Here is a 72089-nt window from a genome sequence, read left to right as displayed (position 1 = left end):
GGATCATTGTCATGCTGAAAGACCCAGCCACGTTTCATCTTCAATGCCCTTGCTGATGGAAGGAGGTTTTCACTCAAAATCTCACGATACATGGCCCCATTCATTCTTTCCTTTACACGGATCAGTCGTCCTGGTCCCTTTGCAGAAAAACAGCCCCAAAGCATGATGTTTCCACCCCCATGCTTCACAGTAGGTATGGTGTTCTTTGGATGCAACTCAGCATTCTTTGTCCTCCAAACACGACGAGTTGAGTTTTTACCAAAAAGTTCTATTTTGGTTTCATCTGACCAAATGACATTCTCCCAATCCTCTTCTGGATCATCCAAATGCACTCTAGCAAACTTCAGATGGGCCTGGACAAGCAGGGGGACACGTCTGGCAGTGCAGGATTTGAGTCCCTGGCGGCGTAGTGTGTTACTGATGGTAGGCTTTGTTACTTTGGTCCCAGCTCTCTGCAGGTCATTCACTAGGTCCCCCCGTGTGGTTCTGGGATTTTTGCTCACCGTTCTTGTGATCATTTTGACCCCACGGGGTGAGATCTTGCGTGGAGCCCCAGATCGAGGGAGATTATCAGTGGTCTTGTATGTCTTCCATTTCCTAATAATTGCTCCCACAGTTGATTTCTTCAAACCAAGCTGCTTACCTATTGCAGATTCAGTCTTCCCAGCCTGGTGCAGGTCTACAATTTTGTTTATGGTGTCCTTTGACAGCTCTTTGGTCTTGGCCATAGTGGAGTTTGGAGTGTGACTGTTTGAGGTTGTGGACAGGTGTCTTTTATACTGATAACAAGTTCAAACAGGTGCCATTAATACAGGTAACAAGTGGAGGACAGAGGAGCCTCTTAAAGAAGAAGTTACAGGTCTGTGAGAGCCAGAAATCTTGCTTGTTTGTAGGTGACCAAATACTTATTTTCCACCGTAATTTGCAAATAAATTCATAAAAAATCCTACAATGTGATTTTCTGGATTTTCTTTTCTGAATTTGTCTGTCATAGTTGACGTGTACCTATGATGAAAATTACAGGCCTCTCTCATCTTTTTAAGTGGGAGAACTTGCACAATTGTTGGCTGACTAAATACTTTTTTTCCCCACTGTATATACCCACCTAGTCAACTAGTCCTCCGGTCATAAGAAACTACAACATGGTGTCAGAAGATGGTCCAGTTTCATCACTTTGTCAAGCACAAGCAACAGAGCTAGCATGAAAACGGCGCCAAACCGAAGATGAGAGTGAGCTAGCTTATTGAATTCTCCTCAGAGCTAGCAGCAAGTGTGACAGTGCAAAGATACCGATGACAACCAGTGAGTTTTAAACAGTCAGTAAAAGTGATCATAATTACCTTGGCTAAATACTGAAGATGGACTTCAAGTTACCACTAGGGCTGTTACAGGTGACCATATTACCACCACACCGGTGGTCACGAGTCTTGATGGCATTAGTCACGGTAATTAGGCTTCTCCAAGCTCTAATGCTACTGATGGTCATTAGTAGCCTACCAAACTTGCTAACTGCCTGGTACTCAGCACTATATTGTCCCTCTAATCACTCTGACATCAATGCAAATGTAATCGAAAATCTAATCAAACACTTAATGAGAGCCCATGAGCTCATGTTGCGCAACATTTCTATATGCTATGCAATTGCGTGAGAAAACAGAGTGATGGCCTCTATTAAAAAGAGGAGGATCCCATCAGCTTTCTATAGGCTTACTATATTTATTTATCAACTTTCCTAATATTAAGCACATTTCTTATCTTTACAACAGGAGTATAGTCTACCTGGCTAGCATTAAAATGAACCAGGGGAAAAGCGTCCTCCATTCGCTATTGAAGTGCATAGATAACATGTATTTTTTCCACCTGCCCCTGTTTCGAGACAGGTGCATGATAATGGTCCATTGTAAATCAAAACAAATTTCACAAATATATTATTTAGTATATGTAAAGACAAGATTAAATCAAGAATAGTCTGATGGGTGACAATATTAGCCTATCACTTATTAATGATATACACTGCTCAAAAAAATAAAGGGAACACTTAAACAACACAATGTAACTCCAAGTCAATCACACTTCTGTGAAATCAAACTGTCCACTTAGGAAGCAACATTGATTGACAATAAATGTCACATGCTGTTGTGCAAATGGAATAGACAACAGGTGGAAATTATAGGCAATTAGCAAGACACCCCCAATAAAGAAGTGGTTCTGCAGGTGGTGACCACAGACCACTTCTCAGTTCCTATGCTTCCTGGCTGATGTTTTGGTCACTTTTGAATGCTGGCGGTGCTTTCACTCTAGTGGTAGCATGAGACGGAGTCTACAACCCACACAAGTGGCTCAGGTAGTGCAGCTCGTCCAGGATGGCACATCAATGAGAGCTGTGGCAAAAAGGTTTGCTGTGTCTGTCAGCGTAGTGTCCAGAGCATGGAGGCGCTACCAGGAGACAGGCCAGTACATCAGGAGACGTGGAGGAGGCCGTAGGAGGGCAACAACCCAGCAGCAGGACCGCTACCTCCGCCTTTGTGCAAGGAGGAGCAGGAGGAGAACTGCCAGAGCCCTGCAAAATGACCTCCAGCAGGCCACAAATGTGCATGTGTCTGCTCAAACGGGCAGAAACACTCCATGAGGGTGGTATGAGGGCCCGACGTCCACAGGTGGGGGTTGTGCTTACAGCCCAACACCATGCAGGACGTTTGGCATTTGCCAGAGAACACCAAGATTGGCAAATTCACCACTGGCGCCCTGTGCTCTTCACAGATGAAAGCAGGTTCACACTGAGCACGTGACAGACGTGATAGAGTCTGGAGACGCCATGGAGAACGTTCTGCTGCCTGCAACATCCTCCAGCATGACCGGTTTGGCGGTGGGTCAGTCATGGTGTGGGGTGGCATTTCTTTGGGGGGCCGCACAGCCCTCCATGTGCTCGCCAGAGGTAGCCTGACTGCCATTAGGTACCGAGATGAGATCCTCAGACCCCTTGTGAGACCATATGCTGGTGCGGTTGGCCCTGGGTTCCTCCTAATGCAAGACAATGCTAGACCTCATGTGGCTGGAGTGTGTCAGCAGTTCCTGCAAGAGGAAGGCATTGATGCTATGGACTGGCCTGCCCGTTCCCCAGACCTGAATCCAATTGAGCACATCTGGGACATAATGTCTCGCTCCATCCACCAACGCCACGTTGCACCACAGACTGTGCAGGAGTTGGCAGATGCTTTAGTCCAGGTCTGGGAGGAGATCCCTCAGGAGACCATCCGCCACCTCATCAGGAGCATGCCCAAGCGTTGTAGGGAGGTCATACAGGCACGTGGAGGCCACACACACTACTGAGCCTCATTTTGACTTGTTTTAAGGACATTACATCAAAGTTGGATCAGCCTGTAGTGTGGTTTTCCACTTTAATTTTGAGGGTGACTCCAAATCCAGACCTCCATGGGTTGATACATTTGATTTCCATTGATAATTTTTGTGTGATTTTATTGTCAGCACATTCAACTATGTAAAGAAAAAAATATTTAAAAATATTATTTCATTCATTCAGATCTAGGATGTGTTGTTTAAGTGTTTTTTGCGACTTTTTCTAATCATAGTCGCACAGTAGCCTAGCCCATAGGCCTATATGTTTTGATAAGGTTTGTATCAAAACACTAAAGTGGTCAAATAACTTCTTAAAATTAAGCACATGAATTCGCTATACAACGGGTGTAGAGCCTAACTGGCATATGTATGCAATGGGTGAGTTTCAAGTTTGGGGAAGATAATTTTCACCATAAAAATGCGCCTTTATAATAAAAGCATCACATACATAATCGCATATGCGGTCACTTTTGAGAATGGTGTTTTCCTGCTAATGGAATATTCATGATTATAGCCTACTGCCCTGTGGGCATTGCTGCACTTATAATGTGAAGAAATAGCCTAATAGTTTATCACATTTTAATCTAAACGTTCTGATCTGTTGCATCAGGTTCATTGCTTAAAACAGGTTTTTTGATGATAGTGGTTGTATTAATTTGTGATCTATCGCATCCCACAACTGTCTCAGACTATGTTTGGAATATATATTTATCGAACAGAATAGGTAAACATTTGTACAATGGGGGATATTAGATTGACATAGGCTAGTGCTTTTAATGTTCGTTAGGCTTAATCATCTTGTTGGCTGACGAAAACTAAATGTGGACAGTTCTTCCAATACCTCGGAATTGCGCATGCAGCAGGGAGAAGGGAATTATAATTATTATATTCAGCCGAAGGGCACAACGGCCACTGGCCGCAAAAGTAGCATGGATTTTTTAGGGGGCATTATGGCCACACAAAGGGGATGCACCCGGGAAATTCGAGGCAATATCAAGTGCTTGTCAAATTGTGAATGAGAAGACTGATGAAGTGTGTACAGCCTGCGCAAAAAAAAAAGCAGAGCTCATGCCTTTCATGCAACTTTTTTCAAATCATCATTAGAGTCGCATCATGCAGACTTAGTATGTATTAAAAATCAAAACATATAGCCCAACATTTGTATCACAACTAAAGTTACATAAATAACTCTAAATTAAGCAAATAGGAGAACCTGTTTCTTTGTTAACCGCTCAACACAGAATAGCCGCATGTACGCACTCCCTCAAATCATTTGGAGAAAATATCCTTTCTATTTTATTAATCTATGTTCAACTGTATTCTTCATACTATAAAATAGTATAAAATAATGCCACGGAATTCTAAGCTAATCTTGTCTGCTAAATGAACTAGTGTAGCCCACAGCCATAAGGCATAGCCAGATCAGGGCCTAACACAAGGACATCACAGAGTATGCTATTCTGTTCTTCTGAAATAGACTACATTTTCTTCATATCATGTTTCTTTAGACCTGTCTAAAATAAATAATGGATTTATTGTGATGGTGTAGGCTATATTACATGGATTTATTATACTTTTTTAAATGTAGATGTTCCAAAGGTCTGCATCAGTGGCTTTTAGGCCATGCGTGGAAGCCAGGAGAAGCTAAATGTGTTTATGTTAATTAACAGTCAATTACTGTGAGAGGGGCAGTTATTTGCTTGACAATCACCTGTGGACAAAATTCAATGATCGCCACAGCCCTAGTTACCACCACCGTTAGTGCTATCAGGCAATTTGGGAGAAAACTGGAGAAGATGGGAACAACGCTTCCAGATCTACATGATGGCTAGTGGGACAGATAGCAAGGATGGGAAAGTTAAAGTGGCCATACGGCTTCACACGCTAGGAGAGGATGCACTAGAAGTGTACAACACACTGTATATTGACTTTGTTGGTGAAGATATAACAGTGGACAAGATTTTGGATGCTTTTAAACAGTATTGTTTACCAAAGAGGAACATTGTGTTTGAAAGGCACCAGTTCTGGGCTCATGCAATGGCTGAATCAGTTAGCATAGAAAAGTATGTGACCGAGCTAAAGCAAAAGAGCAAAGACAGTGACTTTGGCAGATCAGAGAATGACATGATCAAAGGCAAGATTGTGTTTAGCATTAATGATCAGCCCCTAAAAGAGAGACTGTTAAGAGAATCAGACCTCACACTTGAGAAAGCCATGGGCATTTGTAGAGCAGCAGAGACAGCCAGAACACAGATTCAGGCTATGGGTGCAGCTGACCAGGACAGAACAGTGCATGCAGTGCATAGGAAAATGTATGACATGAAGCATGACTCACAGCGCTGGCAGCAAGGACCAAAAACAGACTGGTCAACTAAGAGTGAGTACTTCACTTGGGAACACATGAAACAAATGTGGGACATCTCATCAGCTCTGTCAATGTCCTGTATGATACTGTGAACCATCAGATCCTCCTCTCCACCCTCTCCGAGTTGGGCATCTCCAGCGCTGCTCACTCTTTGATTGCGTCCTACCTGACAGGTTGCTCCTACCAGGTGGCGTGGCGAGAATCTGTCTCCGCACCACGTGCTCTCACCACTGGTGTCCCCCAGGGCTCAGTTCTAGGCCCTCTCCTATTCTCTCTATACACCAAGTCACTTGGCTCTGTCATATCCTCACATGGTCTCTCCTATCATTGCTACGCAGACAACACACAATTAATTTTCTCCTTTCCCCCTTCTGATAACCAGGTGGCGAATCGCATCTCTGCATGTCTGGCAGACATATCAGTGTGGATGTCGGATCACCACCTCAAGCTGAACCTCGGCAAGACGGAGCTGCTCTTCCTCCCGAGGAAGGACTGCCCGCTCCATGATCTCGCCATCACATTTGACAACTCCATTGTGTCCTCCTCCCAGAGTGCAAAGAACCTTGGCGTGACCCTGGACAACACCCTGTCGTTCTCCGCTAACATCAAAGCGGTGACCCGATCCTGCAGGTTCATGCTCTACAACATTCGCAGAGTACGACCCTACCTTACACAGAAAGCGGCACAGGTCCTAATCCAGGCACTTGTCATCTCCCGTCTGGATTACTGCAACTCGCTGTTGGCTGGGCTCCCTGCCTGTGCCATTAAACCCCTACAACATATCCAGAACGCTGCAGCCCGTTTGGTGTTTGACCTTCCCAAGTTCTCTCATGTCATCCCGCTCCTCCGCACACTCCACTGGCTTCCAGTTGAGGCTTGCATCTACTACAAGACCATGGTGCTTGCCTACGGAGCTGTGAGGGGAACGGCACCTCCTTACATTCAGGCTCTGATCAGACCCTACACCCAAACGAGGGCACTACGTTCATCCACCTCTGGCCTGCTAGCTCCCCTAACTCTACGGAAGCACAGTTCCCGCTCAGCCCAGTCAAAGCTATTTGCTGCTCTGGCACCCCAATGGTGGAACAAGCTCCCCCACGACGCCAGGACAGCGGAGTCACCTGACCACCTTCCGGAGACACTTGAAACCCTACCTCTTTAAGGAATACCTGGAATAGTATAAAGTAATCCTTCTACTCCCCCATCCCCCCATAAAAAAAAGGTGGTTGTCCCACTGGCTATCATAAGTTGAATGCACCAATTTGTAAGTCGCTCTGGATAAGAGCATCTGCTAAATGATGTAAATGTAATACATGTGGGAGGCACAACCACTATGGTAAAATGTGCAGAGCTGCAAAAAAACTGGAAGATCAGTGCATGAGATACAGCCAGATGTGAATGTTGATCAGTTAGTCACCAGTAGATACACTTCATGGTACTAAGACATTAGTATTGAAAATGTGTCTGAAGTTCAAGTTGGACACAGGTGCTGAGGCCAACGTCCTACCACTGTCCACATACAGAACACTACAAGGTCAAGAGTAGGTGACACCTACAAAGACAATGCCAGTAGCATATGAAGGGATGAGACTGAAGCCAGAGGGTTATCGCCACACTGCAGTGCATCATGCCTAAAGCTAAGGTCAGTCTACCATTCTACATCACCAAGCACTCATCTACACCGATCCTAGGGAGAGAAGCATGTGAGAAAATGCAGCTAGTGAAAAGGGTTGAGTCACTGAGCGTGACGCTCCCAGCCACAAAGGAGGAACTAGTAGCTCAACACCCATCTCTGTTTGAAGGGCAGTTTCCTGGAGAACATCACATCCATGTGAACCCAGACATCCCACCTATCATACATGGCTGCAGAAAGATTCCATTGGCAGTAATGGACAGACTGAATAACTCACTGAATCAGCTACTGGACATGCTGAGTAAGCTGGCTGGAAATATATTCACCATCTTGGATGATACTGGCTACTGGCAAGTAAAGTTAGACAATGAGTCATCACGGTTGTGTACATTAAACACTCCATGGGGAAGATACAGGTTCAAACGCCTACCCTTCAGGATCAAATCAGCGAAGTGTTCCAGCAACTCAACTGTGACACATTCAGAGACATCAAAGGTGTTCACATCATCATGACTGTAAGTCGCTTTGGATAAAAGCGTCTGCTAAATGGCATATTATTATTATTATTATTATCGCAGATGGCATTATCATCGCTGCCGCCACAGAGCAGGAACACAACGAGATACTACAAAAGGTGATGGAAAGAGCTGAGCAGGTCAACATGAAGTTTAACATGGAGAAGATACAGTACAAGGTGAGCACTGTCAAGTTCATGGGCCACGTAATCACACCAGACAGAATAACTGAAATGCCGCCACATGCTGACAAAGCAGCACTACAACGACTGCTGGGCATGACAAAGTATCTCACACAGTACATCCCTGGTGAAGCATCACTCACAGCACCACTACGACAGCTGCTACACAAAGACATGGCCTGGAAATGGCAGCAAGAGCATGAGGCTGCTTTGAAGAATCTCAAAACCGCTCTGCTCCATGCTCCAACACTCAAGTTATTCGATCCACAGAAACAACTCATCATACAGGCCGACGCTGTCTAAAGACAGACTAGGGGGACGATCGATTGCCTATGTGTCAAGAGCACTGACAGACACAGTACAGACAATACAACTATGCCGAAATAGAGAAGAAGCTGTTAGCCATTGTGTTCTCTGCCAAAAGGTTCCACCGGTATGTGTACGGGGTGAATGTGAACTTCCAGTCTGACCACAAGCCGCTAGAGTCCATTCTCAAGACTCCACTGGGTAAAGCACCATCCAGACTCCAGAGGATGCTCCTACAGCTGCAGAGGTATGACCTGAACGTATCCTACACACCTGGGAAAGACATGCTGATCGCCGCCACACTGTCATGAGCGGTCGTGGAGAGTCAACACACAGAGACTGATGAACTCACAGGTGAGAAAATCATCTACACTCTGAGTGAAGACATGCTGAAACAGCTCAATGAGGCAACACAGAAAGACAACACCCTACAACTGCTACAAGAGGTCCACAGTGAAGGTTGGCCACAACAGCTTGGCCCAAGCAGTGGTGGAAAAAGTACCCAATTGTCATAATTAAGGAAGGAAACCTTAAAAGAAAATGACTCAAGTAAAAGTGAAAGTCACCCAGTAAAATACTACTTTAGTCTAAAATATTTGGTTTTAAATATACTTAAGTATCTATAGAAATAATTTCAAATGACTTATTAAGCAAACCAGACAGCACAGTTTTCTTGTTTTTTATTTATTTACAGCCAGGGGCACACTCCCAACACTCAGACATCATTTACAGTGGGGGAAAAAAGTATTTAGTCAGCCACCAATTGTGCAAGTTTTCCCACTTAAAAAGATGAGAGAGGCCTGTAATTTTCATCATAGGTACACGTCAACTATGACAGACAAGTTGAGGAAAAAAAATCCAGAAAATCACATTGTAGGATGTTTAATGAATATATTTGCAAATTATGGTGAAAAATAAGTATTTGGTCACCTACAAACAAGCAAGATTTCTGGCTCTCACAGACCTGTAACTTCTTCTTTAAGAGGCTCCTCTGTCCTCCACTCGTTACCTGTATTAATGGCACCTGTTTGAACTTGTTATCAGTATAAAAGACACCTGTCCACAACCTCAAACAGTCACACTCCAAACTCCACTATGGCCAAGACCAAAGAGCTGTCAAAGGACACCAGAAACAATATTGTAGACCTGCACCAGGCTGGGAAGACTGAATATGTAATAGGTAAGCAGCTTGGTTTGAAGAAATCAACTGTGGGAGCAATTATTAGGATATGGAAGACATACAAGACCACTGATAATCTCCCTCGACGCAAGATCTCACCCCGTGGGGTCAAAATTATCACAAGAACGGTGAGCAAAAATCCCAGAACCACACGGGGGGACCTAGTGAATGACCTACAGAGAGCTGGGACCAAAGTAACAAAGCCTACCATCAGTAACACACTACGCCGCCAGGGACTCAAATCCTGCAGTGCCAGACGTGTCCTCCTGCTTAAGCCAGTACATGTCCAGGCCCGTCTGAAGTTTGCTAGAGTGCATTTGGATGATCCAGAAGAGGATTGGGAGAATGTCATATGGTCAGATGAAACCAAAATATAACTTTTTGGTAAAAACTCAACTCATCGTGTTTGGAGGACTAAGAATGCTGAGTTGCATCCAAAGAACACCATACCTACTGTGAAGCATGGCGGTGGAAACATCATGCTTTGGGGATGTTTTTCTGCAAAGGGACCAGGACGACTGATCCGTGTAAAGGAAAGAATGAATGGGACCATGTATCGTGAGATTTTGAGTGAAAACCTCCTTCCATCAGCAAGGGCATTGAAGATGAAACGTGGCTGGGTCTTTCAGCATGACAATGATCCCAAACACACCGCCCGGGCAACGAAGGAGTGGCTTCGTAAGAAGCATTTCAAGGTCCTGGAGTGGCCTAGCCAGTCTCCAGATCTCAACCCCATAGAAAATCTTTGGAGGGAGTTGAAAGTCCGTGTTGCCCAGCGACAGCCCCAAAACATCACTGCTATAGAGGAGATCTGCATGGAGGAATGGGCCAAAATACTAGCAACAGTGTGTGAAAACCTTGTGAAGACTTACAGAAAATGTTTGACCTGTGTCATTGCCAACAAAGGGTATATAACAAAGTATTGAGAAACTTTTGTTGTTGACCAAATACTTATTTTCCACCATAATTTGCAAATAAATTCATTAAAAATCCTACAATGTGATTTTCCTGATTTTCTTTTCTCATTTTGTCTGTCATAGTTGACGTGTACCTATGATGAAAATTACAGGCCTCTCTCATCTTTTTAAGTGGGAGAACTTGCACAATTGCTGGCTGACTAAATACTTTTTTTCCCCACTGTACAAATGAAGTATTTGTGTTTAGTGAGTCCGCCAGATCAGAGGCAGTAGAGATGACCAGGGATGTTCTCTTGATAAGTGTGTGAATTGGACCATTTTCCTGTCATGCTAAGCATTCAAAACGTAACGAGTACTTTTGGGTGTCAGGGAACATGTATGGAGTAAAAAGTACATTATTTACATCTTAGTCATTTAGCAGACGCTCTTATCCAGAGCGACTTACAGTTAGTGAATACATTTTTAGTATTTTTTTTATACTGGCCCCCCGTGGGAATCAAACCCACAACCCTGGCGTTGCAAACGCCATGCTCTATCAACTGAGCTACATCCCTGCCGGCCATTCCCTCCCCTACCCTGGACAACGCTGGGCCAATTGTGCACCGCCCATGAGTCTCCCGGTCGCGGCCGGCTGCGACAGAGCCTGGATTCGAACCAGGATCTCTAGTGGCACAGTTAGCACTGCGATGCAGTGCCTTAGACCACTGCGATGCAGTGCCTTAGACCACTGCGCCACTCAGATATTTTAAAGTACTACTTAAGTAGTTTTCTATAGGAAGTAAAAGTTGACCAAATATATATAGTAAAGTACAGATACCCCTAAAAACTACTTAAGTAGTACTTTAAAATATTTTTACTGAAGCACTTTACACCACTGGTCCCAAGACTGCAACAATACTGGTCAATCAGATACAGTGGCCGTGCAAAATAAAGTTATGCTTGCAGGAGACAATCATCATTCCAAAAACAATGAGAACAGTCATGCTACAGAAGCTACACATCACTCATCAAGGAATGCAGCGCACAAAAGCTCATGCCAGGAAACACCTGTATTCGCCTGGGATGACAAGAGACATTGAACAAATGGTTGAAACGTGTGCCACATGCTAACATTATCAGCCCAGGAATCAGAAAGAGCCCCTACTCTCACATGTCATTCCAGAGCTCCTTTGGCTGATAGTGGCTGCAGACATCTTCAAGATCAGAGGTCAGTCTTACCTGTTGATTGTTGATTAACTGTCCAAGTATCCTGAAGTGATGAACATCAAAGACAAAACAGCACACACAGTCATTCTAGCAGAATGAAAGCAGTGTTCGCTAGAAATGGCATACCAAAAGAACTTGTGTGCGACCATGTTCCATTCAAAAGCGCTGAAATTAGAAGCTTTGCAACAGCCTGGGGTATTAAACTGACTCATTCAAGCCCTGGCTACACACAATCAAATGGGCTGGCTGAAAGAACAGTCCAAACAGTGCTGAAGAAAGCTGAACAATGTCACGATCGTCGGGAACAGAGGACCAAGGCGCAGCGTTGAAGGTGAACATACTTTTTATTAATGCTACACGAACAAAACAACAAACGATACGTGAAGTCCTACGGTACAAACACAAACCAAAAGGAACAAGATCCCACAACCACTGTGGGAAAACAGCCTGTCTAAATATGGTTCCCAATCAGAGACAACCAGCAACAGCTGACACTCGTTGCCTCTGATTGAGAACCACTCTGGCCAACATAGAAATACAACAACTAGAATACACAAAGGAAACTCACACCCTGGCTCAACATACAAGTGTCCCCAGAGCCAGGGCGTGACAGTACCCCCCCTAAAGGCGCGGACTCCGACCGCGCCAACCAAATACCACAGGGGAGGGACCAGGTGGGCACTCCGCCTTGGCGGCGGATCCGGCTCCGGGCATGATCCCCACTCCCTCTCTAACCCCCCAAAGTACCCCTGGTCCGGTCTGGCCCTGCTGACCGGAGCTGGACTGCACACTGGTGGAGCGGATTACTCTAGCTCCGGCGTGAAGCAGCTGACCCGTGCCGAACCAGGCACCGGTGGAACAGGCACGGGCTGTGCCGGACTGACGACGCACACCACTGGCTTGGTGTGGGGAGCAGGAACGGGCCGAGCCGGGCTGACGAAACGCACCCCTGACTTGGTGCGGGGAGCAGGAGCGGGCCGGACCGGGCTGACGAAGCGCACCACTGACTTGGTGCGGGAAGCAGGAGCGGGCCGAGCTGGGCTGACGAAACGCACCACTGACTTGGTGCGGGGAGCAGGAGCGGGCCGGACCGAGCTGACGACGCGCACCATTGGCTTGGTGCGGGGAGCAGGAACAGGCCGGGCCGGGCTGGCGACGCGCACCATTGGCTTGGTGCGGGAAGCAGGAACAGGCCGGGCCGGCGACGTGCACCATTGGCTTGGTGCGGGGAGCAGGAACAGGCCGGGCCGGGCTGGCGACGCGCACCATTGGCTTGGTGCGGGGAGCAGGAACAGGCCGGACCGGGCTGACGACGCGCACCATTGGCTTGGTGCGGGGAGCAGGGACGGGCCGAACCGGGCTGGCGACGCACACCACAGGCTCGGTGCGAGGGACAGGAACAGGCCGGACCGTACTGGGGACACACACCACTGGCCCTACACGGGGATCAGGAACGGGCCGGACCGGACTGGTAACACACCCCAGTACCTCTCACCGTGCCTCTACACTTTCCTTCCCTTTTGTGACCAGTGGCCCCCGTAACCTGGCGGCCTCCTCTACTAACCGCTCCATCGCGGCCTCCTGCTGCCCCGTCGTCCACGGCGTGAGCCCCCCCCTAAAAATTTTCTGGGTGTCTCTCCTCCTCGTGGACCAGGCCTCCATAGTTCTCGCCCAACTCTCGCTCTTCTGCTTCCAACTCCAGCCTCTCTCCTCCTCACACGGCTTGACCCAGTCGAGGTGGCACAGGAGATCCGCTAGAGATTCCCCTGGCGATGGCTCCTGGACACGCTGCTTGGTCCAGTTTTGGTGGGATCTTCCGTCACGATCGTCGGGAACAGAGGACCAAGGCGCAGCGTTGAAGGTGAACATACTTTTTATTAATGCTACACGAACAAAACAACAAACGATACGTGAAGTCCTACGGTACAAACACAAACCAAAAGGAACAAGATCCCACAACCACTGTGGGAAAACAGCCTGTCTAAATATGGTTCCCAATCAGAGACAACCAGCAACAGCTGACACTCGTTGCCTCTGATTGAGAACCACTCTGGCCAACATAGAAATACAACAACTAGAATACACAAAGGAAACTCACACCCTGGCTCAACATACAAGTGTCCCCAGAGCCAGGGCGTGACAAACAAACAGGCACAGATCACCACCTTGCATTACTTGCATTGAGAAACACACCTGTGACAGGTATGGAGTTCTCCCTAGCACAGATACTCATGGGCAGAGTACTTAGGAGCACTCTTCCAAGCTCCAGCACAATACCACAATGTGTTCACACAACGCTGCAGCATCTACAAGAGCGACAAGAGCACCACTACAACAGAGGTGCAAAACCACTCCCAGAGCTGCAACCAGGTGCTACAGTGCACATGGAGACTCCACGAGGATGGCATCCAGTTGTAGTCGTGGCACAGAGAAGTGAGCTACGATCCTACACCATCGAGTCATCATCAGGTCAGTAGTACAGACGCAACAGAAGACACCTGAGAAAAACACCAAGCAACACAAACATGTACACTGACGTACATGAAGGAGAGCCACACATCACATCCACCACAGTTCCAGAACACAAGTGTGAGAACACAGAACTCTCACCCACCACAAGCACCACACACACCAGAAGTGGCAGAGAAATCAAGCCACCGGTAAAGTATAAAGAGCTTGAGCTCCACCAAAGGGTTAAATGCTAGTAACCTCTGACCCTATAGCCTTCAATTACAGTATTTTGAAAATACCAAATACCAAATAAAATACCCAACGCGTTCCTTCACGGATTATCGGAGGTCCCGCAAACTTTCCCCCCATTTAATCGGCCCTTTCTCCATCTCCAAGATTCTTAGCCCCTCTGCTTGTCTCCACCCCCCTCCAGGTGTCACCCATCTTCCCCATTTTCCCCTGTGTATTTATACCTGTGTTTTCTGTTTGTCTGTTGCCAGTTCGTCTTGTCTTGTCAGGTCTTACCAGCGTGCATTCCCGTCTTCCTGTTTCTCAAGTTCTGTTTCCTAGTTTTCCCGGTTCTGAACATTCTGCCTGCCCTGACCCTGAACCTGCCTGCCGTCCTGTACCTGCCTGACTCTGACCTGATTACGAACCTCTGCCTGCCCTGACCCGAAGCCTGCCTGCCGTCCTGTACTTGCCTGACTCTGACCTGATCACGAACCTCTGCCTGTCCTCGACCTGCCCTTTGTCTGCCCCGTGTTTATAATAAATTATCTGAAAACTGTACTATCCGCCTCCTGTGTCTGCATCTGGGTCATATCCTGAGTCGTGATACCCCCTTTCACCCACAGAGAGGGGGAGGAGTGAACTGGGACGGTTTGACACCTCACGCCCTGTTGTAAATCAATGAGAGAAGGCCCAGGGTCTCCCTCTCCAGTATTAACCAAAGGAATGCTCTTTGTTCCACAGACTTTTCCCGCCGAAACTCTAACAAGTTCTAAAGCGAATACTGGAACAATATTTCTAACAGAGAACGTGGGGAATTGTCAGAGGCGATCTATAGAAAACTAATGTTGTTTGGTTTGTTATTTTGTAACGTCACATTAAAAATGTTATAAAGGATATACTGTAACTTGGAAAGTATGTCCACTACATGTACGAAATGTCCATCCTATATGTTGTGCATGAAATATGAAAAATGATGAAAGTATTTTTGTTAAGATAGGAATGTGATTTTAGGAGCCATAAGAGATAAGGGTTTACCATAAAACTTTGCACAGTAAGTAGCCACGCCCCGAGTGAGGTCAGAGAGCGTGTCAGCCTGACGGAACCGCCCCTTTCGACCAGAGTGCATAAAGGATTGGTAAATAAATTAACATTCAGACCAGAAAAGCGCATAGCTGCAGCTGTGCGTTTAAAGTGGTTTGAACTCTGAATTGCAACACGAGGTGGAGAAAGCTCCCCTGATTAGCTGTCCTAAGTAAAATATCTTTGACAGTAAATTTAAGTGGGACCATTTTGTACTATTCTATTCAAACCATCCTACCACGCTACTCTCATCACCCCACTGGGGAACCATCGACACGGCTGGCTAGCTTATCTTCAAATAAGCATCTTCCAGAACGAGTGGAAGGAAAATCCATTCTGTAGTTCTGTTTAGGACTACATGACAAGTCACCGGACAACTACAGAGGAAAACAACAGTAGAAGACTTGTTGTAACTGTCTGGACAATCAGAGCCTTACGAGCGAGCCACGAGAAGGCCCAACCAACTCCCTTTCCAGGGCGGCCCAGTTCCGAGAGAGAGCTACACGGCGGCACCTCACGTTAATACATTCATGATTTGTTACTCCAAGCAGGCGGCGGTTCGTGTGTACAGTATAGGAGAACTATAAGTGAGAGTAGTTTCTAAATGTAGCAACGTTAAGTGGCTCTGTCCCTGTCTCTCTACCTCTCCATGTCTTTTGTGACAAGTAGTCATGTTGTTGTCAGTCCGCTAGGGACTTGTTTGAATGTATTAAGTGTGTATGTTATCCTGTGTTACCATTTAGTTAGCTAGTAAATAAATAATTAAACCAATTTGTGTAGTACTGAATCATGAGTAAGGCTCTGGTTTTTGCAGATGCAAGGAGGTTACGAAGATCAGAATGATGATATGATACGAGGTTATGATTAATAAGTTGACTGTTTATCAATGTGATAGGTATAGACCTTCTAGAGTTTAATGCGGGAGATGGTAACTCTTTAAACAACTGTTCTCGTGGTGCCCCAAATCCAAATGAGTTAACTGTTACATGATTAATTTAATCGGGTAACAATTAAACATAGTTAGTTAATTAGATAAAACAGTCTTCAGATTAATGTTAAAAGTCACGGCACAACATATTGGTGCCCCGTGTGAGGCATCTAAGACAAAATTAGGCCTTACTGTTGAATTCAGTCTACAGGAATTGTGTAACTAATTTTTATTGTATTTCATTTAACCTTTATTTAACCAGGTAAGCCAGTTGAGAACAAGTTCTCATTTACAACTGCAACCTGGCCAAGATAAAGCAAAGCAGTGCGGTAAAAACAACAACAACACAGAGTTACATATGGAATAAACAAAACGTACAGTCAATAACACAATAGAAAATCTATATACAGGTGGAGGTTATTTTGTAAATGACATCGCCGATTCTAGATTTAACTTTGGATTGGAGATGCTTAATGTGAGTCTGGAAGGAGAGTTTACGGTCTAACCAGACACCTAGGTATTTGTAGTTGTCCACATATTCTAAGTCAGACCCGCCGAGAGTAGTGATTCTAGTTGGGCAGGCGGGTGCAAGCAGCGTTCGGTTGAAGAGCATACATTTCGTTTTACTAGCGTTTAAGAGCAGTTGGAGTCCACGGAAGGAGTGTTGTATGGCATTGGGCTCCCGAGTGGTGCAGTGGTCTAAGGCACTGCATCTCAGTGCTTGAGGCGTCACTACAGACCCCCTGGTTCGATTCCAGGCTGTATCACATCCGGCCGTGATTGGGAGTCCCGTAGGGTGGCGCACAATTGGCCCAGCGTTGTCCGGGTTTGGCCGGTGTAGGCCGTCATTGTAAATAAGAATTTGTTCTTAACTGACTTGCCTAGTTAAATAAAGGTACAATAAGTAAAATAAAATAAAAAATTGAAGCTCGTTTGGAGGTTTGTTAACACAGTGTCCAATGAAGGGCCAGATGTATACAAAATGGTGTTGTCTGTGTAGAGGTGGATCTGAGAGTCACCAGCAGCAAGAGCGACATCATTGATATACACAGAGAATAGAGTCGGCCCGAGAATTGAACCCTGTGGCACCCCCATAGAGACTGCCAGAGGTCCAGACAACAGGCCCTCCGATTTGACACATTGAACTCTATCTGAGAAGTAGTTGGTGAACCAGGCGAGGCAGTCATTTGAGAAACCAAGAGTCAAAAGCCTTGGCCAGGTCAATGAAGACGGCTGCACAGTACTGTCTTTTATCGATCACGGTTATTATATCGTTTAGGACCTTGAGTGTGGCTGAGGTACACCAATGACCAGCTTGGAAACCAGATTGCACAGCGGAGAAGGTACGGTGGAATTCGAAATGGTCGGTGATCTGTTTGTTAACTTGACTTTCAAATAATTTCGAAAGGCAGGGCAGGATGAATATAGGTCTGTAACAGTTTGGATCTAGAATGTCACCCCCTTTGAAGAGGGGGATGACCGCGGCAGCTTTCCAATCTCTGGGGATCTCAGACGATACGAAAGAGAGGTTGAACAGGCTGGTAATAGGGGTTGCGACAATTTCGGCGGCTAATTTTAGAAATAAAGGGTCCAGATTGTCTAGCCCAGCTGATTTGTAGGGGTCCAGATTTTGCAGCTCTTTATCGACCAAAGAGCAGTAGGAGGGATACTAGGGAGAGATTGTCTCCGGTGTTGTATACCTGACAAAGGGTCAGAGTATGTAGGGTGAATTATTAAATTTCCAGCTAGGACATAAGGGCCAGCCGATTAAGGAAATTTGACTTGCGATATTTGTGTGGCTGAAGCTAAGTATTATCTCTCTGTCTCTTGCGCTTCAACAGTGTGAGTAGACGCGGCCAGAAGTCATTTTCCAGAGCTAGGACACAAGGGCCAGCCGATTAAGGAAATGTGAGAAGATATATTCGATTGGCCGAATTGGCAAGTTTTCGTGTTCCCGTAATATTGCTAGCAAGAAACGCAGATTGGGTTGAACGTGAGACGTTGTTAGTAAACCTCCGTTCATGAATTGAAGGGGACCTTTTTGTGCTTGATGTGAACATTCTTCTACAAGAACGGCTAGCTTTGCATTAGAAGCTAAGCTAACAAACAGAGAGTAGCCATTCTCCTTTGTTTCCAGTGGAAATCCCGCCTTTGCTGAAATCCTGTGTGACCCCTTGTGGTGAGGAATCGGCAACAAATGTTTTGGAAAAACAAAAAATTCCAATATCGTTGTCTCATTCGATTTAACAAGGAAGTTAAATTGCCAAACAAACCTTTTTACCAGGTTGATCATTTGGACCAAATTAATTCGTTCCAACCAATGAGACATTTCAAACTTGTCAAGCTTAACCTAGATACAGCGACACTTTCAGGTTCATTAAAATTTAATTTCCAGGTAGCCTATACAGGTATGATTAATCATTAACATTGCTTAATCAATTAAATTTGCTCAGCAGCGATATAAACACAAACTATGCCGAAGGGCTGAGAACGTTAGATCACAAAGCCTTAAGCAAAAAACTGTGGCAGACGCCCTCCAAAATAGACCATCAGGCACAGGCCTTGTAAAGGTTCTCTCCAGTTTAGCCCTGAACTATGGCCACCAGCAGAGATTGACATTGGTCCAGTACCGCAGTTCCCAGCAGAAGCACGAGGAAGAAACGGTTGATATGAAGGGACAGCTGGTACTGCTAGCCGAGGAACTGCGTTTAAGAACGGAACAATTAAAAGACCCTGCAAAAGCTTCTGACAACGAACTAGCACAAATACTTGAACAAAATTGTCTTCTACAGGAACAACTCGATTTAGCCAAAAATTAATATGACGAAGTCCACACAAAACTAGATAAAGCTGACAAGTTAGCTAAAAACAAGGGCGAGCAACTGGATACCCTGCAAGCAGTTTTGTGTGACACCACTCAAAGGAATAATGTTCTAGTCCAGAAGCTGCAGACCAAAGACGATCAGCACATGAACACAATTACCAAGTTGGATGACAAAACAGCGGAACTCATTGAAGTCGCTGACCAAATGAATGATGAGAGAACCCAGGTGAGGAAAATGAAAAAATGATCTCTAAGCAAGCAGAGGAAATCTCATCACTGAATCTTTCGCTCCGCACTCAAGACCTCTCCCTGCAAATCATGACAGATAAGTATGAGGCCGAACGGAGCAAGTGCGACACTCACGTGTCTAAAATAGTGGAATAGCAGAATACCACCCTTAGGTACCACCTGGAGGAACTCCAGAACAATTACGCGCTACAGCGTGACTACCCAAACAAGCAACCAAGCTCGCAACCAGAGCTCAGTACACAAAGGAGTGGAGACGACAAAATGTTTCAAACTTTACCTCTCTCAGGGGTCCCTCAGTCTTTTCCTCTTGGTCATTCGGCAGAGTAATATGGCGCCTCCTCGCCAACAAAGCCAAAGCTTGGCTTCTCCTCTTGGCCTTTTGGCCCATAATTCCTCACAGGATGAAGCAAAACCTCCCTGCGCACTTGGCATGGAACGTCTTGACAAAACCGTCAAAAACTTCTGCACCTTTGACCACGTTCCAGGGAAGCCAAACGACACTGATACGTTCTTAGCAGACATAGAGGACGCCTTACATGGCTACCTGAACGCTACGGATACTGACAGGCTTTACCTGTTGAAGCGAACATCGAATAGACACGTGACAAGGTTCATCCGTCTACAACAGCAACACATGCAAGACGACTACGCTAAACTTGCCACGGCTTTGAAATACATTATTACATTTCTTTCCCAAATGAGCGGCGTTGTGGCACTAACTGATGGTTGTATGGGGAACTTGTTTATGGCTGTATCACTTCCTAAGTGTCAGCGAAAAAATTAAACAAAATGAATAAAAGTATAAACAAAAGAGATACAAAGTATAGTTACCACACCTTAATCATCTAATTGGACTGTATTCTATATATGTCCACGGTCTTGGCTAAATGACTCTATCATGGCATTGTCTCTAATGTCATGTCTAAGGTTTTCCCACTTAGTGGTGTGTTGCTTAGGCACTAGCCTAAGTTGATAACTACATGATAAGTCTACAGTTTGTAAGGCACTAGCTTCGGACAGTCTACAGGGATGACCTATGGACTTCTGGGGAGAAACTGGTGAGTATGGTAGCTGTAGAATCAAAGGCCTCAGGGTACATTTTCAACTTTACCAAGGCTTGTGTTTTGCTCGGACCCTTAAGTGATCCTAGCATAAATCCTCATTAAATGTTCCATTGTACATGTGCGTTTATGCTTACACAAGCGCACATACCAAGGGAAAGAAAACCAAGTATCCTGGTAGGCTGCAACCTGTTCAGAATGAGTCTGACGTAATCAGATAATTTTCATGTCAATGCCTGGAGGTCAGTAAGAATTGGTGTCGAGGAAACCTGTATTGGTTTTACTACAGGTCACGGTGTCTTACTCCATTGTAGTGGCGATAGGTATGAAGGAGTCTATTTCATAGCTATGTTATCCACGGAGGAGCTAACCTCACAATGGAAGTACTCTATAAGCAATGAACCAGTCGTACGCGGTGTGATCATGGTTCATGACTTCTAATAACTTTCCTCCTGAATGAAGGGTTCTATTTATTGTGTGTTAACCATCAGAAGAGTGTTTTGGGAGATTCCCTTCCACGTGTTGCAATCTGAGTGACTACTAACTCCTCTGTCACTGTTGTCAAGGGCAATTTGACTTGTTAGGTCTCTAATCCTCTTACTGATTGTGGCTGGACTGACTGTTGCTGGCATTGGTACTGGTACTCAAGGGGACCAGCTATCCTACCGATTTATTCTGAAATGTTATCCTACCGGAATACATAATTAGAGCATTTTACTAGTTGCATTGTAGTTGAAACTACAAATGGCAAGGAATGATTATCATTGCCATTTGTTTTGGAGGTGGTCTTTTAAGACCAGTGTGGTACACCTCAGTGATATCTCAGCTGTGTTCTAAGGTTATCCCCGTCGAAGGCTTGTCCGCTCCTCTCTGTTCTCATGGGGAAGTTTACAACTAGATTTGTTTCCTGCTCTGGCGGTCTCGTACAGTGTTGCACGTAGTCTCGACCCCCCCACTGGCCTCGACGAGGCTCATCATGGGTCTGGGCTAGTATTCCCCCCCTTTGTGTCTTGGGACCCCCCACCAGCGGTGGATGTTGATGTCAGAGGCACAAACGAAAAGGTTGGACCTTTCGTACGAGTTGTCAGTAGCCGCATGGTTAGTAGATTGGCTGTAACCATTCAACCAAATCTCCTGGTGTTTGTTCTTGAAAACGCTCAGTGGCTGTCGTGGCCTGTTCCAGTACCTGCGAACTGAGATGAGGATATCTTTCTGCGATATGGCACAGTATTTCACCAGTGGGAATCATCGGGTCAGTTGCGGGACTGACGCCGTTAGTTTTATTGTAAGGGGTTTCAGTCCCCCTCAAAGCGGAAAATGTAACATCGGAAGCAGAGTACACTCTGCACGTCGATGCTTTTATTCCTGAGATGGCCGCAGTGCTTGCGGAAATGTCCGTAGGACAAGAGAAGTTCATCTCAGCTACAGTATCGCATGACTCCAAGGAGGAGTGAAGTGGCTCATTCACAGAGACTGCTAGCTTGAAATCATGAAAGGACTGGTCAATCAGGTTTGCTGATTGAATGTGACGAGATATCGTAATATCTCCTTGGGTCAGATGCTTCACAGAGAAGTTTCGAGACATCTTTTTCGAAAGGGGTTATTTTGATAGATGCTCTTTGTGGATGACTGTGTCACAGTCAGCGGTAGGAGATGACAGTATGGTCAGTGGAGACGACACGGTTGCCTGTGACCATACTTGGTTGGTCTTCCAATCCATCAGTGGGATCAACCGATCCATCAAGTCTACTCCGAGTAGGAGGGGTTCACTTTCGAGGCTGGTAACATAAACCAGGTGAACAAGCGATACGTCTTGGAAGTGTAGTTTTAGCATGAGTCGCATTGTGAGAGGCGAGGTAGTCTGGGTGAAACCTCGAAGTGAAGTATCACATCGTTCCATTTTCAACAAACATTTAGCTGGGTTCAAAGCCCTTTTGAGATCATTGAACAACGTTTGAGAGATGAGCGATATTGTCGAACCTGAATCAATTAGCACATGACAGGTTAAGCAGTCCTCCAGGACTGTTTCCAGGTATGGGCTGTTTGAGTCGCGTTTTGTGGTACTATTCCCCACAAAGTGGAGTGGTTTTTCGGAACGACGTGATGTGTCATTTCTGTTCATGGTGGAAACAGATTGATTTATCGGGTTTCGAGTGGAATTGGCTCTTGCGATGTGTTTGACCTTCTTCTTCGCAAAATTTGTATCAGAGACTATAGACAAAGCTTGTGGGCTTGTGTCTTCATCGAGCGGGCCCTGGATAGGGTCATCGAGTGAGAGCAGGAGTAATTTGATTGTTAATGTCCTTGCTAAGGGTGTTAATTCTGGCGGACCTGTTGTCCGGCAATTCCACGTGTAGTCATAGTGACTTGTATTTTTCGACCGTGGTGGGTATTGGTATCGTGGTTTCGTGGTAAAAGCTGTTGTCACGATCGTTCATCGACGGGACGGACCAAGGCGCAGCGTGATATGCGTACATGTTTATTAAATATCAAATACAACAACAAAATTACAAACAAAACAAAACGTGAAGTCCAAGGCAGCACAACACAACATACCTTAACACGGAACAAGATCCCACAACCCACTAGTGCCAATAGGCTGCCTAAGTATGGTCCCCAATCAGAGACAACGAGCGACAGCTGCCTCTGATTGGGAACCACACCGGCCAACATAGATCTAGAAATACTAGATTCACAACATAGAACAAAACACAGCAAGGAAAATACACACCCTGACTCAACATACAAGCGTCCTCTGAGTCAGGGCGTGACAGTACCCCCCCCCCCCCAAAGGTGCGGACTCCGACCGCACAACATAAACATAACAGGGTAGGGGCCGGGTGGGCATTCCGCCTCGGAGGCGGATCCGGCTCCAGGCGTGACGACCTCTTACTCTCCGCCTCCCTGTTACGCCCCTGGTCTGGTCTGGACCTCGGCGCGCTGCTTCCCCTCTCCTCCCTCCCACGATGTACCAAGCCCTGTCTGGACCCTAGTGTGGGAGACCCCGAACCTGGAGAGGGGCTGACATCTGGGTCTGGACTGGAACCGTTGACTGGAGCTGGACCCGACGACGGTGGAGCGAACTACTCTGGCTCCGGAGTGGAGCCGCTGACCGGAGCTGGATCAGGCACCGGTGGAGCGGACTGCTCTGGCTCCGGAGTGGAGCCGCTGACCGGAGCTGGACTGGACCCCGGTGGAGCGGACTGCTCTGGCTCCGGAGTGGAGCAGCTGACCGGAGCTGAACTGGGCACCGGTGGAGCGGACTGCTCTGGCTCCGGAGTGGATCCGCTGACCGGAGCTGGACTGGACCCCAGTGGAGCGGATTGCTCTGGCTCCAGAGTGGAGCAGCTAACCGGAGCTGAACTGAGCACCGGTGGAGCGGACTGCTCTGGCTCCGGAGTAAAGTGGCTGACCGGTGCCGAACCAGGCACCGGTGGAACAGGCACGGGCCGTGCCGGACTGGACACACGCACCACTGGCTTGGTGCGAGGAGCAGGAACAGGCCGGACCGGGCTGGTAACGCGCACCACTGGCTTGGTGCGAGGTACAGGAACAGGCCGGGCCGGGCTGGCGACGCGCACCACTGGCCTGGTGCGGGGAGCAGGAACAGGCCGGACCGGGCTGGCGGCACGCACCACTGGCTTGATGTCGAGGGACAGGAACAGGCCGGACCGGGCTGGCGACGCGCACCACTGGCTTGGTGCAAGGGACAGGAACGGGCCGGACCGGACTGGCGACACGCACCACTTTCTTGGTGCGAGGAGCGGGACTGGGTTCCTTTATTAATCCCCGCTCCTTCTGCTGCCTAACCAGCTCCTCTCGCCATGCCTCTACACTTTCCTTCTCCCTTATAGCCTCCTGTAGCGCCTCCCTCTGACCGAATAACTCCTGCTCCCTCTGAACCAATAGCCCCCGTAACATGGTGGCCTCCACTCCTAACCTGCAGATCCGCCCTGTCGCGGCCTTTGCTGCCTCGTCGTCCACACCGTGTGTCCCCCCCCAAAATGTTCTTGGGGTTGCCTCTCGGGTCTCCGTCGTCGGCACTCCTCTTCCCGTGAGGACTTAGGGAACGAGTTAGGGAACAGAAACTCGTCGTCGTCGTCATCCTCTGACTCCTCAGTATAATACTGTTCCCACTCCTCTTCCCAAGGTCGTAGGGACCCAAACTGAAAACCAACCAGCTGCAGTTGTCGGGGCTCTTCTCTCACGCTCCTCGACCACCCCTTTAGCCCCCCCAAAAAATGTTATTGGGGCTGCTTCTCGGGCCTCCTCCTCGGCCGGCTTCCGTGTTGCCGTTGCTCCTCTCCTGCCTGGGCATCTACCTTCGCCCATGGCCCTTTCCCCGCAAATATCTCTTCCCATGACCACCATTTGCCCACCTGTGACATCGCTATTCACTCTTCCTGGGCACGCTGCTTGGTCTTCGTTTGGTGGGATCTTCTGTCACGTTCGTTCATCGACGGGACGGACCAAGGCGCAACGTGATATGCGTACATGTTTATTAAATATCAAACACAACAACAAAATAACAAACAAAACGAAAGTCCAAGGCAGCACAACACAACATACCTTAACACGGAACAAGATCCCACAACCCACTAGTGCCAATAGGCTGCCTAAGTATGGTCCCCAATCAGAGACAACGAGCGACAGCTGCCTCTGATTGGGAACCACACCGGCCAACATAGATCTAGAAATACTAGATTCACAACATAGAACAAAACACAGCAAGGAAAATACACACCCTGACTCAACATACAAGCGTCCTCTGAGTCAGGGCGTGACAGCCGTTGTTGTGCGTCAGCTCTTGATGCTTTAATACCTGATAATGCACCCTCTAACTGGAGTGAGTGCTCCTGTTCAAACTCCAAAATCGAGATGTCAGGGCTCTTAGCGCTGCGCACTTTTGATGCCTCAAAAGCTGTGCTCGCAAGCTCTCTGAGTTCTGAGAATGGCAAACCAACATGGGCTGTAGGACCCAAGTAGGAAATGAAGATGGGATACATGTTCAACAGAAACATTTGTTTGAATGGTAATAGCTCTTCCATTCCAGTTTCAGTGAGAAGGCCAAAGTAAGCTGAACGAAGCCTATCATAGTATGCTTGTGGGTGTTCATTCCAAGCTTGTTTGAGAGTGTTAGCCAGCGAGAATTCTATTTTCAAAGCTGTGGCAAATTTAGCGTATTCGTTTTGCACGTGTTGCTGTTGTATACGAATGAACCTTGTCACGTGTCTATTCAACGTTCGTTTCAACAAGTAAAGCCTGTCAGCACCCGTAGCATTTGGGTAGCCATCCAAGGCGTCCTCTATGTCTGCTAGGAACGTCTCAGTGTCGTTTGGCTTACCTGGAACAGGGTCAAAGGTGTGGATGTTTTTGACGAGTTTGTCAAGGCATTCCGTGCCAAGTGCGCGGGGAGGGTTGGCTTCATCCAGTGGGGAATTGTGGGCCGAAAGGCCAAGAGGAGAAGTGAAGCTTTGGCTTTGTTGGCGAGGAGGCGCCATATTACGCTGTGCTGAATGGCCAAGAGGAGAAGACTGAGGGACATCTGCGAGAGGCCAAGTCTTAAACCTTCTGTCGTCTTCACTCCTTTGTGTACCGAGCTCCGGTTGCGAGCTTGGTTGCTTAACTGGGTAGTCACGCTGTTGCGTGTGACTGTTCTGGAATAACTCCAGATGGTACCTAAGGGTGGTATTCTGCTGAATAGCGGAGTCCACTTGGGCGCTTAGAGTACTTATTTCCGACACGTGTGTGTCACACTTGCTCCGTTCGACCTCATACTTATCTGACATGGTTTGCAGGTAGAGGGCTTGAGTACAAAGTGAGAGATTCAGTGATGAGATTTCCTCTGCTTGCTTAGAAATCAATATTTCCATCTTCATCACCTGAATTCTCACATCATTCATTTGGTCAGCGACTTCAATGAGTTTCGCTGATTTGTCATCCAACTTGGTCATTGTGTTCATTAACTGATCGTCTTTGGTGTGCAGCATTTGGACTAGAACATTATTGCTTTGAGTAACGTTCATCAAAACTGCATGCATGTTATCAAATTGCGCTCTCCTGTTTGTAGATAACTCGTCAGATGTATCTAGTTTGGTGTGGACTTCGTCGTATTTAGTTTTGGCTAAATCGATTTGTTCCTGTAGAAGACGATTTTGTTCCTGTAGAAGATGATTTTGTTGAAGAGTTTGTGCTCGTTCATTGTCATACGTTTTTGCAATTACTTTCAATTGTTCCATTTTCAAACGCAGTTCCTCGGTTAACAGAATGTTCTCCTCATCTGCATTTGTCATTACTTTCCCGGTTCTCTCCACCTGTCCCTTCATATCAACAATTTCTTGCTCGTGCTTCAGATGTGCACTGCGGTATTGGACCGATGCCAATCTCTGATGGCGATACATCAGGGCTAAACTGGAGAGAACCTTTACTAAGCCTTCGCACAATGGTTGATTTTGGAGAGCGTTGTCGCAATTTCTGCTGTTTTTCCACTACTTGCAGAGTTAGGGTTGGTATCGCTGTGGAGATCAATCCTTTTATGGGTGAGGGTTCACTAATTAGTGGGGGAGTGGGGACCACCCCCTCTGATAGCTTGCACTTTTTAAAAAAAGTTTGGGTTTTGAGTTGTTGGAAGTTGCAAAACTGATTTTAATCTATTTATAGACGTTAATGAACCATCAATACTACATCAGTAATGTGGGAGTTGGACGTGAATGAATTTACAAAAGCAAATTGAGGTGATTAATCAATGATAATGATTAATCATACCTGTATATGCTATCTGGGAATTAAACTTTAATTAACCTGAAAGCGTTGCTTTATCTAGGTGTTATGATGGTTTATCAAGTGTTCAAGTAATCAAGGATGCAAGGATTTACTTAGACACTTTGTAGACAGTTAATGCAAATTTTAATGATCGGTACCGGGTTCGTCACAACAATGACCAGAGCTTTGCCCTTGGTGTTACGAACTCCCTTGAACAAAGAAGACACTCTACCTTATATACCTTATGTTACCCTCTTCTTGGCATACATCTGGTAAGTCTCCATGGGCACTCCCTGTCTTTGATGTTCATCTCCCTTACCCCAAGTCAGTATCCTGTCCATCAATCATGCTATCCTAAACATCAGTAATCTCCTTTGACATAATGGAATGTAGACTTTCTGTCTCCTAACCACTTATCTAGTAACTCTAACCTGTTCCCGACGATACTATGACATGACATCATTACACTGTAAAAACATCATATCAATCCACTTTTTTTTTCTTATCTTGTGGTAAGTAAGATCACTTAACCCCCATAAGTTCATATATAACTTTGTGTAAAATACAATATTCTCCAATCAGTAGTACATACAGTGAGGGAAAAAAGTATTTGATCCCCTGCTGATTTTGTACGTTTGCCCACTGACAAAGAAATGATCAGTCTATAATTTTAATGGTAGGTTTATTTGAACAGTGAGAGACAGAATACCAACAAAAAATCCAGAAAAACGGATGTCAAAAATTTTATAAATTGATTTGCATTTTAATGAGGGAGACAAGTATTTGACCCACTGACAAAGAAATGATCAGTCTATAATTTTAATGGTAGGTTTATTTGAACAGTGAGAGACAGAATAACAACAAAAAAATCCAGAAAAACGCATGTCAAAAATGTTATAAATTGATTTGCATTTTAATGAGGGAAATAAGTATTTGACCCCCTCTCAATCAGAATGATTTCTGGCTCCCATGTGTCTTTTATACAGGTAACGAGCTGAGACTAGGAGCACACTCTTAAATTTGTCATTCACCATATGACAAATTATTATGTTTTAACAAGTATTCCTAATACCAATTTCTAATATACTTCCCAATTTCTATTAGATAAACCCTTTAAATACAAGTAACCGAATGGAATGACAGCCAGTTGATTCCTGAAAATGTGGAAAATCTGGAAATTATTTGAGGTCTATAGCTCCGTTCCTCCACTGAGGTAATCAGCCATAACCCACATCTCATCAGTATCATTCCTCAAACATCGTCCTCCATCACCTGATAATTGTCATCAACAGTATCCTCATCTCCCTCATCTCTAGATCGTCAGTTTCCTCGTAGCAATCCGTTGCATTGGTTGACATGATACCTGTTCAATCTCCCCTCTATAGACGGTGTGATAATGCATGAACCTTCTTCCTTCACTAGTTCTATGATCATGCAGAGTCCTTCTCCATTTATCACCATCTCTCTGTGGACTGTGTCCTTCTATCAGCGTACCAATAGTCTCTGCTGCAAAAACACACAGACAAAAAAAAACAATGCTCCGCCGAAGCGGTGCCATCTTCCTCCTCTGCGTTAGAAAAGTCCTACAATGGTACATATAGATCTAGGAATCTCTCTCTCTTACTTGCCCCTCCATCAAGGTAGCCATCAACACCTATTACTAACCTTCCCACTTGGGTGTTGTCCATCTCTGACTTCCTTAAACCCTTTCCATATAACGTTACCTCAACAGATGACAAATTAATTTAAAGTTATAGTCAAAACAAATAAAACATCCATTCACCGATATGCAATTTCAATTACTATGTTATCCTATCCGACATGGATTGGTAGGACAACATCTTTCCTATAATGTGATCAATGAAACCAGTAATTCATGTCAATAGCATCAATGTAAAATATTTGCTTTCTGTCCCTTCCTGGGCTCGAACCTGGGACCTTCTACACATATCGACAATATATCGACAATAAATCTGCGTTCCTTTCAAAGCAAGACCCTGTGTAGATCATTTGGTATAGCATTGCGCTTGCAACGCCAGGGCTGTGTGTTCGATTCCCACGGAGGCCATCATGAAAAAAGAATGCATGCACTCATCAACTGCAATTCGCTCTGGACAAGAGTGTCCACCAAATGACATAAATGTAAATAACCACTTCCATGTCGCATAGCAAGTGACGTCATTAGTACGCACCACTAACCAGCTAGCCCTTTCACACCAAACATTCAACCCCCTATGACTTTCTACTCCACAGCAACCACAGATCCTCCTAATTTAACCCATAATGTCCCCTACAGCCTTCTCATGTTTCAGCGAGACCCAGTTGCTAACACCCGCAGACAAAAATTGAAATTCTTCAATTTTTACTAGCAGACCTAATAAAACACACTTTCAAACAGCGTTCTGCATTTACCTCTATCATAGGGTTTAAAAACGAACTTAACAACATTAACCATCCTAAATTGCCGTAGTAACGTCATGTTTGGTTCAGTTTATCTATTACTATATAAGACATTCACTTCTCCATGCGTCGTAAACTATATCCTATTTCTCTTGTAATCAACTAAAATCATAGCCACTTCTCATCTGAAAACAACACTCCTCCATTATCATAATATAGCAGATGCAGGTAACTATCCTTTCTGCGTAGGCTACAAGTAATACCAAACACTTGCTGTAGTTTACCATCATATATTGAATATATATCCATATAATCAATATCCAATTTATTTATAAACATTACACCACCATTCTCAATCACTTATCTAGCAAACCCATTAGTCAACGCCCAAATAAATTGATACCACTCAATCGGCTCGCTATTTTTGTTAAATAAGTGAGTCTTTCTATTTAAACCACGCACCATGCTACAAATCTTCCATTCAACATCACCAAACCAAATACTTTGTAGTATCCATTCAAGCACACATACCATCATGTGAATTACACTCCAAAACCCAGATTTTAGTCAGTACCCTGGAACCGATGCATTTCGAAAAGACAATAAGTCCCACAAGTAGCCCAACTACAATGGTTTGTAGTCTTAACCTTTGTTACATAAAGACGCCACAATTACAAGAAAATAGCCTTAAAAAGTATTTCAAGTGTTTCTTTGCAAAGCTAACATGTGCTCAAAATGACTAAATTAGCAGTTAACGAGTGAAATCCACATTCATTGATTTGGAAATAGATCTGGCGATTTTAATAAAACGGATTATGTTTCCCTTGCGATGTAATGAAATTCCTTTATTACATCATATTCGCTCCATAATGAGTTTTATTTTGATGGAAACCCTAAATTGGCTTTGTACTATATTATACATTACGTCTATAACCACATTACTTATGGTCCGATTATTCATTAAACCTTATCACATGATCCAACAACGTTACAAACTTAGAAAACCCATATTAATTACTTTTTCACCCACGACGTACGTCTACGTTTGGGTGAGCAAGTTAATATATAATTATTATTCCAATTATTATTTTATGAAATCTCTAATAATAACCTAATCTCCCGAGTGGCGCAGTGGTCTAAGGCACTGCATCGCTGTGCTAGCTGTGCCACTAAAGATCCTGGTTCGAATCCAGGCTCTGTCGTAGCCGGCCGCAACCGGGAGACCAATGGGGCGGCGCACAATTGGCCCAGGGTAGGGGAGGGAATGGCCGGCAGGGAGGTAGCTCAGTTGGTAGAGCATGGTGTTTGCAACGCCAGGGTTGTGGGTTCGATTCCCACGGGGGGCCAGTATGAAAAAATAAAATAATGTATGCACTAACTGTAAGTCGCTCTGGATAAGAGCGTCTGCTAAATGATGTAAAAAGGATAATATTTTCACATTTGTCACAAACTCCATATAGACCGTTAGAAACGTCTAGATACTCACATCAAATAATCCTTTAGTTAGTTTAACAAGCCTCATTCAACCCAAACTTCAATCTCTCAGCGGAACCAAAAAAAAATACTGTAATTTCCAAGGACACTGCCATGCCTGTCCCAGAAAACAGACTTTTCCACTACTTTCTACAATAACATCAATCTCTATTTACCCCTCATAACTACTCTCCTGAGGATATTCATTACCACCTCTATGCTTACCTATCACTATTATTATTTCATGCAATGTTAGTAACATGCAATGTTAGTAATTAAACACTTGCATCAAATATCCACTTCTGATAATGTTTTTAAAATGTAGTTCGCCTTTAAATGTCATTTTGGTGCTATGATTCAATATGTTACATGTCATTGGCTCCATCTCCTGGTCGTTTTGAGTGATTAATGATGTTTTTACCACATCAAAAAGGTCCGTGACCTATTTCTCTCTTTACCTATTTACTCCTATGATGATACAACACATCAGAGCTTCATCTAATTTACTCCTATGATGATACAACACATCAGAGCTTCATCTATTTTACTCCTATGATGATACAACACATCAGAGCTTCATCTATTTTACTCCTATGAGTATTCCTCCTTACATCCCTTTACATAATTCAACACCACTCATCGTCCCCCTTCAAAATATTGAATTTTAAAGTTCGTTACAGCTCAGCTTTACCACAGATAAGCAGATTTTAACATAATAATATAATGAAAGTCTGCTTACCTGTTAGGTGAGCTGTAGACTGCATCCTGTTCGTGAAGACGCCAATCTGTTATGATGAGTTTCTCGGGTGTTCAAGTAATCAAGGATGCAAGGATTTACTTAGACACTTTGTAGACAGTTAATGCAAATTTTAATGATCGGAGCTTTGCCCTTGGTGTTACGAACTCCCTTGAACAAAGAAGACACTCGACCTTATATACCTTCTGTTACCCTCTTCTTGGCATACATCTGGTAAGTCTCCATGGGCACACCCTGTCTTTGATGTTCATCACCCTTACCCCAAGTCAGTATCCTGTCCATCAACCATGCTATCCTAAACATCAGTAATCTCCTTTGACATAATGGAATGTAGACTTTTCTGTCTCCACCACTTATCTAGTAACTCTAACCTGTTCCCCACGATACTATGACATGACATCATTACACTATAAAACATCATATCACTAGGTTAATATGGAAATGTTTAAAATTGCCAAATCAAATTGGATCTTATCCAAATGATCAACCTGAAAAGGTATGTTCGGCAATTTAACTTATTCAATTGAATGAGACAATGATATCCAGTCAGTTGAGATTGGCTGGATTATCATAAGTGTATCCTGTAGTTCAAATGCAAGGGTACATTTACCACCAGGGTCAGTTATCTCTAAGGCTGAAGCCACGTGGGATTCCCGTGAAGGCGGGACTTCCGTCAATACTGGTTCAGTACTGTGGGGGTTGGCTCCAATGAGATGCAAATAGTCCGGGTAGCCATGATTAGCTGTTCAGGAGTCTTATGGCTTGGGGGTAGAAGATGTTAAGAAGCCTTTTGGACCTAGATTTGGCACTACGGTACCACTTGCCGTGCGGTAGTAGAGAGAACAGTCTATGACTAGGGTGGCTAGAGTCTTTGACAATTTCTAGGGCCTTCCTCTGACACTGCCTGGTATAGAGGTCCTGGATGGCAGGAAGCTTGGCCCCAGTGATGTACTGGGCCGTACGCACTACACTCTGTAGTGCCTTGCGGTCGGAGGCCGAGCAGTTGCCATACCAGGCAGTGATGCAACCAGTCAGGATGCTCTTGATGGTGGAGCTGTAGAATTATTTGAGGATCTGAGGACCCATGCCAAATCTTTTCAATCTCCTGAGGGCTTTGACGTGCCCTCTTCACGACTGTCTTGGTGTGTTTGGACCATGATAGTTTGTTGGTGATGTGGACACCAAGGAACTTCAAGCTCTCAACCTGTTCCACTACAGCCCCGTCGATGAGAATGGGGGCGTGCTCAGTCTTCTTTTTTTTCCTTTAGTCCACAATCATCTCTTTTGTCTTGATCACGTTGTGGGAGAGGTTGTTATCCTGGCACCACACGGCCAGGTCTCTGACCTCCTCCCTATAGGCTGTCTCATTGTTGTCGGTGATCAGGTCTACCACTGTTGTGTCGTTGGCAAACTTAATGATGGTGTTGGAGTCGTGCCTGGCTATGCAGTCATGGGTGAACAGGGAGTACAGGAGGGGACTGAGCACGCACCCCTGAGGGGCCCCCGTGTTGAGGATCAGCGTGGCAGATGTGTTGTTACCTACCATTACCACCTGGGGGTGGCCCGTCAGGAAGTCCAGGATCCAGTTGCAGAGGGAGGTGTTTAGTCCCAGGGTCCTTAGCTTAGTGATGAGCTTTGAGGGCACTATGGTGTTGAACGGTGAGCTGTAGTCAATTAATAGCATTCTCACGTAGGTGTTCCTCTTGTCCAGGTGGGAAAGGGCAGTGTGGAGTGCAACAGAGATTGCATCATCTGTGGATCTGTTTGGGCAGTATGCAAATTGGAGTGGTTTCTGGGATGATGGTGTTGATGTGAGCCATGACCAGCCTTTCAAAGCGTTTCATGGCAACAGATGTGAGTGCTATGGGGCGATAGTCATTTAGACAAGTTACCATGGCGTTCTTGGGCACAGGGACTATGGTGGGCTGCTTGAAATATGTAGGTATTACAGACTGGGTCAGGGAGAGGTTGAAAATGATACTAGCCAGCTGGCCAGCACATGCTCTGAGGACACTTCCTGGTAATCCGTCTGGTCCTGTGGCCTTGAGAATGTTAATCTGTTTAAAGGTCTTACTCACATCGGCTACGGAGAGCGAGATCACACAGTCATCCGGAACAGCTGGTGCTCTCATGCATGATTCAGTGTTGCTTGCCTCGAAGCAAGCATAGAAGGAATTTAGCTCGTCTGGTAGGCTAACATCACTGGGCAGCTCACGGCTGGCTCGCAGCAATAATATTATTTTCTGATAAGTCATACAAAATACAACATTTCATGTTGTTGTGAATGAATTCATTGATGTTATTTTGAAATAAGACTGCTTTGGTGAACAAACACACATAGGGACCACAACTGCTTCCATCTAAGTTTGGCTTTATATACATAGCTTGTCGAGTAAGGCTTAAACTATGTATTTAGATTGTAGTTAGGTATTGTAGGTAGGTATCGTGGGTTGTTGTAGGTAGTTGTTGTATGTAATTATTGTAGGTTAGTATTGTATTCGGCGGTGCCGGATGTAGCACGAAGCTAGCTAACTCACCACCTGGACTAGCTGGCGAGTAGCTATTAGCAACGGTATAGTTGTTTCACGCCTGAGAGTGCCTGTAATTACGCCAGCTGGCTGCCTACAATGGTTACATACAATAACTGCCTACCTTTCAGCTGTTTTCTAACCTCATTGTCTGAACCGTTAACGTTAGGTAGCAAGTGGCTACTGTGCTTGAAAATTAGCAAGCTTGTTGCAACCTGGATAGCTACTTGTAAACAATAGCTGGAACGACCGAGCGAACAGACGCGAACTGGCTGAGTCAATTCAGTGGCTAGCTTTGCACTTGGCTAGCTAACAGTAGCTGCTAGGGGTAAGTCATAACCTACACTTGTGTTTTGTTTTTTACATATTGATAGCCCGAGTCGCTCAAGGAATTCGGGACATGGGTGACTAGTTAACGTTAGTTTGGCTCTCTCTGTGTGTTCGTGCCATGAAAGGAGGGGTTCTTCTTTGTCTGAAAGCAATGGCTAGCTAGTTTGCTAACTATTCTAGCTAACTAACTGGCTGAATAAGTTGACGACGGACTCGCTCAAGCTGTCGGGACTAACCCACAACGTTAGACACGGACACGAACGATCTGCTTGTGTGTTGATACACTGGTGGTTGTTGTGGCTGAGTATTGGCGCTAAACCCTGCTGCTGGAGACCGGCATGCTAGCTGGCTGTGGCGTCTTATGACGAGGTGCCCGGACGTTTTTCACGGAATAATACTGCACCTAGTTAGCTAGCTGAATAAACTAGGTTAGTCTATTCCTAGAAAACATTGAACCGCTGTAGTTTACAACAATTATAGTTTCTGAGGTGGAAGTTGGGAGAGTTATATTTGGGAGTTGTGGTGAGGGAGGCCCCGCTCTCTCCTTTCCCAGATGTTTAGTTCATTTTATTCCGATCTCCTCTGCATTATTGTAGCCATCTGCTGCAGCCTGTCAACTATGCCGCTGCCTATCCCTGTTCTCTCCTCTCCGCACAGGCTACACAAACGCCTCACACCGCGTGGCTGCTGCCTCTCTAACCTGGTGGTCCCTGCACGCACGACCCACGTGGAGTTCCAGGTCTCAGGCAGCCTCTGGAACTGCCGTTCTGCTGCCAACAAGGCAGACTTCATCCCAGCCTATGCTACCCTCCAGTCCCTCGACTTCTTGGCGCTGACGGAAACATGGATTACCACTGAAAACACTGCTACTCCTGCTGCTCTCTCCTCGTCTGACCATGTGTTCTCGCATACCCCGAGAGCATCTGGTCAGCGGGGTGGTGGCACAGGAATCCTCATCTCTCCCAAGTGGACATTCTCAATTTTTCCCCTGACCCATCTGTCTATCTCCTCATTTGAGTTCCATGCTGTCACAGTCACTAGCCCATTTAAGCTTAATATCCTTGTCATCTATCGCCCTCCAGGTTCCCTTGGAGAGTTCATCAATGAGCTTGACGCCTTGATAAGTTCCTTTCCTGAGGATGGCTCACCCCTCACAGTTCTGGGGGATTTCAACCTCCCTACGTCTACATTTGACTCATTTCTCTCTGCCTCCTTCTTTCCACTCCTCTCCTCTTTTGACCTCACCCTCTCACCGTCCCCCCCTACTCACAAGGCAGGCAATACGCTTGACCTCATCTTTACTAGATGATGTTCTTCTACTAATCTCACTGCAACTCCCCTCCAAGTCTCCGACCACTACTTTGTATCCTTTTCTCTCTCCCTCTCCTCCAACACTACTCACTCTGCCCCTACACAGATGGTAATGCGCCGTCGCAACCTTCGCTCTCTCTCTCCCGCTACTCTCTCCTCTTCCATCCTATCATCTCTTCCCTCTGCTCAATCCTTCTCCCTCCAATCTCCTGATTCTGCCTCCTCAACCCTCCTCTCCTCCCTTTCTGCATCCTTTGACTCTCTATGTCCCCTATCCTTCCGGCCGGCTCGGTCCTCCCCTCCAGCTCCGTGGCTTGATGACTCATTGCGAGCTCACAGAACAGAGCTCCGGGCAGCTGAGCGGAAATGGAAGAAAACTAGACTCCCTGCAGACCTGGCATCTTTTCACTCCCTCCTCTCTACATTTTCTTCATCTGTTTCTGCTGCTAAGGCCACTTTCTACCACTCTAAATTCCAAGCATCCGCCTCTAACCCTAGGAAGCTCTTTGCCACATTCTCCTCCCTGCTGAATCCCCCCCCCCACCCTCCTCCCTCTCTGTGGATGACTTCGTCAACCATTTTGAAAAGAAGGTTGACGACATCCGATCCTCGTTTGTTAAGTCAAATGACACTGCTGGTCCTGCTCACACTGCCCTACCCTATGCTTTGACTTCTTTCTCCCCTCTCTCTCCAGATAAAATATTGCGACTTGTGACGGCAGGCCGCCCAACAACCTGCCCGCTTTACCCTATCCCCTCCTCTCTTCTCCAGTCCATCTCCGGTGACCTTCTCCCTTACCTCACCTCGCTGATCAACTCATCCTTGACCGCTGGCTATGTCCCTTCCGTCTTCAAGAGAGCGAGAGTTGCACCCCTTCTCAAAAAACCAACACTCAATCCCTCCGATGTCAACAACTACAGACCAGTATCCCTTCTTTCTTTTCTCTCCAAAACTATTGAGCGTGCCGTCTTTAGCCAACTCTCTTGCTATCTCTCTCAGAATGACCTTCTTGATCCAAACCAGTCAGGTTTCAAGACTGGTCATTCAACTGAGACTGCTCTTCTCTGTGTCACAGAGGCTCTCCGCACTGCTAAAGCTAACTCGCTCTCCTCTGCTCTTGTCCTTCTAGACCTGTCTGCTGCCTTTGATACTGTGAACCATCAGATCCTCCTCTCCACCCTCTCCGAGCTGGGCATCTCCGGCGCGGCTCACTCTTGGATTGCGTCTTACCTGACCGGTCGCTCCTACCAAGTGGCGTGGCGTGAAGCTGTCTCCGCACCACGTGCTCTCACCACTGGTGTCCCCCAGGGCTCAGTTCTAGGCCCTCTCCTATTCTCGCTATACACCAAGTCACTTGGCTCTGTCATATCCTCACATGGCCTCTCCTATCATTGCTACGCTGACGACACACAACTAATCTTCTCCTTTCCCCCTTCTAATAACCAGGTGGCGAATCGCATCTCTGCATGTCTGGCAGACATATCAGTATGGATGACGGATCACCACCTCAAGCTGAACCTCGGCAAGACGGAGCTGCTCTTCCTCCCGGGGAAGGACTGCCCGTTCCATGATCTCGCCATCACGGTTGACAACTCCGTTGTGTCCTCCTCCCAGAGTGCGAAGAGCCTTGGCGTGACCCTGGACAACACCCTGTCGTTCTCCGCTAACATCAAGGCGGTGACCCGATCCTGTAGGTTCATGCTCTACAACATTCGGAGAGTACGACCCTGCCTTACACAGGAAGCGGCACAGGTCCTAATCCAGGCACTTGTCATCTCCCGTCTGGATTACTGCAACTCGCTGTTGGCCGGGCTCCCTGCCTGTGCCATTAAACCCCTACAACTCATCCAGAATGCCGCAGCCCGTCTGGTGTTCAACCTTCCCAAGTTATCTCACGTCACCCCGCTCCTCCGCACACTCCACTGGCTTCCAGTTGAAGCTCGCATCTGCTACAAGACCATGGTGCTTGCCTACGGAGCTGTGAGGGGAACGGCACATCCGTACCTTCAGGCTCTGATCAGTCCCTACACCCAAACGAGGGCACTGCGTTCATCCACCTCTGGCCTGCTGGCTCCCCTACCTCTGCGGAAGCATAGTTCCCGCTCAGCTCAGTCAAAACTGTTCGCTGCTCTGGCACCCCAATGGTGGAACAAGCTCCCTCACGACGCCAGGACAGCGGAGTCACTCACCACCTTCCGGAGACATTTGAAACCCCACCTCTTTAAGGAATACCTGGGATAGGATAAAGTAATCCTTCTACCCCCCCCAAAAAAAAAATAAAAAAAAAATACATTGTAAAGTGGTTATCCCACTGGCTATAAGGTGTCGCCTATTTGTAAGTCGCTCTGGATAAGAGCGTCTGCTAAATGACGTAAATGTAAATGTAAATGTAATCTACCTGAGCTTTGAAATTCCCACAACATTGAGAGAATTCATATTTCAGAACACAATGTCCACAACCTTTCCATGTAATACTTTAACGCCAGATATTTCTGTAGTGAGTGAAGAATTCCCTCCAGTTCTTTCTCATAGTGCTTTAAGGAGTCAATTATTTTAACACTCAATGTTATACTATTGCGAGCACATACTTTGTTTTCATTGTTGTGAGGGAAATGTTATCGTGTGAAGAGACAGCCTTGAAAGTAAATAATAGTTGGTTCCTGCCTGTGCTGGGTAAAGATATGAGGGGGAATGTCATGACCCCCTCCTTAGGACCATCTGGCAGAACGCCCAGAATATGTTCTATAAGTTAAGATAGGAGACAGTGCCAGACACATGCAGGAACCAACCTATGTAACTTGTCTGTGTAAGCAGTATATAAGAGATCTAACGGGACTGCCCCGACAGAGCTCACTTCAGACCGGTACTTTATGCATCTAAGTTTGACTGTGACCTCTCCAGCTTGCTGTTTAAAAATAATTATTCATTTAAGATTGACTTCAGGTGTCCCTGGTGGTAATTTCCACGTAAATGTTTATAGCTATGGCCACCAGGAATGTCTTTATGTTGAGAGGAATCACATTCCTTGCAGTTGACATTGCATAAGGGAATTACTTATTTCAGACCAAAGTGTAGAATCTCTACACTACTTATCCGGTCATATGCAATGACACAAAGTGTGTCTTTGTGCAGCAATTTGTTGAGTAATTCGAAACTATAGCCCACTGACGACTTTAATGTCTTTGTGCAGTTTACGTGCCAAAGTTGTTCATGACATGTACAGTGCCTTCAGAAAGTATTCATACCACTTGACTTATTCCACATTTTGTTATGTTACAGGCTGAATTCAAAATGGATTAAATTGATTTTTTTCCTCACCCATCTACCCACAATACCCCATAGTGACAAAGTGAAAACATGTTTTTAGACATTTTTGAAAATGTATTGAAAATGAAATACAGAAATAAGTTATTTACATAAGTATTTACACCCCTGAGTCAATACTTTATAGAAGCACCTTTGGCAGTGATTACAGCTGTGAGTCTTTCTGGGTAAGTCTCTAAGAGCTTTCCACACTTGGATTGTGCAACATTTGCCCATTATTCTTTTCAAAATTCTTCAAGCTCTGTCAAATTGGTTGTTGATCATTGCTAGACAACCATTTTCAGGTCTTGCCATACATTTTCAAGTAGATTAAAGTCAAACTGTAACTCGGCCACTCAGGAACATTCACTGTCTGTCTTCTTGGTAAGCAACTCCAGTGTAGATTTGGCCTTGTGTTTTAGGTTATTGTCTTGCTGAAAGGTGAATTCATCTCCCAGTGTCTGGTGGAAAGCAGACTGAACCAGGTTTCCTCTAGGATCTTGCCTGTGCTTAGTTCCATTCAGTTTCTTTTCTATCCTGAAAACTCCCCAGTCCTTAACGATTACAAGCATACCCATAACATGATGCAGCCACATGCTAGCATTGCTTGTTTACTGTTATTTGGTGATTTACAGAAACAAAACAGTGTTTTGGGTTGATTGTGCTGTGTGACCATTTCCACACCATATTTATGTTTTACTGCATTTCTCCTCCCCACTGTGGGATTGATTGGTGTTTCTGTCTCAATACATTTATTGTCTTTGACTGTGTTGCACTGACTTAAGTTTGTGTTGTCGTCCTCATCTCCTATCTCATTACATATGGGTGACGGGCTCAAAGACTTGGTCAACTCAACCTGTTCCTCAATCTGATTAACAATACCTCTGTTCTTGTCCCACATATTCCTAAGATTTTTTACACTACGTTTAGTGACAATGAGTTTTCCAATTGGCCATTCCAAAGTTTGGGCAACTTCCTCCCAAAATTGGAAATCAAATGTTTAATTATGCTGCATAATGGAATATATTGCCATTTCTTAACTTTCTGATCCTCCCCAATATCCCTGCCACCCCCATACAATTTATGTTTCAGATTTGGTGGTTCAACAGCATTATTTTCATTTATCTGTTGTGTCAAATTATTCTTATCTATGTAAGATCAGTACCTAGAATAGTTTTCTCTATAAACTAGTATGTAATTTTAGGCCTATAATGTATTGCATTGGGAGCTATGGAGTGGGTGGAGTAGAAAGTGTTGCTGGGCATATAGACTTCAGTCCCCCATGAAATAACACCATATATAGATTCTACAGACCCTAGTGAGTAATCCCAACCCCACTTTTACTTCAGCACCTACAGTAGAATAGTTTTCTCTCTATAAGCCAATATGTAATTTATTAGCCTATAGTGTATTGCATTAGGGGTATGGAGTGGGTGGAATAGAAAGGCATATAGACCTCAGTCCCACATGAAATAACACCATATATACAGTGCATAAGGAAAGTATTCAGACCCCTTCCCTTTTTCCACATTTTGTTACGTTACAGCCTTATTCTAAAATTGATTAAATACATTTTTCCCCTCATCAATCTACACACATTACCCCATAATCCTCAAGAACACAGTGGCCTCCATCATTCTTAAATGGAAGAAGTTTGGAACCACCAAGACTCTTCTTAGAGCTGGCCGTCTGGCCAAACTGAGCAATCGGGGGAGAAGGGCCTTGGTCAGGGAGGTGACCAAGAACCCGATGGTTACTCTTACAAAGCTCCAGAGTTCCTCTGTGGAGATGGAAGAACCTTCCAGAAGGACAACCATTATGGGATCCATAATAAATACAAATACAAATACAGCCTAAAGGACTCTCAGACCATGAGAAACAAGATTCTCTGGTCTGATGAAACCAAGATTGAACCCTTTGGCCTAAATGCCAAGCGTCACGTCTGGAGGAAACCTGGCACCATTCCTACGGTGAAGCATGGTGGTGGCAGCATCATACTGTGGGGATGTTTTTCAGTGGCAGGGAGACTAGTCAGGATCGAGGGAAAGATGAATGGAGCAAAGTACAGAGAGATCCTTGATGAAAACCTGCTCCAGAGCACTCAGGAACTCAGACTGGGGCGAAGGTTCACCTTCCAACAGGACAACGACCCTAAGCACACAGCCAAGACAATGCAGGAGTGGCTTTGGGACAAGTCTCTGAATGTCCTTGAGTGGCCCAGCCAGATCTTGGACTTGAACCTGATCAAACATCTCTGGAGAGACCTGAAAATAGCTGTGCAGCAAAGCTCCCCATCCAACCTGACAGAGCTTGAGAGGATCTGCAGAGAAGAATGGGAGAAACTCGCCAAATACAGGTGTGCCAAGCTTGTAGCGTCATACCCAAGAAGACTCGAGGCTGTAATCACTACCAAAGGTGCTTCAACACAGTACTGAGTAAAGTGTCTGAATACTTATGTAAATGTGATATTTCTTTATATATATATATATATATATACATTTGCAAACATATCTAAAAACCTGTTTTGCTTTGTCATTGAACGGTATTGTGTCTACATTGATGAGGGGAAAAAACGATTTAATCAATTTTAGAATAAGGTTGTAACGTAACAAAATGTGGAAAAAGTAAAGGGGTCTGAATACTTTCCGAATGCACTGTAGATTTTACAGACTATTGAGTAATCCCAACCCCACTTTTACTTCGGCACCTAGAATAGTTTTCTCTCTATTTTTTGTATTTCATATACAGTGTATTGCATTGGGGGCATTTATTTGACCTTGGAACATGTTTTAAAACCCAGATTTAATGCAAATATCCTTTAAATATGGATCATTGTTCATGTTTAGACAATAATTTAGACAATAATTTTTCATATATCATGAATAAATACAGGTTAATGACCAGTGGTGTGTATTCATGGATGCCAACGGAAGCCAGGCTTCCACAAAAAAATTACCAAGAAAAACAGAAGAAAACATAGAATAATTTATCTTTCATTTCTGTTTCATAATTTTCCTTCAATTCACAAGAGGCTGAATGTATCTCACTGGAGAAGGCATCCGAGCGAGTGAAACAGCGCCCCTCTGTCTCTGTATGTGTAGCCCATTTATCTGATGCTGTCTGCTCAAAAGGAGTGTGACATTGTTGCCGCCCGTAGCATTGAATGCAAGGGAAGCCAGCGAGCATTTGGCCTCCCTTGATAATTTCTTTGATAAAATAATAGCCAATCAGCAATGAGCTAAACTGAGCAAGCTCAACTGTGAATGGTCCTGGCGCACCAAAATTTTTTTCAAGGGAAGCCAGTTTGGATTTGGCTTTACACCAATCACATCACATCAGGCATTTCAGCCTAGCTCAGTGCTTCTGTGGTGGAGGGGCAGCTAGCGAAAGCACAGAGCGTAGGCGTTGGTAATTTTCTGTACTTGCGCCGTGATTGGCTCAGTGTTCTGTGACTCATGGGACATACGTCACTGCAGAATCTTCAGGGAGAGCTAGGCAGTTCAAGCCCCCTTGGGTGCTGCCGTAGAAGTGCCCGTCCAAAAAGGCTCAAGTTCATTGGCCACAGATAAAATGACGTCAAATCACATTATATCTACCGTAGCTTTGATTGGACTGATCATGTCAACATCATACTTTCAAAATCTTAGCTAGCTAGACAAGCAGTCATCATCATGAATCACGCTGACAATCTACTGGCAAATCCTTTTCAATCCTTGTCATATGAAGATAAATTATAGATAAAACGGTGCTCATCGGCCATTGGACATAAACATTAAACAATACGTCGGAAATCGCAAGTTCACCAATGAGTGGTTTGGAAGGAATCAGTGGATAACTGCGATGCAAAGCAATCACTATTTTGCTTCCTCTGCCTGCTATTTGGTGGAGAGGGTGTGTGGTCCAAGTCTGGGTTTAAGGATTTAAAACATCTGTCTGAAAGGGTCTCTTTTCCAAGCTTAAAAGGATAAACATTCACACGCAACACCATGGGCCAGAAAAGGTTGAATACATTGGCCATTCTGTCAATCCAGCATGACTGCTGCCAGGTTCAAAACAACTGGGAACTCAGAACTAGGAACTTGGAAATCTCTGACTTTGTTGCGTTCAAGAGAACTGGGAACTCTGAAAAAAACGAGCTCCGACTGGGAACATACGTTTTGAACGGACAGCCAACTCGGGTCTCTTTCTAGAGCTCCAACTTTCCGACCTGAAGATCCCTGACGTTATGATTCAACCTCATTTTTTTCAGAGTTCCCAGTTGTCTTGAAAGCACCATAAATCCAGAGAATGCCAGACTTTGATGACAAAGTTTGATGACAAGGTTTGCCCACAAGAAGGACCGCCGCGCCACCTTCCTGTTCAAGTGAGCACAGCACAACAACGGTGAGTCCAGGAATAGGCCTATGCTGCTTCATAAATTATGTAATATGCCAGGTATATATGTATACTGTAGCTAAGAAAGTAATACTAAGTGTATATTGTGTAGTAAGCTGTTAGTTGCCCATGTGTCTCACCCTAAGAATATGGTCCCTCTCCCCCGCAGAACTTAGCCTATACTGTTCTGACTTGGTGGTGCACATGTACCCTATAGACAGTTTTAGAGAAATGTCATCATCGAATATTGTAAAAGCTTTCATTGTCTGCTTATATGCCCCCATTAGTTATTCTACGTTTCTGACTTGGTGTACAGGGAGAATACTGTAAGAACGGCCCATGTTCTGAATTCTGTCGCTGTCCATCTCAAAAGTGCTAAACAAAATAGGCATATTATCCATCTGAGCTTGCTCATTAATGTTTTAATCAAAATTACGGCTTGCCTCTTATCTGCTCATCGTTCCCTTATGCCATATTTTGTACATCTCAATTGTTATATTGCTTATATAGGTATATCTCATTAGTATCTTATTGATCATTTTAGGCAATGTTGGAATCATGCATTTCTTTGTTTTCCTTACTTTGTGTATTATAATTAGCTCATGTGCTTTTCTCCACAAGGAGGGGATACTATAATGTTGTTGGGTCTGTAACCATGTTTGCCAGTGAAAGTTCAGTAATAGACCCATGTAATTCCAGTTGATATAGCGAGGGTTGTTTTGTTTGCGCAATTCGCTGTCTGTGCGTCGGTATAGGCCTATTGTCTATAGAAGTGGATCCTCATGATTGTATTTTCCTTCGTTTTTAGACCACCTAGGCCTAATACAATACTTCAAATTGAGGCTAACAGCGTCTCTCTCTCTCTCTCTCTCTCTCTCTCTCTGTGGTGACTTAAAGAAGAGTAAAGTTAACGCCTCAACATCTTGCTGAATTTATCTGAACTAATACCTATCTGAATTTCTGTCGGTGTCCATTTTGAAAGTGCTGAACAATGCCTACCTCGTCGCAGCTCATTTGCTTGTACTTGCTTATACTTAGAGATTATTGTTAATGATATAAGAACAAACATTATGAATCTACTGAACATAAATGTAATAATGTTTGTGTATGGTTCAAAGGTCATTTCGGCATTCGTTATTATTGAAGGAGAATACGTTTTTTTATCACGTTACACAAATCCACAAGGAGTCAGTAGAAACCATATTTATTTAAGCAAGTCAGCCATATCAACTATGGTTTTTTTAAACGCAGTAAAGGAGGCTGAATTAACTTTTTCGCTGCCAGATGAGGCTCCGCTGATAGCCAGGTGTTGTGGTGGTAAGGATTCACTCCATGGTGCTGAAAAGAGAGCTCCGCTGTTTGAACAGCTAAGGCCCTAGCAGTTTGTGGGCACCATTTGTCACCGTTATAGTGCAAGTAATGTATTGTTTAGTATTGTATTTGTATTTGCATTCATTAAGGATCCCCATTAGCTGCTGCCAAGGCAGCAGCTACTCTTCCTGGGGTCCAGCAACATTAAGGCAGTTATATACAATTTAAAATATTACATGACAATACATTTCATAACACTTTTATTAACATATTAAGTGTGGTCCCTCAGGTCACTACTCTACTATCACATATCTACAATACAAAATCCATGTGTACGTGTGTGTAGAGTGCGTGTCTTATGTGTATGTGTGTCTGTGCCTGTCTGTGTCTCTTCACAGTCCCCACTAATCCATAAGGTGTATTTTTTATCAGGTTTTGAAATCTGATTCTACTGCTTGCATCAGTTACCTGATGTGGAATATAGTTCCATGTAGCCATGGCTCTATGTAGGACTGTGCGCCTCCCATAGTCTGTTCTTGACTTGGGGATTGTGAAGAGACCTTTGGTGGCATGTCTTGTGGGGTATGCATAGGTGTCCGAGCTGTGTGCTAGTAGTTTAAACAGACACCTCGGTGCATTCAGCATGTCAACACTTCTTACAAAAACAAGTAGTGATGGAAGTCAATCTCTCCTCCACTTTGAGCCATGAGAGATTTACATGCATATTATTAATGTTAGCTCTCAGTGTACATTTAAGGGCCAACCGTGCTGCCCTGTTCTGAGCCAATTGTAACTCTTTGTGGCACCTGACCACACAACTGAACAGTAGTCCAGGTGTGACAAAACTAGGGCCTTGTTGATAGTGTTGTTAAAAAGGCAGAGCAGCGCTTTATTATGGACAGACTTCTCCCCATTTTAGCTACTGTTGTATCAATTTGTTTTTACCATGACAGTTTACAATCCAGGGTTACTCCAAGCAGTTTAGTCACTTCAACTTGCTCAATTTCCACATTATTTATTACAAGATTTAGTTGAGGTTTAGGGTTTAGTGAATGATTTGTCCCAAATATAATGCTTTTAGTTTTTGAAACATTTAGGACTAACTTATTCCTTGCCACCCATTCATTAACTAACTGCAGCTCTTTGTTAAGTGTTGCAGTGATTTCACTCACTGTAGTAGCTTACTTGTATAGCTTACTCAAAGCCAGTGGCATGTCATTAGTAAAGATTGAAAAAAGTAAGGGGCCTAGACAGCTGCCCTGGGGAATTCCTGATTCTACCTGTATTACGTTGGAGAGGCTTTCATTAAACAGCCTCTGTGTTCTGTTAGACAGGTAACTCTTTATCCACAATATATCAGGGCGTGTAAAGCCATAACACATATGTTTTTCCATCAGCAGACTATGATCGATAATGTCAAAAGCTGCACTGAAGTCTAACAAAACAGCCCCAACAATATTTTTATCATCAATTTCTCTCAGCCAATCATCAGTCATTTGTGTAAGTGCCATGCTTGTTAAAAGTTCTTCCCTATAAGTGTGCTGAAAGTCTGTTGTCAATTTGTTTACAGTAAAATAGCATTGTCAAACACAATTTCTCCAAAAGTTTACTAAGGGTTTGTAGCAGGCTGATTGGTTGGCTATTTGAGACAGTAAAGGGGGCTTTACTATTCTTGGGTAGTTACTTTTGCGTTCCTCCAGGCCTGAGGGCACACAGTTTCTAGTAGGCTTAGATTGAAGATATGGCAAATAGGAGTGGCAATATCATCCCCTATTATTGTGAAGAGGTGTGAATAAAGGAGTCAGGCACAGGAGGTAAAACACCGAAGTCCAGAGTTTATTCTGTTTACATAAATCAAACGCTCCCAGCGTGAAAACGAAACGTATCTATCTTCTTATTGTCTCTGCATTAGGCCTATATATCACGGTGGCAAGGCATATGAACTAGCAGGTTATAGAGCAAACAACGCAATTATCACTATACATAGATTGTAAATGGCTTTTTTTCCCTGGCTTGGGTTCCCCAGTGATTTTACCCATGCACCGCTACTCTTAATTACACTTTTCTACTATTACGTGGGGGAATCTCTGGTGTTGTCACGACTTCCTCTGAAGCTGCATCCCCTCCTTGTTCAGGCAGGCTTCGGCGTTCGTCGTCACCGGCCTTCTAGCCACTGCCGCTCCATATCTCATCATTCCATTTGTCTTGTCTTGTCAATTACACACACCTGGTTGTTATGTGTTTAAGTGTTCCCTCTGCCCCCTTGTCCTTGTGGGTGATTGTTTCATATGAGATGATTGTAGCTCGGTGGAGCTACCTGTACTTTGTATTTCCGGGGTATATTTTCCCCGTGTGCCTGTATTTGTTCCAGTGCGCAAAACAGGCGCACTGTTGACGCTATCCAGCGTAACTGTGTACTACGGAATAAACTATGTATTCTGTGATTTACCCTCCTGCGCCTGACTCCTTCAAATCACACTATCACAGGTGTTTCATTGGACATAAAGGCTGTGTGATTTAGGGATAACATTCCAGGAGTGGTAGACGCACGTCGATTGAATCAAATGCTTGACGGAAGAAAGGAGCAAAGCATATCGGTTTTACTGTCGTTTGGTGAAGTGGTTCTCCCAATTTATGTAAAACGTGGGTATGTGAGATATGCGGTGAGACCGATGTACAGAAGCCATTGAAGTGTTACAATCAGTGGCGGCTCCTGAAAAAATTCTCAGGGGGGGCAATTTTTCTGATGATTTAGGTGACCTACACACATTTTCAAAAAGATATGTCCAGCAACAACATGAAGACAGGGGCAGCATATAAGTCAATGCCAGAAGCATTTATTGACTGATCTCAAAAGTGTTGGCTTACAAAAGCAAAATAAGTTATCACAGTAAAAATAATCAAGGGTGTTCTTTCACATTCCTCAACACTGCATAAACAATATGCATTTCCATAAACAAATGAAATATCAGCTGAAAATACAGCATCTTGGTATTTGTTCAGATTGCAGGATCAACAAGAGCTTTTACCACATTTTTTGCCTCATGGTTGAATTGGAAATATGTGCACCTGAGCATAATTCACAACAAGCAAGCAGGAGCTTTTGATAGAGGCTACTGAAAACATTGATGCAAGTTATTGGTAATAAGAAATTTTTATAGACTTCCATATTCTGCCCTCTTGTATATATTTGTGAAAATTAACAGTGATAGACATTTTGCCTGAAAACAGAATTTGAAAATAATTTATAGAAAAGGTAAACACAGCTATCTGTATGGCTTTGTAAAAATGAACAACCATATTCTGGCCAATTGTATAGATTTGTAAATATGAACAACCATATTCTGGCCAATTGTATAGATTTGTAAAAATGAACATGAACAGATTATTATTATTTTTTTTTAAATTTTTTAATGAAAAATAACTATTTTAAACAACATCAACTGTGAACTGATTTGTGTGTGTGTGTGTTAAAGAGACAGACAGGGAGGGACAAAGAGAGAGAGAGGCTACATTACTTGTACTGAAACTGTTCTCTTCTCTCTTTCAATGCAGCAAAGCGGTCAATGACTTTCTCATTGAAATCAGGCATGCTGAGGACTAGTTCCCTCTCCATGGAAAGCATGGCCAGTGCATTCAGACGTTCCTGGCCCATTGAATTTCGCAGGAATGTCTTAACTCGTGTCAAAGTTGAGAAACATCTCTCAGCTTCAGCTGTTGTCATTGGAGTAGTTATGAGGATGTTCAACAGAGTCACAGTCTCCGAGAACGTCTCCTGGAGGTTGTAGCTCATGAGAACCTGGTACAGTGCCAGTGCACCACAGTTTGACTTTCTCGTCGTCGGCAAAAATACCGTTCAGTCTCTCCAAAAGCACACTGGCGATTGAGACTGAGGTTGATTCCGAGATGGGAAGGAACTCAAAAAAGCGCTCCTGCACTTTGTGGTTGCTATCTATGTACCTCAGCACAAGCACCAGCTGTGTCTGTGTAGAAACGTCTGTGGTCTCGTCAGCTTGGATAGCTATGAAGTTCGCCGACTTCACCTCCTCCACAATATGTTCCCTCATGACCGCTAGCATACACTCCAGTAGCTCGTTTTGAATGGTCTTTGATGTGAACTTCTTTCAAAGAGACAATCGAGTTGCACTGAACGTTAGCCATCTTGATAGTAGTACGTGAATTGATTGACGCTGCTACCCGCTCTTTTCTTAGTTACGTTCATGGTTATGTTACGTATGACGAAAGCGCGTAAGTGCAAGCCCTCAGAAACCCATAGAGATTGTATTGAAAGCTCTGATATTTGAAAAAAAAATTGTTTACATGAGAGTCTATGAGAGACTTCTGGGGCGATTTTCAACCTGACTGAAATCGCCCCAAAAGGGGGGGGGGGGGGGGGGGGGGGCATTTAATAATAATAATAATAATAATAATATGCCATTTAGCACGACTTTAGCCTGATTGGACATTTAGTGGCAGATCAGACGTCTAGATTAGAACACTGATAACTACTGTTGCCGTGATATAATTGATTAGAAAAAAATCCCTTCCTTTTCCCGTTTGGCAGTGCGTCGCCCATATCGCCCTAATGAACACACCGCCCCTGGTTACAATTATAAAAAGTTTGGTCACATGGCAATTGTTTGTCGAAGGAATAAATATGTAGTAGTTGAAGAGTCAGATGAAGCATGTTGTAATTGTGATGTGAATCACGTTCCCGACATACTAATCGTGAAGAAGGTGGACTTTGTTGCGTTTATAGCGCAAGTGATAAATTGCATGAGTCAAACTAATAAAAAATTAAAGAAGCCAGACATCATTGTGAAGGCGGCAAATAGATTTCTGGATCTCCAGGACTTTACTGCCGAAATGTTACAGGGAGTACTAAATGAAGAGGTTCCCCCTCCCAGGTTCCTGAGCCTGTGTAGTGATCTGAATAGTACCGTTTTTGTTTGAAATTCAAGGTAGTAGCGTGAATTTGGTTCGTGTTTATTTTTTATATATACAAAATATATATATAGTATGAATTGTTCATCCAAACACAGGGGCGGCCTGTTCAATAGGGCGATATGGGCGACGCACTGCCAAACGGGAAAAGGAAGGGATTTATTTTCTAATCAATTATATCACGGCAACAGTAGTTATCAGTGTTGTAATCTATACGTCTGATCTGCCACAGTGCCACACTGCCACTAAATGTCGAATCAGGCTAAAGTCGTGCTTCAAATGGCTCCCCCCCCTTTTGGGGCGATTTCAGTCAGGTTGAAAATCGCCCAGAAGTCTCTCATAGCCTCTAATGTAAAATCTATTTTTTTCAAATTTCAGAGCCTTCAATACAATCTCTATGGGTGTCTGAGGGCTTGCACTTACGCGCTTTCGTCATACGTAACGTAACGTAACCATGAACGTAACTGAGAAAAGAGCGGATTGTGTCTTTGAAAGAAGTTCCTTTTTGTCGGCGAACAAATGAAGATAAATTGGCAACGAAACAATTAGGACCTCCCAGACCAAATTTAATAATTCAACAGGTTTCTACTAAAGGCGGAAAGTCCTACACCCGAGGATTTTCCAAAAATTGGTACGAACGGAAAAATAACATTGCCACTCAACTTGATGAGGGATACAGGCTAGCTGTCCGCCGCCACAACGATGAGGTTAGTGTTGATAATCACAAGTTTACTGGAGAACTGAGACCAAGTAGAGACTTTGGACAGGGTGGATATGGTATAATAAAGGCAGTTTATTCAGAGGTAAAGATATCTGGAATCGCGTGCACGGACCCGTTCGTCAAACTCTTAGGGAGCTATAAATTAAGCCCCATTACTTACCATATCAGATAAGAGAAATTGCTGCAGCTACATATATTTTACATCCTGGCCCTACATAGTTCACTATTTGCATCACTTACCAAAATATTACATGTGGTCATATATGCTTGGAAAGTGGAGATGCCATAGAACGTCAAAAAAGTAAACATTGCTGGAGACACATTGCCGTTTTGGAGAAGACATCGCGTTTGCTAGCGAAGAGATTTGTTGTGGCAAATGAACTTGGGCTGGGAATTGCCAGGAACCTCACGATAAGATATATGCATCAGCATTGCGAGTCTCATGATTCTATACGTATTGCGATTCGATACTGTGATTTTATTGCGCACCATATGTCTGTTGCAGAGGGATCAGAAAGCCATGAGAACGAGTTTTGATCAGTCATGGAAATAAAAGTGCTGAAAACAAATTGGCTCCCAATGTGAAAAGATTGAGAACAAGCTATGAAGGAACAATAATGGTGTTTTGGTGCAGGTACAGCCAACTAGCGCTAAAATATTGCGATATTGTCAATACAGTATATCGTAAAGTATCACTATGTAACTCGATTTCTTTCACCCCAATCCCTCAAATTAACGGTAAATAACTGAATTGTTTGCCCCACATTTAGCTAAGATGATTAGCTAGCCAGCTAAAATGTTTTATTTAGTTAGCAGTCGCATCTACAATAGTTTACTGTCAATAACATGTCTCCAAAAATGACGTGGTGTCTCCAATTGTGTTGACATTTTACAATTGCGATGCGCATCCATGAGTATCCACTTTCTGTAGCTCAGCTGGTAGAGCATGGCGCTTGTAACGCCAAGGTAGTGGGTTCGATCCCCGGGACCACCCATACACAAAAATGTATGCACGCATGACTGTAAGTCGCTTTGGATAAAAGCGTCTGCTAAATGGCATATTATTATTATTATTATTATTATTATCTGAAGAGAGCCCCGAAACATTGTGTGCAGACATTTTATGCAATAAATGAAGTAGGTTGAATCTAGTAGTTCTGATCTTCTGATTGGTCCTGATGAGTTGGGCGAGGTCCCCTCCAGGCTACTGTCACTGTTGCATTGGCTCTGAGTCGGGTTCTCTGTCTTCAAATGTTCAGCCTAAGAGAGGGGATTTTTGTGTGTGTGTGTGTGTGTGTGTGTGTGTTTAACAGTGATGATGTGTGTGTGTGTGTGTGTGTGTGTGTTTAACAGTGATGATGTGTGTGTGTGTGTGTTTGTGTGTGTGTGTGTGTGTGTCCTCAGAGCAAGAACTCGTGAGTTGGAAGAACTGAGAGGCCTATGGCGTGGGTGTTGTCCTTGGCCACCTGCTGACAAGGCTGACAAGATAGGACCCTTTTGTCCATTGTTATTGGATAGGAACAGAACTTATAACCAGCTCCTGACCTAAATAGATCTTAGCACAACATTTTACTCAACATATCATATTCCATATTCACTATAACAAATATATTTACTACGACATTAGCAAGAACCGCCACATCCTCAGCCGGCTAATCCAGTGTGTGAAGTTTTGCGGAGTGTTTGAGTTAGCTTTGCGAGGCAAAGATGAAACTGAGGGCTCCACCAACCCTGGTAAGCCAACACTTTTGAGATCAGTCAATAAATGCTTCTGGTATTGACTTATATGCTGCCCCTGTCTTCATGTTGTTGCTGGACATATCTTTTTTTAAATGTGTGTAGGTCACCTAAATCATCAGAAAAATTGCCCCCCCTGAGAATTTTTTCAGGAGCCGCCACTGTCCAAACATTTTTTTGTTTTGGGGGTATTTTTTACCACCACGTACAGTAGGTGGCGGCAATACAATTTATGAGTGTAGTCTGCCAATAAACCTCAGAGAAAAAGAAGAAGATTTACATGGGGGACTTATTTTTGAAAATGTCGGAAATTCCGTGACCCGGAAGTACTGTTTCAGTGTCGCTGATAACACTGGTGAAGAAAGATGGCAGCAGCTGGAAGAGCAATTGCGCAGGTAAATAATATTTAAGAATAGGAAAACGTGTAGATTTCTTGCTTCATTTAGGGTGTAGCTTGTGTATCCCACATTCAGTAGCCTATCCATATTGCCAACGCGTTATTTTACGCCTAAATGTTCGTTCTAGTTCAGTGCATGCCGGTAGACTGTTTGAAAGGGTTGCTAGTTTCATTCACTAATTTCTTACTCGCTCATCATTAATTCATAGCATATAATTTCAAGAAAATATGAAAGCAATTTATGAGTAGCCTAACAATGATTTTAATCCACCAGGTTGTGCGCCTTCACGCGCCACTTATAAAGTTTCCTAATCGCCTTAGTGACCCAACACCCTATGGTAAGTTTAAATTCTCAATGAAGTGTGTGTTTTATCTTCAACTTAAACTTTATATGAGAATGACATGTGCCAGGCATCTAGCCTATACTGGAACAAATAGTGTGTAAAAACATTGGTCGCCAACCTTAGTCCTGCAGAGCCGCAGGGTGTGCAGGCTTTTGTCCCAGCCCAGCACTAACACACCTAATATAGCAAATCAACTGCTCATCAAGATTAGTTGAACCAGGTATTAGTGCTGGACTGGAACAAAAGCCTCTAGGCCACACACACAGGGAGATTCTCAATTGGACAAAAGTTTGTCCTCTCCTCGACTCCTCTCTCCTCTGTGACTTGGAGAGTGTCAGTCAATAGGCGAACGGAGGACTGTCCCCACCTCCTCCCGCTGAGGAAGCACAAAAGTACCCTAGCTGAGTCCTTTACAGAAGAGTTTTGAAATCCTCCACACCCTCTTTGAATCAGCTGTTGTATACTCAAAGGAGAAAAGCATGCACATATTTTTAAATGATATGCTACTTTACACATATTTTGGGATTTCATCACTGTACACATCATTTGCATGATGACACGCGAGTTAAGGAGAGTCTCATTTAATACAAGAGCATTTGTTTCCACATTCTCTCCTCCCCTCCTCAGTTACTTTTGACGTTTTTCAAAAGGAGGAGAGGACGGAAGAGTAGAGCAAACCAATTGAGAATGTCCCATAGCCAACCTCTCTGGGACCAGGGTTGTGACCACCTATACCTATTTAGCTTAGTGGTTCTAGACGGAGATTGGGTCTCCGTCTAGCAGTATAACACTAGCCCACCGTGTGACTTATTTACCAACGTGTGTCTATGCCTGTTTGGCGATGCTTTTCCCACTTGGGAAGGCATATCTGTGGTCGGTGGACCGTTCTGATAAAGAATGCATCGTTTGCATCGCCGAGTGGTGCCCAGGAAACATTTAAATCCAATTGTTAGATGCTACCACCCTCTCTCCTAATCAAAATCAAACATGGATGTCAATGTTTGCGTGCACACGCTTCATTCGACTTCTTGTCTACTTCCTGTCTGCAGTAGCATGGTGCTCATATTGCAAGGCTGATTAGCTAGGACAAACAGGTGTGAAATACAGACAGGTGTGAAATACAAACAGGTGTGCATGCGAAGTGAAAACACAACATGGAATCCATGTTTGGTTTTGATTTGGAGGCAGGGTGCTAGCATCTAACAATTGGATGTAATTATTTCCTGGGCACCGCTGGGCGACCTAATCAGAACCGATTACCCATATTCCTTTAGAAGTGGGAAAAGTGTCGCTGCACAGGCAAGGGTCGGCAAATAACTGGCAATATGTTCTAAGACTAGAACTGGGGTCTAAACTGGGCTATACCTATTGTAACCTATTCAGTCCAAGAGGTGCTGAAAATGGGAGTTGCCGCAGCACAGCAGTCCAGTGGTACACATAGTTCACCTATGACCTCTGCACTAGTGCCCCTGACTCGCCTCCCGGGAACCCCAGATACTGCTGCAACTATCAGAGATCTTCCCCAGAGGTATCGAAGAAGGATAGTTGCTCCAGAGGAGATGGAGTACATCCAGGTAAGATATGTACAGTCAACCACAATGGGTATCAACCCCAGATTCAGAATTCAACAATACCACTACAGGTACATGTCATCATAGAATGTATAAATGAAAGTATTTTTGTGCTGTAACAGTCAACAATGTATTCATCTCTTTTAATTTTTTTACAGCGTGGTGGACCAGAGTAACAGACATTTTCACTGATAACCTGCCAAACCATTATCTGGACATTTACTCAGCACTGTATAGCTTTTCAGGAGCCTAACTGCTAGAGATTTGAATAAAAAACACACAAATAAACATTTACAACGCACAAAGAAACATTTATCTCTAGATCCTGTTAGGTCAGAGTGCTGAAATTTTTAAGTTCAAGCAGTGCTGCTAACCTCCTCAAATGTTTTTTTGAATGTATTGTGATATGCGATGGGACGTATGCAGATTCAAGCATTGTCTAGTTTTCTTCTAATAGCCTATGTATTATGCTAAGTAAAGCTAAAAACTGTAAACAAGCCATTGTCATGTCTATCACTTATCTACCTGATAACAGCTACAGTGCCTTCAGAAAGTATTCACACCCCTTGACTTTTTCCACATTTTGTTGTGTTACAGCCTGAATTTAAAATTGATTAAATGGAGATGTTGTCACTCACTCATATACACACAATACCCCATAATGTGAAAGTGGAATTATGTTTTTAGAAATGTTAACAAATTAGTTACAAATGAAAAGCTTAATTGTCTTCAGTCAATATGTTTTTCAACCCTTTTTGTTATGGTAAGCCTAAATAAATTCAGGAGTAAAAGTGTGCTTAACAATCCACATAATAAGTTGCATGGACTCAACTTGTGTGCAGTAATAGTGTTTAACATGATTTTTAAATGACTACCCCATCTCTGTACCCCACACATACAATTATCTGTAAGGTCCCTAAGTCGAGCAGTGAATTTCAAGCACAGATTCCATTTTGCGACCCACTGGTTTTCCTATGGTTCGCAAAGAAGAGCACCTATTGGTAGATGGTGCAGTTATTCATTTTACACTTTGGATGGTGTATCAATACACCCAGTCACTACAATGATACAGTCTCCCTTCCTAACTCAGTTGCCGCAGAGGAAGGAAACCGCTCAGGGATTTCACCATGAGGCCAATGGTAATTTTAAAACGGTTACAGAGTTTAATGGCTGTGATGGGAGATTAACTAAGGATGGCTCAACAATATTTGTAGTTACTCCACAATACTAACATAAATGACAGTGAAAAGAAGGAAGCCTGTACAGAATAAAAATAGTCCAAAATATGCATCCTGTTTGCAATAAGGCACTAAAGTAATTTAGTGGGACTTTTTGTCCTGAATATATGTTTTAATGTCACGTGCACATGTACAGTGAAATGCCTTTCTTGCAAGCTCCAAACCCAACAATGCAGTAATCAACAAAGCATAATGTTTGGGACAAATCCAACACATCGCTGAATACCTCTCTTCATATTTTCAAGAATGGTGGTGGTTGCATTATGTTATGGGTATGCTTGTCATCGGCAAGGACTAGAGTTTTTTTTTATATAAAAGAAACAGAATAGAGCTAAGCACAGGCAAAATCCTAGAGGAAAACCTGGTTCAGTCTGCTTTCCACCAGACACTGGGAGATTAATTCACCTTTCAGCAGACAATAACCTAAAACACATTTATTTTTTGTCTGTTGGTGTCTTTCCTATATATAGCTTTTATTTGGAATTTAATGTCATATCTTATATTGTTCTTGTCTATTACTGTTCTGTACTTTGTCATGTATTTGTATGTTTTATGTGGACCCCAGGAAGAGTAGCTGCTGCATTTGCAGTAGCTAATGGGGATCCTAATAAACTAAACCAAGAAGAGTGTGAATGTTCCTGAGTGGCCAAGTTACAGTTTTGACTTAAATCGACTTGAAAATCTATGACAAAACCTGAAAATGGTTGTCTAGCAATGATCAACAACCGAGCTTGTACAAAGTATTGACTCGGCGTGTGAATACTTATGTAAATGAGATATTTATGTACACTGCTCAAAAAAATAAAGGGAACACTTAAACAACACAATGTAACTCCAAGTCAATCACACTTCTGTGAAATCAAACTGTCCACTTAGGAAGCAACACTGATTGACAATACATTTCACATGCTGTTGTGCAAATTGAATAGACAACAGGTGGAAATTATAGGCAATTAGCAAGACAACCCCAATAAAGGACTGGTTTTGCAGGTGGTGACCACAGACCACTTCTCAGTTCCTATGCTTCCTGGCTGATGTTTTGGTCACTTTTGAATGCTGGCGGTGCTTTCACTCTAGTGGTAGCATGAGACGGAGTCTACAACCCACACAAGTGGCTCAGGTAGTGCAGCTCATCCAGGATGGCACATCAATGCAAGCTGTGGCAAGAAGGTTTGCTGTGTCTGTCAGCGTAGTGTCCAGAGCATGGAGGCGCTACCAGAAGACAGGCCAGTACATCAGGAGACGTGGAGGAGGCCATAGGAGGGCAACAACCCAGCAGCAGGACCGCTACCTCCGCCTTTGTGCAAGGAGGAGCAGGAGGAGCACTGCCAGAGCCCTGCAAAATGACGTCCAGCAGGCCACAAATGTGCATGTGTCTGCTCAAACGGTCAGAAACAGACTCCATGAGGGTGGTATGAGGGCCTGACGTCCGCAGGTGGGGGTTGTGCTTACAGCCCAACACCGTGCAGGACGTTTGGCATTTGCCAGAGAACACCAAGATTGGCAAATTCGCCACTGGCGCCCTGTGCTCTTCACAGATGAAAGCAGGTTCACACTGAGCACATGTGACAGACGTGACAGAGTCTGGAGACGCTGTGGAGAACGTTCTGCTGCCTGCAACATCCTCCAGCATGACCAGTTTGGCGGTGGGTCAGTCATGGTGTGGGGTGGCATTTCTTTGGGGGGCCGCACAGCCCTCCATGTGCTCGCCAGAGGTAGCCTGACTGCCATTAGGTACCGAGATGAGATCCTCAGACCCCTTGTGAGACCATATGCTGGTGCGGTTGGCCCTGGGTTCCTCCTAATGCAAGACAATGCTATACCTCATGTGGCTGGAGTGTGTCAGCAGTTCCTGCAAGAGGAAGGCATTGATGCTATGGACTGGCCCGCCCGTTCCCCAGACCTGAATCCAATTGAGCACATCTGGGACATCATATCTCGCTCCATCCACGCACCACAGACTGTCTAGGAGTTGTGTGATTTTGTTGTCAGCACATTCAACTATGTAAAGAAAAAAGTATTTAATAAGATTATTTCATTCATTCAGATCTAGGATGTGTTATTTTAGTGTTCCCTTAATTTTTTTGAGCAGTGTATTTAATTCTCCAAAAAATTGCAAAAATTTCTAAAAACAAGTTTTCACTTTGTCATTATGGGGTATTGCGTGTAGATGGGTTAATAAAAAAATTATATTTAATCAATTTTGATTTCAGGCTGTAACACAACAAAATGTGGAATAAGTCAAGGGGTATGAATACTTTCTGAAGGCACTGGAGTTGCTTACCAGTGAATGTTCCTAAGTGGCCTAGTTACAATTTAGACTTAAATCGGTTTGAAAATCTATGGCAAGACTTGAAAATGGCTTTCTAGCAATGATCAACAACCAACTAGACAGCTTGACACAATTTCTTCAGAATAATGGGCAAATATTGTACAATCCAGGTGTGCAAAGCTCTTAGAGACTTACCCAGAAAGACATGTATTGACTCAGGGGGTTGAATACTTATCTAATCAAGATACAGGTATATTAGTGTAATATTTTTTGGGGGTAATTTTTCTTCCACTTTGACAGAGTATTTTGTGTAGATTGTTGGCAAAAAATGACATCCATTTTAATCCCAATTTGTAATACAACAAAATGTAGAAAAAGAGGTGTGAATACTTTCTGAAGGCACTGTATATATACACTCCCCTCCATATGTGTTTGGATAGTGAAGATAAATTGTTTTATTTGGCTCTATACTCCAGCATTTTGGATTTGAGATCAAATGTTTCATATGAGGCAACAGTACAGAAGGTCACCTTTTTATTTGAGGGTATTTTCATACATATCTGTTTTACCATTTAGAAATGAAAGCACTCTATGTATCTAGTCCCCCCATGTGAATAAGTTGTGTATTTGGACAAATTCGGTTATAGGGCATTAAAGTAGTCAAAAGTTTAGTATTTAGTCCCATATTCGTTGCACACAATGACTTCATCAAGCTTGTGACTCTAAAAACTTGTTGGATGCAGTTTGTTTTGGTTATGTTTAGCCTAATCTAGTTCCCAGACACCTCCGCCCAAATGCACAAAGAGTGTTGTGGACCAACACTCAAACTTGGCCTTTGTTAGCAAATACAGGGAGGCTTAATCTACCAACCAATCAATCATCTCCTACAACACCTTCCCCCTAACGCTCCCCTGTACGTGTCTTGTGCACCTTTGTTTACGGAGCCACGCATCAGTCGTGTGATTCGCTAAAATTAAATTATGACTAATACTTTACTCAGTAAGGTCACTCCCATAGAATTCTATGGTCACTCCCACTAGGGCCAACTTTGAATCATTGATGTCACAGGCTTATATGCGCTGTGTGCAATAGCCTGGAGACGAGGTTATGTTTTGCCCAATAGTAACTGAATGGTGTATGCTGACTGGAGTAATTTCCTTTTAAGTGAGTAGATAAGAGGTTTCTGAACACTTCTAAATTAATCTTGATGCTGCCATGATTAAGATAAATCATGAATTAATCATGAATAATGATGAGTGAGAAAGTAACTGAGTCTACAACAAAACATGCATTCAGGTTAGGATTTTTATTTTTGGAGGTGGGGGGGGGGGGGTGAAATGGGGGTGATTATTGTGCCTCTTTAACCTTCTCACTCATCATTATTCATAATCCATTCATGATTATCCATAATCACGGTAGCATCCACATATGGATGTAGGAGTGTTCAGAAACAGCTTATTTTTCTTACAATAAAAATGACAAGACATTATTCACCACTCAGTTCCTATTGGGAAACACCGCAAATGCATCCAACATGTTTTTAGTCACAAGCTTGATGTAGGCATTGTGTGCAAGGAATATGGGGCCAAATACTAAAGTTTTGAATACTTTAACCCTTTATGCTCGTACCCGTATAAGGGTTGAAAATGGCAGATTTGGGCACTGATAAGCACCTTAATTGGAACGTAGTGGCTGTACAGTAACATGCTATACTTAAGCAATAAGGCCCGAGGGGGTGTGGTATATGGCCAATATACCACGGCCAAGGGCTGTTTTTATGCACGACGCAACGCGGAGTGCCTGGATACAGCCCTTAGCTGTGGTATATTGGTCATACACCACAAACGTTGGGGATTGTCATAAATACCGCTTTGATGTCATACAAGCAAGCCAAACACCTGTGAGTTCAAATGTACACTTCACATTTCCATATCATAAAAATCATGACATATACATTGTCAACGTTTATGATCACTATGTTTCATGTACAGTTACAAGATGACATGGCGTCATACCCTGGGTTGTTCTAAACAGAACACGCACCTGAATGCACTCATGACTCATTTCTGTGTGCACCAAAATTACGATCGGTTTCCCTGAATTGCATTGTGAAAGCTTAATACTGTAAGATCGTATTTTATAACTTGTCATACGGTCTGATATACCACGGCTGTCAGCCAATCAGCATTCAGAGCTTGAACCACCCAGTTTATAAATGACAGAGCTCAGGCTCTGCACTTCACAGCGCTGTATGGGTTTTGACTGACAGCCGTTCTGAACTTGAGCACGCAACAAGAAGTTGCCCCATCCCTCCCGGGAATTGAGCAACTTTTTTGTTGTCTGAGTGAAGGAATTGCTTTATTTTGGAAGAATAGACGTTGGGGATTGTAATAAATACCGCTTACAAGCAAGCCAAACACCTGTGAGTTCAAATGTACACTTCACATTTCCATATCATAAAAATCATGACATATACATTGTCAACGTTTATGATCACTATGTTTCATGTACAGTTACAAGATGACATGGCGTCATACCCTGGGTTGTTCTAAACAGAATGAGCCTATCTTTGTTTAGAACACGCACCTGAATGCACTCATGACTCATTTCTGTGTGCACCAAAATTACGATCGGTTTCCCTGAATTGCATTGTGAAAGCTTAATACTGTAAGATCGTATTTTATAACTAAGCTAGTCATGTTGGCAATAGAACAAGCTTTCAAATTATGCCCACCTGACCCAGATTGCGATTTCAAATGGGCAATTTTTGGATTGCGTAAACAACAACAGTAATTGTGTGATGGTGGGGATGCAGGGTTGTTCCAAACAAATAAATCGGTTTGCTTGCTAGTTCCTCAACAGCACAGCTAGGAGAGCTCAAAGCACCTTATAGTTTGATTCTGAGTCATAAAAGTGCATTGAAATTACTTAGGAACTGTGCACACTTTGGAGAGGTGAGTGGCTACTTGGAGACACCAGATAGTCCTCACTCAAACCCTTGTGATTTTTTTGTCTTATGTTGCACCTACCCCACATTTTCAAGGAATATTCTTATGTTGCTGAATGTACTGAGAGTATTTTCAGATTTCATTATCAAATGCGGCGAAAAGTACAATACATGTAACATGCACATCAAATCAATAGTACAGTGGGGGAAAAAAGTATTTAGTCAGCCACCAATTGTGCAAGTTCTCCCACTTAAAAAGATGAGAGAGGCCTGTAATTTTCATCATAGGTACACGTCAACTATGACAGACAAATTGAGAAGAAAAAAAATCCAGAAAATATTTTTGGTAAAAACTCAACTCGTCGTGTTTGGAGGACAAAGAATGCTGAGTTGCATCCAAAGAACACCATACCTACTGTGAAGCATGGGGGTGGAAACATCATGCTTTGGGGATGTTTTTCTGCAAAGGGACCAGGACGACTGATCCGTGTAAAGGAAAGAATGAATGGGGCCATGTATCGTGAGATTTTCAGTGAAAACCTCCTTCCATCAGCAAGGGCATTGAAGATGAAACGTGGCTGGGTCTTTCCGCATGACAATGATCCCAAACACACCGCCCGGGCAACGAAGGAGTGGCTTCGTAAGAAGCATTTCAAGGTCCTGGAGTGGCCTAGCCAGTCTCCAGATCTCAACCCCATAGAAAATCTTTGGAGGGAGTTGAAAGTCCGTGTTGCCCAGCGACAGCCCCAAAACATCACTGCTCTAGAGGAGATCTGCATGGAGGAATGGGCCAAAATACCAGCAACAGTGTGTGAAAACCTTGTGAAGACTTACAGAAAACGTTTGACCTGTGTCATTGCCAACAAAGGGTATATAACAAAGTATTGAGAAACCTTTGTTATTGACCAAATACTTATTTTCCACCATCATTTGCAAATAAATTCATAAAAAAATCCTACAATGTGATTTTCTGGAGAAAAAAAATCTAATTTTGTCTGTCATAGTTGACGTGTACCTATGATGAAAATTACAGGCCTCTCATCTTTTTAAGTGGGAGAACTTGCACAATTGGTGGCTGACTAAATACTTTTTTCCCCCACTGTATGTTTCGATTCAGCCTTGTGTGGGTTGAACTGTTGTCCACCAACTTTTGTCTAATAATTTTGCCATAATCTCCAAACTGTTCCATTTCAATTACTTATGCATAATATGCTTTATATATTTATTCTGTAAGAAAGTTCAATTTAGCCCTATCCATATAGGCCAATTCCCACGAGTGTAAAGGGTTAATACACTAAGTGAATTTGTCCAAATATTTATGACTTCTTCAAATTGGGGAACTAGATACATAAGCTGCTTTAAGTTCTAAATGGTAAAACAGATACAGTATGTATGAAAATACCCTCATAAAAGCTGACATTCTGTAATGTCACCTAATATGATACATTCTATCTCAAATCTAAAATGCTGGAGTATAGAGCCAAATGTAATATTTTTGCTTCACTGTCCAAATACATATGGAGGAGAGTGTATTAGTAATTTCCAGTTTGTGTGTTATTACACAGTCTAGCCTTGACCGGCTTCAACTTCAGCCTAAACTTAATTTGCTGACTTGATGTATTAAGAAAATATTGAGGAACATTTTGACCTCAAGGGCTTTCTCCATCATAACATATTTGGAGACAACCTGGTAGAGAACAAGTTTGACAGAAATGATACAAAGCAAGAGTTTAAATTAAAAAACGAAATGCAAATGAGCACTACATTAAGTAATGTACAAACCTAATTCACGATATGCAGAATGTCTATGAAGTTCACACAAAACAGCTTGGCATTCCATTGAAATAGGTACTTTATCTACAGTATGAAAATGTGTCTTTAAAGTTTTTAAATTAAATTCCAGCACAATCTCTAGCTAAGTAAAAAGACACAAAAAATGGTGATACCCTCAATTAAAATAATTGTTATTACCCTTACTGAAATCCACACAACCTTCTTCAGATTAATAACAATCTGTCGATAAAAAACACAACCAAGAAAACATTGAAGATCCAGTTCCCAAATATACCTAATAGCTAACATTTGAGCAACTTTTAACATTCTACAGTGTTATGGTTAAGGAACATACTAGTTCCTTTTTGATTTTCAAATACCAAACTACTGTACAATATTTTCCACTGCAAATTCACATTTCAGTTAATTGAACATTAGTATCACTTCTATTCAAATATTATTACTTGTAGAATTGATCAGTTGAAGGTAATTAGATCCAAGTACAGTCCTACACATTTCATTGTTGGAAATGATCAATTCAGGATCACTCGTATGCTCTGTTCTTTAGAAAGGTGAGAAGTGAGAACTTTTATTAATTTCCATGTCATGTTTCGTTACAGTCAAGGATTCATTAACCAAATTATCCAAAACTACAGCGAGGTTGCTGACACACATATTAGCAAAGGTTTGACAACATCAAACCAAGTCTTTATCCCTATTTCCATCAAACCAATTCTCTAGCCCGATTTCAATATATCCAGAGCTAAATGTTGGACAGTTGGCTCCAAAAATAACATTTGGTTTGGTATACTAAAGATGAAGGTGCTGCAAGGGAAGCATTCAGCTTACATTATCTTATGCTTTGACTGTGGAACAGCACAGTTGGTTCTGCGGGTTTATACAACTTCAGTCCATTGACATTGGATGTTATGATTCACTTTGATTGATACCGATCCATTTCAACACTGGATGGTCTCAAGGAACAAGTTGTCTATTGGGCTTATATGGTGACGTCTATGACATACTACAGTACAACCAAAGACATTCCTACTACACCAATAAATCTCCCAAAGAATGAACACTAGGAACTACAACCAGATGGGGTGTCTCACACTGTATTATTTGTGTCAGTATATCATTTTCCAGGTGGTCTCATGTCACCATTCATAAAGCTTTCCAAAATACTACACAATGACCGGGATTCAATCAAAGACGTGTTGTAAACAAGCCCACAGCGCTTGACATTTTTAATATAATTTCCACTTGAGTCGACATCTTCAGCGTTTATCGTGAATGCGATCTCCATTGTCTGTAGTGAAATGGGCTTGTCTACAACGCACCTCTGATTGAATCCTGGCCAATGTCATTATCACTTGCCATAAGCATGTAAACTGCAAAAACATTTCCAAAATGTTATGCCACACAACATCTTTACTTGCATCATGACAAAGATTCTTGGCATTAAAAGCAGAGCATGCCTGTGGCAAGTGCTATAACACATCACACTGACTTCATAAAGGCTTTACAAATGACTGTGCATAACACCACCAAACTAATCCCTTTTCTGATATATCCAGGGTCATGTTCATTAGGCACCAAATTAAACAGGGAGGGAATTTTCACTTTCTGTTGCAAAACAGTTTAAAACGCTTTCGGTTGCGTGCTCTAATGAACATGACCCAGGTCTCTTAAGCACTGGCACAGCTTCAGGGGTCTGCTCTTTCTAGAGTCCTCCTCAGCCTTCCTCCTCTTCATACGCTAAAATGAAATCGGCAATGGTCTCCACCACGTAATCTGGCACAAAGTCCTTCCGCTCAGGGTCATCACTGTCCTTGTAGCCCTGCGCCTCCTCCAGAGTGGACACTCCGGTGAGGGTGAGCATGGTGTCCAGGCCACAGTTAGCCCCAAACAGGATGTCAGTCTCCAGACGGTCACCCACCATGAGGGACTGGCCGGGGTCCAGGTTGAACTGGCTGGCAATGCACTCGAACATGAAGCAGCTGGGCTTCCCGATCACCATGGCTTTCCTGCTGCTGGCCGTCTCCACAGCGGCCGTGAGGCTTCCCGAACCTGAGGGAGAGGAGGAAGCGGCGCCAGAGAGTCAGGGAAGATTACCAGCTACTACCTTTTCAATGTTTAACTTGTAAACGGCATACTGACGTACAGCAGTGGTCAGCAACCCTCATTCTTAAGGTGTCCAAGCTTTTGTTCCAGCCCAGCACGAATATTCTTGATTCAGCAATACAACGGCTTGGGGCTGTTTTGAAGCCACACTAAAAATAATCCAAAACTAAAAATTATGTATTTGTAATGCCTGTTGTCAACTGGAGCTGATTTGATATTTTTTATTGTCAAGTAAAATAAAACCAATTGGTGAACTGCACTGCTCTTCAACAGAGCTTACACTTATTTGATGTGCACTTATTAGTAGTTGACTGTACCTTGATAGGATGTTTGTGTGTGTGTGTGTGTGTGTGTGTGTGTGTGTGTGTTGTGCTGGAAAAAATGCCTGCCTTCAAAACCTAATATCCAAATAGACACCAGTAGTGCTCCAGGACCAGTACAGGTGACCACTTAGCCAAACAGTGAGGAATGCCCAAAACAACCTTTGTCAGGGTTCAATCTGTAAACAACATTATGTGCAGTATCCTTAATTTCATGAACAGAGCAGCACACAATAGAAGACATCATGTGTGTGTTGCTGGGAGTAAAAACGGATTGAGTTGCACTTCACACAGCATTCAAAGCCATTCTACACAACTGCCCATGTCTACCAAATACTGACGACACATTTCTCTGATACAAACTAACTGTTTAACCAACAGGTGTGCTCAACCAACCTAGTGCGCTGTGAAAAGTTTACATGACAGGTCTCAATGAATATGTGGATACTGTATGTCCAGGCACCACAGGGCTAAAATGTAGTAAACCCTTTCTACATGGTGTCCCTATTCACCCTGTTACATTGAGGTGAAATTGAAGTAGATAATGGTCCCCTGGTGAACTACAGGATGTGCAAACTTTCGTTCCAGCCCAGCACTAACACATCTGATTCAACTAATCATGATTAGTAGGTGTCCAAATCATTAAGGACTTAAAATGGTCTGCACACACGTGCACAGTCCCCCTCAGGAGGTTGAAAAGGTTTGGCATGGGCCCTCAAATCCTCAAAAAGTTATACAGCTGTACCATTGAGAGCATCTTGACTGTCTGCATCACCGCTTGGTATGGCAATAGCACCGCCCTTGATCGCATGGCACTACAGAGGGTGGTGCGGACAGCTCAGTGTTTCACTGGGTCCAAGCTCCCTGCCATCCAGGACCTCCAAAGGAAGGGCCGGAAAATGGGTATCCAGCCACCCAAGCCATAGACTGTTCTCTCTGCTTCCGCACGGCAAGCGGTACCGGTGCATCAAGTCTGACTCCTGAACAGCTTCTATCCCCAAGCCATAAAACTGCTAAATAGCTAACAAAATGGCTACATGGACTATCTGAGATGAACCTGAGTTGCACCATCTATGCACACTCACAGGGCCCTACACGCTCACTGACACTCACTCCATCATTTGCTCACACACATATGCATATAATATAAAGTTTATACTGACTCTACACACCCACTCACACATAATCATCATATACGCTGCTGCTACTCTGTTTATCATATATCCTGATGCGTAGTCACCTTACCCCTACACATATCTACCTCTATCACTCCAGTATTTTTTAAACCAACCGCTTTGTGTCAATGTGTAGTTCATACTAGTGATATTATGTTTGATACCGGAGCTCCGAGGCATGCATAGAAATCGTTAAGCAGCTAACTTCGAATCAGTGTGCCGATGAGTGCATCGCTTTATCAGTAGTACGTCATCAATGACGTCCGAAGCTTAGTTTGATCACATGCTTTTTCAAACAGTTTGTTGCAAAATGCGAGATCACACTGAGTTTGCCGTGGTTCCGGTGCTTTCCTCGATTTCAAGCTGCTTTTAAACACGGACTTCTACTGGACACCGTACTTACAAATATAGTTAGGATTTTGTAAAAAAACTTTACCCTTACTGGTAGCTTAGCTGGTAGAGTAGGGAACTATGGGACATTCAGGGATGTGAGGGTATGAGGTCAAATCCCGTTAAAGACACACTATTTTGAAAATTGTTATGTGAAACCAGACTTCCTGCACTGTTATTCAAATAATTGGTTTAATTTAATATAGTATAAGCTTTGTCTTAAGCATCCTAAATAATGCCATAGATTCTGGGTTTTTTAAATGGTAAACTAGAAGGCAAAAAAAGGGAATTCCAACTGATTATAAGCTACTAAAGCCAACAATTTACCACTGCACCAGAGTTTTGATGATAATGGGAGAAAAAACCTCTCTGATGATCAAACGTAGCTATTTATTGCTGACCAGCAGATGTCTGGATAAGAGCGTCTGCTAAATGACGTAAATGTAAATGTAAATGTAAATGTAATGTCACTAATGGGCACTGTGAAGAGAAAATGAAGCTCTGAGTAATGAACTGATTTTGGCACAATTTGGTGAAAGCGCCAAAGCCTTCTGAAAGCCTCTGTTTCCCATCACTAGTTCATACATGCATAATCTATGAGCAGAATTACTGTTTTACCTCAATTAGCCACGAAATCCCTAGTTTGAAAGCAACTGTTTTCTGGAAGCTGTGCAGAGCCATATTCCCTACATTTCCCCCCACATGGGCCAGTCCCCTAGCAATTAGAGTTCTAGTCAATGAGCTTCAGCCCCCTCGCACATTGTACACAATTTTCGGGGACCACTTTTGGCTGGTGAGTGCTACTTTCAGAACTACTGGCTAAAAAGTATAAAACAGTCCCGGAGAATCTCTTTACATCAGCTGTGCTAGTGCTGGACTGGAACAAAAGCCAGCAGGACCCTCACCAGTGAAACACCTACCTGGTGTTATTCTGCCTCCTCGCAGTGGGTGCCAAGGGTCAGGGTCAGTGGCCAGAAACAGGCACTCAGTATTCTGTAAGTAGCAGCAGGCTTTGGCCAGTTTTATGAAATCAAATTTCTCGTCATATCCCACCAGCACTGCCTTCACGTCTGGGTCCAACGGGTAGTCGTAAATGGTCCCAGTAGGTGCGTCAGTGTCCTCCTCCACTATGGGAACCCCAGCATCCCGTAGCTCCTTCACAACGCCCTGGCACCCTATGACATACACCTTGCCCTGCAACTTCGCCACGTCTCGCAGGTAAGCCGCAGAGCAGTACGCCGAGCTGAAGATCTCCTCCTCTGCGACATCAGTGAAGCCCAACCGGATAAACTTCGTCACGTAGCTCGCTCTGGGCCTAGTACAGTTGTTGGTGATGAAAAATACCTTTTTGCCTTGTTGTTTCAGTAGTGTCACCACTTCTGGCGCGCCTGCCACTACCGTTTCGCCATTCCAGATGACTCCGTCGCAATCAAAAAGGACGTTGAGCTTGGAATCGAGAAGCTCTCTTATTTGGGAACTCCTGATTTTGTGACACCCTCTGCTACTCACCAGCCCAGCCATTCTGAACGATGTGTTGAGGAACAACCTCGCGTGTGGTTGTCTACAGCAAGATATGATTACGCCAGTCAAATAGAACGAACAAGGACAGTTAGTTCCCTCTAGTTCCACCTCCCTTGCGCACAACAGTGATAAATGGATATTATATATAAAAAATAAATAATGAAACGTCCCCGTCTGTTATACAGCACTCATTCTATTCGTTTCATTGGCGCTGGCTTTTAAGACCCACCCACCAAGCATATTTTGCAATAACACGGCGCTTCGTCTTTAACCATTAGGCCTATTGACCGGCGATTACTGTTTACAACATTGAGTTACATGTAACACTCCTGACAACTTGCGCAGACAGTAAAAACAGTGAAACTTGCCCGTTACAGTTTTTGTGCGGCTAAGCCATATTGGTAGAGGTATAACGCGGTATGGGTTCCAGGGATGTCTCCGGATAGAAATCCAATAGAGCTGCCAACGCAATGCCATATATGGACATGTGTATGTGACGTCCAAACTCAGTAGCTCTACTCTCATTGGTCCTAAGGATTTGTTTAAGTAACGGCTGACGCAATGAGCGTCGTGTTCCCAACAGGAAAGTGTGATTACTGTCAGGAAACAGAGACCGTGGAGCATGTATTGCTACAGTGTGGGCAGTATCAGAGGGAAAGAGAGAGGATGAGATCTAGTATGAGGGAGAAGGGGATACAGGAAATTAGTTTAAAGAGTATATTGAGTAGAACGTCATTAGATATAGTGTCAAATATGTTGTTATCTTTTTTTAAGAGCAACGGGGTTGGCAGGTAGGATTTAGTTTATCCCAGTCTCTGGCCCACACACACTCCAGTACGATAGGTGGCGGTAATGCACCATAACGTTGGATGCCAACCGCCGATAAACCCCACTGAAGGGGTGGGCAATATCTGCACTTGCAACGTCATCGTAAATAAAGACTAATTCTTCAGTGTGTGTTAGCATTAATAACTATTAAAACCCGAAATATTTTTTTGTAAATATGCCGCATGATGTATCTGATCAATTACTTATGTATCTAATAATATTTCTCTCTCTATGTTCTCTTGCGCTAGTTCAGGAGCCAAGGAGAGAGGATGCACATGGAGAGGAGGGCCATGGAGAGAAAGTTGTATGTTAAGTTAATGTCACCAATCTGAAATGGTGGCAGCATCTCACACTATGCAATTAGATCTCCACTTCAAATTCAAAGCACACTGCATAACATGGCCTGATGATCTAGAAGTGTTGGAGAGACTACAGAAAGATAGGGAGGGGGTTGATCCAGCTGATTTCTTTAAGAGACATCTGGAAAATGTGTATCAGGATTTTGTGGCCATTTACACAGATGGTTCAAAAGATCCAAGGACAGGACGTACTGGGTCAGCATTTGTAGTGCAGGAATGTAGGGTGGAAGTCAGAAACGTATTACAGATCATCTGGCTGTATATACGGCTGAGCTGATGGCCATACTGTTGGCCTTGCAGTGGGTGGAGGAAGTTAAACCAGACAGAATAGTTATTTGCTCTGATTCATGTGCAGTGTTAATGAGTCTCCAGTCCTTTAGCTCACGTAGCAGACAATACCTGCTTTATGAGGTGCTACAAAACCATGGCAGGATTAAACAGATGGGTATTCAGATAAGATGTACTTGGGTCCCAGCCCATGTGGGGGTGGAGGGGAACGAGGCAGTAGATGAACAGGCTAAACAAGCACGTAGTAGTGGGGATGTTGATGTGGAAGTGTCAATGAGCAAGGCAGAGGCAAAATGACTGATATATACAGTGATGGTGCAGAGATGGCAGGAGCAGTGGAATAGAAATAATAAGGGAAGGCATTTATTTCAAGTACAGGAAAGTCGGGGAGGGGAGGACGGCAGGAAGGGACAGAAGAGAGGAGGCTATTTTTACAAGATTAAGGGTGGGACACAGCCAGTTGAATAAGACATTAAACGTGATAGGAAAGCATCCATCAGGAAAGTGTGATTATTGGTTGGCAGGTAGGATTTAGTTTCTCCCTGTCTCTGGCCCACATTCCAGTACGGTAGGTGGCGGTAATGCACCATAACGTTGGATGCCAACCGCCGATAAACCCTACTGAAGAAGAAGAAGAAGAAGAAGAACATGGCCTGAAAGTAGCCTTCACACTGGCCGATTTCACAAGCCGATTGTTTACACTTGAGCCTCTTCCTTCCTTCTATCCCTTCCTTCTGTGTGTACGATAGCTGTAAATATATTGGGAGAAGATAAATGCCATTCTCCTAACGTTGTTGACCCTGTGATAACAAGGGAGCCTTGTCCGCCACATACGGTGTGCGGATGACAAGCAATCTAGAAAACTTATCAGGAGGCTGTGGGTCGTGGCAAATTCATGGCTAAAATTACACAGTCTATTAGACATGACTAGTGCTTTGTCCTTATTATTCATTAGATATTACAAATTCCAATTCATTTAATTCATTCACATGGCAGAATACAATTGAACTCTGAATTGCATGATACAAATAAAATAAAATGAACATACATGCAACATACGTTTAGGGAACTATTGTTAGGGATGTTGTTATGAGTAGCCATTCAATAATTGAGTCATGTACAGTGAGGGAAAAAAGTATTTGATCCCCTGCTGAAATTGTACGTTTGCCCACTGACAAATAAATAATCAGTCTATAATTTTAATGGTAGGTTTATTTGAACAGTGAGAGACAGAATAACAACAAAAAAATCCAGAAAAACGCATGTAAAAAATGTTACAAATTGATTTGCATTTTAATGAGGGAAATAAGTATTTGACCCCCTCTCAATCAGAAAGATTTCTGGCTCCCAGGTGTCTTTTATACAGGTAACGAGCTGAGATTAGGAGCACACTCTTAAAGGGAGTGCTCCTAATCTCATCTTGTTACCTGTATAAAAGACACCTGTCCACAGAAGCAATCAATCAATCAGATTCCAAACTCTCCACCATGGCCAAGACCAAAGAGCTCTCCAAGGATGTCAGGGACAAGATTGTAGACCTACACAAGGCTGGAATGGACTACAAGACCATCGCCAAGCAGCTTGGTGAGAAGGTGACAACAGTGATTATTCGCAAATGGAAGAAACACAAAATAACTGTCAATCTCCCTTGGCCTGGGGCTCCATGCAAGATCTCACCTCGTGGAGTTGCAATGATCATGAGAACGGTGAGGAATCAGCCCAGAACTACACGGGAGGATCTTGTCAATGATCTCAAGGCAGCTGGGACCATAGTCACCAAGAAAACAATTGGTAACACACTATGCCGTGAAGGACTGAAATCCTGCAGTGCCCGCAAGGTCCCCCTGCTCAAGAAAGCACATATACAGGCCCGTCTGAAGTTTGCTAACGAACATCTGAATGATTCAGAGGAGAACTGGGTGAATGTGTTGTGGTCAGATGAGACCAAAATGGAGCTCTTTAGCATCAACTCAACTCGTCGTGTTTGGAGGAGGAGGAATGCTGCCTATGACCCCAAGAACACCATCCCCACGTCAAACATGGAGGTGGAAACATTATGCTTTGGGGGTGTTTTTCTGCTAAGGGGACAGGACAACTTCACCGCAT

The 72089-nt window shown here is 43.8% G+C and overlaps 1 protein-coding gene across 1 annotated transcript; it reads right to left on the bottom strand.

Moving 5' to 3' along the window:
• Window positions 1–62921: 62921 nt before the first annotated feature.
• pdxp (pyridoxal (pyridoxine, vitamin B6) phosphatase) lies at window positions 62922–68960 on the bottom strand. Its single transcript, XM_084159192.1, has 2 exons — window positions 67908–68960; window positions 62922–65048 (listed from the first exon to the last, which is right to left on the bottom strand). The coding sequence occupies exons 1-2, from the start codon at window positions 68506–68508 to the stop codon at window positions 64714–64716; spliced, it is 936 nt and encodes a 311-aa protein (XP_084015318.1). The 5' UTR covers window positions 68509–68960; the 3' UTR covers window positions 62922–64713.
• Window positions 68961–72089: the final 3129 nt, after the last annotated feature.

Source organism: Coregonus lavaretus (assembly GCF_964263955.1).
Source record: "Coregonus lavaretus genome assembly, chromosome: 4".
NCBI lineage: Eukaryota > Metazoa > Chordata > Actinopteri > Salmoniformes > Salmonidae > Coregonus > Coregonus lavaretus.
The sequence above is the reverse complement of the archived record's forward strand: the minus strand, read 5'-3'. Positions and strand labels throughout refer to the sequence as shown.

What these genes read in the sequence shown, in the direction of transcription:
- pdxp (XM_084159192.1), bottom strand. Translation starts at nt 68,508, where the DNA reads ATGGCTGGGCTGGTGAGTAGCAGAGGGTGTCACAAAATCAGGAGTTCC. An exon ending in AGGAGGCAGAATAACACCAG is followed by an intron (nt 65,049 to 67,907) that starts GTAGGTGTTTCA and finishes CCTCTCCCTCAG; the next exon opens with GTTCGGGAAGCCTCACGGCC.